Genomic DNA, 72,089 nt, shown 5'->3' with positions numbered 1-72,089 from the left:
TCTTTTTACTGGTTCTAATGACATGGCATGCACGACGGATCTTCGACCTAGTCTAATAAATCAATCTGACTTTGATTTAATGATACAAGAGATCGATTATGAGTCTGAATATGATGAGGATAAAGCCTTCGAGGAAATAAACCGAGAACTATGCCAATTTGAAGAGAAACCCAAGCCTAATCTGAATGACACCGAGGCTGTAAATCTAGGGGATGCGGATAATGTCCGAGAAACCAAAATCAGCATCCACATTGAGCCTGGCATCAGGGAAGAATTAATCAAAGCACTCATTGAGTTTAAAGATATTTTTGCATGGTCATATGACGACATGCCGGGTTTAAGCACCAAGCTAGTGGTTCACAAATTGCCCATTGACCCGGCCTGTCTTCCTGTCAAGCAGAAACTGAGGAAGTTCAAGACAGATATGAGTGTGAAGATTAAAGAAGAAGTAACCAAGCAGCTGCAAGCAAAGGTTATTCGGGTCTCTCGATATCCTGATTGGTTGGCTAATGTAGTGCCAGTACCAAAGAAAGATGGGAAGATCAGGGTATGCGTCGACTACCGTAATCTGAACAGGGCAAGCCCAAAGGATAACTTTCCATTGCCCAATATCCATATCTTGATCGACAATTGCGCCGGGAAAGAAATCGGCTCCTTTGTGGATTGCTACGCTGGGTATCATCAGATTTTGATGGATGAAGAAGATGCAGAGAAAACAGCTTTCATTACGCCATGGGGGACTTATTGTTATCGGGTAATGCCATTCGGTTTGAAGAACGCTGGGGCAACGTACATGAGAGCAATGACTACTGTGTTCCATGATATGATACATAAAGAGATCGAAGTGTACGTAGATGATGTGATCATCAAATCCAAGCGTCAGGAAGACCACGTAGCAGACCTTAGGAAGTTTTTCCAAAGACTTCGAAGGTACGACATTAAGCTCAACCCAGCCAAATGTGCATTTGGTGTTCCATCTGGAAAGCTGTTAGGATTTATCGTCAGTCGGCGAGGCATTGAGTTGGATCCGTCAAAGATCAAATCCATCCAGGAATTGCCGCCACCGAGGAACAAAACAGAAGTAATGAGTCTGTTGGGAAGGTTGAACTATATCAGCAGATTCATCGCTCAGCTCACAACAACTTGTGAACCCATCTTTCGATTGTTGAGGAAAGATGCCGCGATAGAATGGACGGCAGAATGTCAGGAGGCATTTGACCAGATCAAAGGTTATTTATCTAATCCACCTGTATTGGTTCCACCTGAGTCGGGGAGGCCATTAATCCTTTATCTAACGGTCCTGGATCATTCGTTTGGTTGCGTGTTGGGTCAACACGACATCACAGGAAGAAAAGAGCAAGCCATCTATTATCTCAGCAAGAAGTTTACAGTCTATGAGAATAAGTACACTCAACTTGAGAAAACATGTTGTGCTCTAACTTGGGTAGCACAGAAGTTTAAGCATTATCTGTCGTCACATACTACTTACCTTATTTCACGTCTGGATCCATTAAAGTATATTTTCCAGAAGCCTATGCCCACAGGAAGATTGGCAAAATGGCAGATATTACTCACAGAGTTCGACATTGTCTATGTGACGAGGACGGCCATGAAAGCTCAAGCATTGGCCGATCACTTGGCTGAGAATCCTATTGATGAAGAATACGAGCCTTTGAGGACGTATTTTCCAGATGAAGAAGTGATACATATAGAGGAGTTAGAACTGAATGAGAAACCAGGGTGGAAGCTTTTCTTTGACGGGGCTGCTAATGCAAAAGGAGTTGGAGTAGGAGCAGTACTTATTTCAGAAACAGGACATCACTATCCTGTTACAGCTCAGCTACGTTTCTATTGTACCAACAACATGGCTGAATATGAGGCATGTATTTTGGGCCTACGATTGGCTGCAGACATGGATGTTCAGGACGTCTTGGTCTTGGGAGACTCGGACCTCCTAGTACATCAGATCCAGGGTGAATGGGAAACACGGGATTTGAAGCTTATACCATACCGACAATGTTTGCACGATTTGAGCAAGCGATTTCGATCAGTGGAGTTCAGACACATCCCGAGAGTTCACAATGAGGTTGCCGATGCTTTGGCCACTTTAGCATCGATGTTGCACCATCCAGACAAAATCCATGTTGACCCATTGTATATTCAGGTTCGTGATCAGCATGCCTACTGCAACATAATAGAAGAAGAAATGGATGGCGAGCCATGGTTTTATGATATCAAGGAATACCTCAGGATGGGGATATACCCGGAGCAGGCAACCGGAGATCAAAAGAGAGCCATTCGACGACTGGCAAATGGATTTTTCCTCAGTGGAGGAATGTTGTACAAAAGAACCCCAGATCTGGGATTGCTGAGATGTATTGATGCAGGTCAAGCCACGATAGTGATGACAGAGGTACATGCTGGAGTCTGTGGGCCCCATATGAGCGGATATGTGTTGGCAAAGAAGATTCTGCGAGCGGGATATTATTGGCTCACTATGGAGCATGATTGTATCAGTTTCGTACGAAAATGCCATCAGTGTCAGATACACGGAGATCTGATTCATTCTCCACCAATGGAATTGCACACAATGTCCGCACCATGGCCATTTGTAGCATGGGGCATGGATGTCATTGGGCCTATCGAGCCGGCAGCTTCGAACGGTCACAGGTTCATTCTGGTAGCCATCGATTATTTCACTAAGTGGGTTGAAGCCAAAACTTTTAAGTCTGTAACCAAGAAGGCAGTGGTGGATTTCGTCCATTCCCATATCATTTGTAGATTTGGGATCCCAAATATAATAATCACGGACAATGGTGCTAATCTTAACAGCAACTTGATGAGAGAAGTATGTGAACAGTTTAAGATTACACACCGTAATTCCACTCCGTATCGGCCCAAGGCGAATGGAGCAGTTGAGGCAGCCAACAAAAATATAAAGAAGATATTGAGGAAAATGATTGAAGGATCCAGACAATGGCATGAAAAGCTACCATTTGCGTTGTTAGGATACCGCACTACTGTTCGTACTTCAATAGGTGCGACTCCTTATTTGTTGGTATACGGAACCGAAGCAGTAATACCAGCAGAAGTTGAAATTCCTTCCCTTCGAATTATCGCTGAGGCCGGGATTGACGATGATGAATGGGTCAAAACCCGACTAGAGCAGCTGAGTTTAATGGATGAAAAAAGATTGGCAGCAGTATGTCATGGCCAGTTGTATCAAAAGAGAATGGCAAGAGCATACAATAAGAAGGTGCGCCCCAGAAAATTTGAAGTAGGGCAACAAGTATTGAAACGGATCCTCCCACATCAGATTGAGGCAAAAGGCAAGTTCGCCCCGAATTGGCAAGGGCCGTATATTGTGACCAGAGTATTATCCAATGGCGCTTTACGTCTGACGGATGTTGAAGGAAGATGCGTCGACATGGCTATCAATTCTGATGCAGTCAAAAGATATTATGTGTAATTTCTTTTGTTGTTTATTTGTTTGTTTATACTTAGTGCTTATCGGATAATGAAATGACGGAGGCAATTCTTTCTTCTATCCAAACACTTTTAACCTTTGCTTTACCCCTTTGAGCCATACTTATCTTTTTATACCCCTCTCTTGGAATCATTAATGAAAAAATGTATGAAAAAAAAACTTTTTGAAGGTCGCAAGAAAACAAAGGAGTCAGTGAACTACGTTCGACCTGATTCCTCAAAGAGGATACGTAGGCGCCTCACGGCTCGGTCATAAGGTAATAAAATAAAAATAAAAAGAAAAAAAATCAAAAGAAAAATCCCCAAGTAAGAAAACTGGGGCAGAAATTATGTTTCTAAATTTTGAAAAAAAAAGAAAAAAAAGAGTTTGATTCCAAGAGTTGTAATACTTTACCCATCAAAGTTATTTTGAATTTTATATCCTTTTCTTCTAAAACCTATATTGATATCCAAAAAAGACCTCCCGATCAGTATCCGAGAGGTGTTAAGATAGGCAAATGAAAACCAAGAATAAAACATCGGTCCCTGACTGAATGAGGATCATGAATTGAAAGAATTTTTAGCCAAAAGAATTCCCGGCAGAGATAAATCTTATCGGCAACACTCCAATCCCAAGCTGAGAAAATAAGATGAGAGAGTCTTATCGGCGAAAACCTTCACAGGCGCCATAAGGCGACGTAAGCTGAGAAATACAAAATGAGAGAGTCTTATCGGTGAAAACCTTCACAGGCACCATAAGGCGACGGGAGTTGTGAGAAATGAGAGAGCCTTGTTAGTGAAAACCCCGCGAAGGGCACTATAAGGCGACAAGATAGATTGACGGAAAAGATCCGTATTTTGCGAAGAATTGGGCACCTATTTATCCCCAGCAAGTGAAGACATCAGAAAGTTTGATCGACACAAATAGACTGGGTTGATTAATCTGGAATGCACAACATGATCATTGGAATCGGTTGTATCACCCAGATAAGTTCATTTTTTTTGTTCAGAAAGATTTTCTCATTTTTCTATCTTTTCATTTTGTTGTTTAAAAGAATTTTTCTAGAAATTTATGTTTTAAGGAAGGTCTTTCAGAGCTTACTACCAGTTGCCAAAATGGTACAACATAAAAAGTGAAAAGGGCAGGCAAGAGACAAGGCAATAAGGCAAAAGACGTTGGTTGCTAGGCCGAATAATATTGTCCTAAAATGGCAAGGAAAGTACGGGGAAGAGCCGAAAAAAAAATATGTTGAGGAAATTGTAAGCCAAGTTCCAAGACGATCCCCAGAGTACTCCGACCGAATATCGACCAAGCTACGAGGTGGTCGGACAACACAGAAGGGGAAGGGAAGAAAGGAAAATTCATCTTCGGCAAAATAACCTCCAGAAATTTTTGAGATACAAAATGGTGAAGGGATAAATGGAAAAACCATCCCCAGCAGAATGTTATCCCCAGCAAATAACATCATCCCCAACAAGTTTTGAGAACGCCGAACAAGAATAAGGGAAAGGGAACAATCATCCCCATCAGGAGTGACATGACCATTCGCCATATTTCAAAAAAAAAAAAAAAAAAAACTAACTAAATTTTCTTTGATTTGAACAGGAAAATAAAGTGTTGATGATGGCCTAAAGATACGCCATAAGAAAGATCGCCAGAATTGGGGCATAAAATTTTCTGCCACAAGTGGAAATTTTCTCGGAGAATCGAGGAAACAAATTCAAATTATTCTTTACCAATTAGGCGCCCACCAGTATAATGCGGGAATACATTTCAGTTCTAGGTCGCCCACCAGTAAAATGCGGGAATACATTTAAGTTCTAGGTCGCCCACCAGTATAATGCGGGAATACATTTCAGTTCTAGGTCGCCCACTAGTATAATGAGGGAATACATTTTGTCTGTTCATTCCATATTCTAGGTCGCCCACCAGTATAATGCGGGCATACATTTCAGTTTTCCATTTCTAGGTCACCCACCAGTATAATGCGGGTATACATTTATGTTTTCATTTCATGTTCTAGGTCGCCCACCAGTATAATGCGGGAATACATTTCAGTTCTAGGTCGCCCACTAGTATAATGAGGGAATACATTTTGTCTGTTCATTCCATATTCTAGGTCGCCCACCAGTATAATGCGGGCATACATTTCAGTTTTCCATTTCTAGGTCACCCACCAGTATAATGCGGGTATACATTTATGTTTTCATTTCATGTTCTAGGTCGCCCACAAGTATAATACGGGTATGCATTTATCTTTTCATTTCATGTTCTAGGTCGCCCACCAGTATAATGCGGGAATACATTTCAGTTCTAGGTCGCCCACCAGTATAATGCGGGAATACATTTAGGTTCTAGGTCGCCCACCAGTATAATGCGGGAATACTTTTAAGTTCTAGGTCACCCACCAGTAAAATGCGGGAATACATTTCAGTTCTAGGTCGTCCACCAGTATAATGCGGGCATACATTTCATAATTTTGCATTGAAGCAACTTTTTAGTCTTGTATTACAGAGTTTGGAATCAGTAACCCCACCAGAAGGCGGAAGGTTACAACAGGAATCCCCAGCAATAAACAATAAAATCCCCCAGCACCGGGAAGCAGAAGGTTGCAACAAGAGGTCCCAGCATAAACTCAAGTCCATGTGTCAAAAGGAAGAAAAGCATCGGAAGAAAAGCACCGAAAGAAATGCAAGCAGACAAGGAAGCAAGGCAACAAAAATAAATTGTACTCTAGCCTAGCTTCTTGTTTTTTTTAAGCACGGTGTAACAAGGAGATCGGTAAGCAATAATAATAGCATGCAACAACAGTAACATTGCAGTCCAACGGTAGTCCCAGCTACCAAAATTTCCCGAACTACATTGACCTGATTCCTGTTTAGCCCAGGATATGTAGGAAACCTTTGAAGCAAAGGTTCGGTCAAATCTTTTTTTTTTCAAAAAATGCTTCACACGGAGTACTCGGATGGGCAAAAATCGCTCGCTTTATCTTTGCACGAAAACCCTTCGTGTATCCGGGCAAAGAGGGGCAGCTGTAAGCACGTGATTTTTGCCCTATATGAGAATTACTCCCAAAAAATCCAAAAATAAAATGATTTTTCTTTGGTGTGCAATTTTGTGATATTTTGTGATATTTTGAATAATTATTTGTATTTGTTTGTGCGTGTTTATTTGATAAATTAATAAAAAATACAAAAATATGTCGCATTTTGCATGTAGGATTTAATTCTATAGTTGTTAGTAATTAAATTTGTTTTACAAAAATTAAAAATTACAAAAATAGGCATCGTTTGCATTTTTAGCATTTAATGTCCAAATATACAATTTTATGCTTAATTAATACTTAATTGTGCGTTAATTATTATTGGGAGTTAATTTGCACTTTTATAACTTAATTTAGTTCTTAATAATAGTTTAAGTATTTTTATAATTTAGTTTTAGAAAAATAAAAGAAGAAAAGAGAGCGAAAATATAAAGAAAGTCGGAATTGGGCCTCTTCTTCAACTTCAAGCCACAGGCCCAAAAAATGGCCCAATCTTCCCTACGACCCAGTCCAATTCGAACTGGGTCGACCCAGTCCATAACCCAAAAGACCCAAACCCCTTTGTCTTACCTTTTACAACACAAAACAAAAGAAAAAAAAAAGAAAAAACCCTAAAAAATAAGAAAAAGACCCGCCCCCCTATCTTCCTTCTTCTTCTATTCTTCATCTTCCCAAAGGCTCCAAAACTCCATCAATGGCTGCCCTCAACCAACTACTTTCGCTTTCTTCTTCCTCGACCAAACGACACAAGTCCCTCGATCTCCAACGACCCACCATAACACCGTCGCTACCATAGCTTCATCTCTTTTGTCAAGCTCAAAGCTTGATCGACCATGGCTTCCCTTGCATCGTCTTCTTCAACTACCCAGCTGCGTTGGTGATCCAAACAAAAGCTAACGAACAGCTCGTCACCACTGTTGCTCCTTCTGCCTCACCATCCATCGCGACTTTATCTTCGTCGTTCGACGTCAAGCTCGAGTTTGAGCTCGACGTCCATGGCAGCCCTCAACCGCACGTCCAAAAGACCAGTTGTTCAAGCTTTTCCTTCTCCGACCATGGATGACCCTAGCTGCCTCGTCTGCTGCTGCCCGCGCCAGCTTCTTGACGTAACCAAACACGTCGCCGCTACTTCTCCTCCTTCCTCCGAGCTGCTGTCGCGGTGTTGCTTCCCGTTCCACCTTCTTCTTCACTTCCGGCTGCTGCTACTTCTGTGTCAACCTCGCCGTCCAGCTGCTGCCTCATCGAACAACCATGGCCAGTCTCCATCGTTGCTTCTTCTGCATTCAGTTTTCTCGCAAACAAATTAACTGCTTCCGTTCATCACTTCTGCCTTCGTTTGATCGAGTTCTAGTTGAGGTCGTCGAGCGTAGTTTTGAGTTCGTCAAGTTTACAAGGAAGGTGAGTTCGTCGTTGAGTCCGAACAGACTTATGCCCATTCGAGGTTTGTCGAAATAGTCCAATTCGTCGTTGTTCATTTCCGGTTAGTAGTTTTTGCGTTTTATTTTGTTCGTATTTGGTTTTTATATTTTCGAATCTAAAATCGGCAAATGTTTGTTTTGTTTATCGTTTGAATTAATTTTTAGTTCATGTTCATGTGTTGTTTGTTAAATTAATTTTTCAGATTCCAATTGAAAGATTAATTAATTGTTTTTCATGTTTATTTCGTGTTCGTATTGTTGTTTAAGTGAATATTTGTTAGTTTAATATTTGTTAGATTCAAATTGAAATTTAATTAATTGTTTCTTCAATTTGTTTCATGTATTTGATGTATTTTCCGGAAATTGTTAATATTGTTAAGTTCAAGTTTAAATTCATAATTGTTTCTTCTTAGTTTTTGTTTTGTCATTTGCCTAAAAAAATATAGTTGTAATAAGGGAAGTATGTTGGTTTTAGTCATTTGGATCCGTCGTTTTTATTTTTAGATTTAATTCATGTTCATATTATGTTTGTTTGATTTTTGAATCCGAAATGTTTATAGTTTGATTTCTTGTTTACCATTTATGATTATTTCTTGAATTGTTCTCATAATCTTGTTTAAAGTTTAATATAAGAATTGTTTGTTGTAATGTTGTTAGAGTTGATTTTAAGTTCAATATGATTGAATTTAGAAATCTTCATACTTTGTTTGTTGTTGGTGTTGAATCCGAAAATAGGATTGTTTGTTGCTAAAATATTGTTCAATCAAATTTTAGTTGTTCTTGGTTGTTCAATTTGTGTTCATGTGATTTGTTGTTGAAATGTTGTTAAAATCATGTTCATGTGATATTGTTGTTATGATGTTCATCCATGTTCATATTGTTGTTTGAACATTGTTAGAAATTGATCATATTGTCTATATTTTGGTTAAGTTTGATTAATTGATGTGTTATAGCTGATGGGTAGTTTGGTAAATTTGTAATACGTTCAGGGGTAGTTTGGTAATTTCAGTAAGGTCGGAAGGGGTAGTTTAGGAATTGTACATTTTGTAATTGTTTATTTGAAGCATGGGGGACAAAATGAAATGGGGTGGTTTGTGATATTATTATTTAATATAAAGGGGGGACAAGATTTAATTTAAAGGGGAATCTTGCATTATTTTAAAAGAAGCATGGGGGACAAAATGAAATGGGGTGGTGTGATATGTTTTTTTAATATAATGGGAATGAGTGGGAAGATAATGGGTTTGGTAGAGAAAGGGATTGATTTTAATTGATTTATGGGATGGGATATATATATGTGAAGTCTTGAACACAAGAGAGGGGAGAAGAAATACAGACAGAAAAAAAGAGATTGAAAAAAAAGCTGAACATCTATTCCGAAAAAAAAAACATTGAAACTCTCAAGAAAAGAAAAACATACAAAGAAAAAAAAAATTTTGAAAAATTATAAGAGAAAGTAGTACACACCTGAGAAATATTCTGGTATACAGGTGTAGAAATTAAGGGTTGAAGATTAACTAGCCTTTCAAAAATCTGAAAATTTCCTTTGGTTTCTGTCCATTATTTTCGGCATTCCTGGATTTTATTTTGAATTTTTCAAAGCTGTCACTGGGATTTTCGTTGACTGGTTATTGCTGGTTATTGTTGCTGTTGCTGTGTTACGTATTACGTTGCTGACTTTCTTCTTCTTATATTGACAATATCAGGTACACAACTGTAATTTTGGCATTTTGTAAGCTGAAATGAAGAATGGAGTGTTAAATTTTTAATTTAGTTTAATTTAATTTTTGTATTGTATTTAGGTTATTCATGTATTATTATTCTGTAAATCACTGTCATCGGCATAACTAGGCATATTATAGCGACGTATTAAATAACGCCTTTACCAGATTATTAGGAAATATAGTTAAGCCTGATTATTAATTAAAATTGTTTAAAAAAAAAATAGAAGAAATAACGTAAAAATGGCGTTATTGAATCAGTTTGGCAAAAATTAACTAAGTTCCTTATTCATAAGGTTTTTCGTCAACGATAAGTTAATCCGAATCATGTAGTCAATTTCAGTTATAACATGAATTAGTTTGCAAACAAGTATTAGGACATGATGAATTAAAACAAAGTTAGTTAATGTTAAATTGTTTAAATTTTTAGAAATATGATTTAGTACTCAAGTTTTTATTTTTATTTCTTTCAATTTTCAGTATTTGCAAATAATTAGTTTCAATAAGCTTAAGTCTTACTAATAATTTGAATTTTAATCCAACTATGGGATAATTAGTTTTTTTTTTTTTATATTTTTTTTACTTTCCGATAATTCCATGTTGTACTTATGATTATAATTTTATTACTTTCTGTTAATATTTGTTTTTCTCTTCTATTTAAATATGTCATTTTCAAGAATGTAGATATTGATTTTATATTTATAAAAAAAAAGCTTAGTAATAATAAAAAGGTAGTCATTAAAGGATATTATTAAAGGAGTTCGCTAAAAATAAATAGATGTAAATAATACAAATGTATAGGATTCTCTATTCTCATTTATTTATTTAATTATTAAAAAAAAATTACTTAGAATTAGGGATGGATTGTTTAGTGAATTTCACTTCCTTCCCCAAAGATGATGACGCGTTAGACTCTTTAGGCGCGATTTAATTAATTTTACCTTCTTAAACTCGGATGCGCATTTCATGCGACCCAAATCTAAATCCTAAAACATCAAATAAAATATGTTTCGTATTGTGGGTGCATTTCATGTGACACAATCCAAAGATATGTTTTAAGCGATGTTCACATTCCTAAAAAATAATAATTATAATAATAAAGCGGTAAAAGATAAAATTTGCACATGGTTCATAATTGTATTAAAAATCAGATAAATAAGCCGAATATAACAGTTGAGCGACCGTGCTAGAACCACGGAACTCGGGAATGCCTAACACCTTCTCCCGGGTTAACAGAATTCCTTATCCGGATTTCTGGTACGCAGACTGTAATATAGAGTCATTCTTTTCCTCGATTCGGGATTAAAATTGGTGACTTGGGACACCCTAAATCTCCCAAGTGGCGACTCTGAAATAATTAAACCAATCCCGTTTCGACTGTCCTTTAATTGGAAAAAACTCCCTACGCACCTCGCGGTGCCGGACGAAGGAGGTGTGACATAAGAGAGGTTGTTTGTCTTCTCCATATTCACTTAGATATCCTGCTTTAGGACATTGTCTAATAAAAGACCTTAACTGTGCTTGAGTCGTGCTGCTTATATGTTTGTTTTGAGGAGGAAACTCTGATCCCCTAATTGCTCCTTTTGTATGTTGAAAGTCCTAAGAGTTTTGATTGTTGCCTTAGAATTTTCGCCCTTTAAAACCTTAGGGGTACGTCTAGAACCACCTATAGGTAGAGGTCCTAACTCCCTCCAGGACTATTAAGAAGGGGCGGGTAGCAGCACGCAATAGAAATCGTTGACCAAACACTCACTTTGCATGACCAATAAGGGGATGAGAAGGGTAGATATGGGATATGATGACTACGCGCTAATGTCACGTGTAGACCCTCATTGTGGAGTGTTTACCGGACATTGTGTGGGGTGATCCTATAGGATAACCAACCTAGGACCCCTCTTTACCAAATCCTTTCTTTGCTTAAACCTTTGTTTTACAACTTGTCTGAACCTTTATCTTACTACTTGAATTATTCTAATGTGCTTTACTTGCAACCTATTTGATTCAACTGTTTACTTGTAATGGACTATTTGTGAATATAAATTCGACCGGGACCCACAGTTGTGGACCAAGAGGGGTGCCTAACACCTTCCCCTCGAGGTTATTTCGAGCCCTTACCCTAATCTCTGGTAATGCAAACCAACCCAAGAGTTAATCACTTTAGGTGCCCTAACGCACCATAATCCGTTAGGTGGCGACTCTTTAAATACCCAATTTCCAAAGGGAAATGAGTCATTACACCCCATGAATGTCGAAACTCGGACTTCCCCGTCAAAAAGTGGGGAAAAGGGGGCGGGACAAGTAGTAGCAATTAGTGATTTACTCTATTACTGGTTCATCAGGAAAAGTAATAATAGCATTGTGGAAAGAAAAAGTGTAAAGACAATAGTGAATAATAAAGATCAAATGCATTTGATTAAAACTTGATAAATTGTTCAGACAAAACATGGCTCGATGAATCGAGCATTTATTTTGAAATAAGTAAAGATTAAAATGAAACTACAGGAAATTGTTAATGCCTAAAACGGCTATAGAAGTAAATCCTGCCAAGCTAACCAAGGACTCGGCGAGCTCGGGATGGTGTGGCAGTCCAATTTTTGAGAACAACTCCCTTTGCCACAGTCTGAATGGTGAGACCTTCTTCCTCCTCCTCCTCCTCCTCAATTGTGGCACAATAATCCATGTCCTCGTCTTCTAAGAACAAATCCTTCAGCCCAGCTAGTGCTTCTTCTTCTACAGTTCCCCATATTGTGTCGGCCTGGTGGAAAGCTTGTTCCAAAGGTGGTACCGGTTGCTCAAGAGGCTAATATGGTCCGCACCATGGAGGTGACCACTCCCTATACTCTTGCCATGTATACTGGTATCCGAGCCCAAAGGTGGTACCATGATTTTTCAGCCGTATCGGCTTGGTGATACCCTGGAGGTTCTTTCCCAACCCTTTGCTGGGTTCATATTCGGACCATGCTAGTATGCTTTCTATTTTGTTATTCTACTACTTATCTTTCTCGATGACATTGACCCGTTCGATGTCATGATAGGTTTCCCCTCCTAGACTTCTTCTGTGTCCAATTGTCGTGATGGTTTGACTAGGGTACATGGGGTTACTCCCATCTCCATGAATGATTAACTCCTGACGGTTCCATTCAAATTTTACGAACTTGATGTAGTGTAGAGGGCATGACTCCAGTAATATGGATCCATGGTCGGCCCAACAGAAGATTATATGAGGCTGGTATGTCAAGCACTTGGAATTCAATGTCGAACCAAGTTGGCCCCATCTGCAAGCAAAGGTTGATTTCCCCGATCGTGGCCATCTGGGACCCATCAAAAGCCTTCACATTCATACTGCTTGTCCGTATTTCATGGAAACCTTTGTCTAACCTTTTCAGGGTGTCCAATGGACAAATATTTAGACTCGAACCTCCATCAACCAGGACCCTGGCAATGAACTTGTCTTCAAATTGTACAGTAATATGCAATGCTCGATTATGATTCAGACCTTCGGGCGGCAGCGCATCTTCGTGGAAGATAATCTTATGGCTCTCCAGCACTTGACCGACCATGTTGGCAATTTCTCCACCAGTGATATTGTTGGGTACATAAGCCTCTCTCAGTACTTTAATCAAGGTGTTCTTTTGTGCCTCTGAATTTTGTAATAGTGACAGGATAGATATCTGAGCAGGGACTTTGTTCAGATGGTCAACTAAAGAATACTCTTTTGCCTGTACTTTCCTCCATAGGTATCTGGCCCGGTCTCAATGACAGGCTGTCTAGCAGTGGCATCCTTACTTGAACCTCCCAAGTGTTCAGGTGTATAGACTCTTTCAGTTCTTGTCATTCCTTGTGCAGCGTCAGATTCCTCTATCTTAGTCTTCCATTTTCACCGAGCCTCAGCAACATAATCCCAAGGTATTGCTTTTGAGTTGAATGGGGGTGTGGTTGACACCGTCACAATAAAATGTGTGACCACTTCTACTTCAAATGGAGCGGAGGTGGCTGCGGGCGGAGCTACTTCTACCTCGAATGGAGCTGATGCAGTTACCTCAACATTAATAAGTGCTTGAGTCTAAACCACGATAGGAGTAAGTGTGACTGCAACCTTAAGTCATCGCCTTCTCGAATGAGCCCGATTGACCCCTCAGGGTCCCATTCTTCATTTGTTTCTATAACATGTACATTGTCACCTCTATGATCAGGGAGGGGATTGTTGCAGACATTAGGTGCGACTTCCTTTACTTGTATGACCTTGTTGTCAATGAGTGTCTGGATCTTATCCTTCAACGTTCGGCACTCATCGATGGTGTGCCCTTTCATACTGGAATGGTACGCACAAGTTTTGTTTGAATTGACCCATTGGGATGGATTTTCTAATGCCACAGTGGGAATATGAGTGACGTAACCTACAACGTTTAACCTTTTATACAATTGGTCGATAGGCTCAGCAATGACGGTGTATTGTTTGGGCGGCTTGCGGTCGAAGTTAGGTCTTGGTCTTGGATAATTTTTTCGAGTTGGTGGTGATTGAAAGTGGGATGGTTGGGAATTATAGGTGTGATGGATAGTGGCTGGTTGGGAATATCTGGGAGATAAAGGTTGATATGTAGGTGGTGATGCTTGGTATGTGGGTGGAGGTGTTTGATATGAGGGTGGAGGTGTTTGATACGTGGGTGGAGGTGTTTGATAGGTGGGTGGAGGTGTTTGATATGTGAGTAGAGTTTTTGGGCCCTGGGCCACCATTACTGCCCCAACATCTCTCTTCTTCGATATGCCACCTGATTGTAGTGCCTTATTTGTGGCTTGCAGTGCCTCAAAATTCGTTACCATCCCGCTCTTGATTCCTTCCTCTATCCTTTCCCCGAGTTTGATGATATCAGAGAATTTGTGATTTTTGATGATCATCAGTCTCTCATAATATTGTGGATCTTGTGCCCTAACGAAAAATTTATTCATCTGTTCTTCATCCAAAGCAGGCCTAACCTTGGCGGCTTCCGACCTCCAACGAGTAGCATATTCGCGGAAAGTCTCAATAGATTTTTTCTTGAGATTCTGAATGTAGAAGATATCCGGTGCATTCTCTGTGTTGAACCTGAATGGGTCCATGAAATATGATGCCATGCTTACCCAATTGGGCTATTTCTTGGGATTCTGGCTGATATACCAAGACAAAGCATCCCCAATAAGGCTTCTCATAAAGAGCTTCATCCAAATCTTTTCATCTTTTCCAACCCCGACAAGCTTGTCACAGTAGGTCCTTAGGTGAACCCTAGGATCACCTGTACCATCAAACATTTTGAACTTGGGAGGTTTGTACCCCTCTGGCAATTCAACATATGGTTGTATGCACAGATCTTCATAGTACAAACCTTTTATTCCTCTATCGCCCTCAACACCTTGAACTCAGCATGTTAACTTCTTGAGTTCTTCGGCCATGTTCTTAATGAGCAGGTCATTCTCGGAGGGTTCTGGTCTACAAGAGATTGGTTGGGTAGAATGTCGTATAGTTTCCACGTATATGGTGTTGCTCTGATGGGTGGCAGGGACTTGGGTATAGTGATAGTCATTGGTGGGAATGATGTTACACCCCGCAATATTATGTCAATGTTATGCCCCGCAATATTACGTCAATATTATGTCCCAAAGTATTATATTACGATGATGTTATGCTCTGCAGTAATATATTAAGATGGTGTTACATCCTGGAATAAAATATTAAGGTGATGTCACGCTTTGCAATATTAAGTTACGATAGTGTTACACCCATTAGTATTACATTACGGTGATATTACACTTTGTAGTAATAAGTTACGACAATATTGCACCCTGCAGTATTTTACGTTGAATTTGTCGTAAGGTAATTGACATCAGTCCAAGCAAAAGATTATTTGGGGATTATAAGGATTATGCTATTTCACAAGTGATTAGTAAATTCATGAAGGTTAAGCGAGAGCAAGTCAAAGAAAATGAATTTTGTCCAAGTTTGACATTTTGGGATAAAATACGGCCAGAGCTAAAATACCCAGTATTTATGGACTAGTGTCATACAAGGTACTACATGGCTATGATAGTAAGGTGTACAAGGTATAGACAAAAATGAGTATTGAATGGACAACTATCTAAGCTGCCTAATTATTACAAAGTCCAACATGATTCAAAAAGGAATCAAAATGTATCCTTCCAAAATCAAAATGTCGATCAGCATTTCAACTTCAAGATTTTCCATCTTTCTTGGGTTGAAATAAAGAGTCAGAAGCTTCAAAAAAACGGTTGGAACAAGTTTTATACTTAAAATCCATTCTTTGGTTCAATGTTCGCAAAAACTTTAGAAGCAAATTATAGTTTTCACCATTTCAAGAATATTATTCCATCAGATTATTGTTGGAATAGGATTAAGCCATGATGGCTAAGTTAGAGTGCACATTAATTCTCCTCAGAACATGCAAAGTGTTGGAAAATATTGGAATGATGAGATCAAAAAAATTCTCTTTTAGCATGAGGCATATATCATGGATGACATTGTCGTTAAGGATATATCATCCAATGTAGGTGTAATCTCCAGGTATGTTAAGGCTATCCCTTCTTTCTTTTGGCATGATCCATACGATACAAATGAAACGTGAAAACGCACAAATTCCATGAATAACTCTATTCATAGAAGTATTAGAGCTATCTATGTTCTTGAATTTCTGTGTGTCATAATATTTTATCATCTGTTCATGGGTTTCAGAAAAAAATACGAAAGTTGAAAAAAGTTTACTTTATGATATTACTCAAAAGCAAAATGGTCTTATGAAGCTCCGAAAGATTTTGTTAACGTACTTTTCATGCATTTCATTCATGTACATTGACCCATGACCAGATGGCGTTATATACGCATATATATGTATGCATATGTATATGGGATATGGGAAAGGTTATGGCGTTATATACGCATCACCACCTGATCAGCTGGTATATGGTGATGATGTTGCCCACAATGGCTGAAATATGATTCAAACAGTGTTATATACACGTATATATGTGTATATATATATATATATGTATATGGGATATGGGAAAGGTTATGGCGTTATATATGCACCACCACCTCATCAGCTGGTATACGATAATGATTTTGCCCACAGTGGCCGATATGATATAATGGGATGTCCTCAGAGGATGATGATGTTATGAAACATGTACCTATGCACGACATGACATTCATACGCATATGCATGGCGCTAAAAGTAATTTATGAGTTACAAAGTTATTCAGACTTACAGGTTGAGTCATGTACTGTATATGTCTTCCATGTCTTTTATGTATTTATTTATGTGCCTTACATACTCGGTACATTATTCATACTGACGTCCTGTTTGCCTGGGGATGCTACGTTTCATGCCCGCAGGTCCCGATAAACAGGTTGAGAGCCCTCCAAGAGGATATTAGCTCAGCGAAAGATGTTGGTGTGCTCCATTTGCTTCGGAGTTGCTTGTTTGGCTGGTATGATTTTGACGTGTATTGATTGGTATGGCAGGACTCTGTCCCCACCTTTATAATGTTTATGTACTCATAGAGGCTTGTAGACATATGTCGTGTACATAAAGATTGTACGGCCTTGTCGGCCTATGTTTTGAGTTTATAAAGGATCATGTTGGCTTATGAGGCCCGTATGTCATGTGTATATGATGATGTAATAAGAAAGATACGTTACATTAGTATTCAGTTGAGTAAGGTACCTAGTGCCCGTCGCGGCCCATCGGTTTGGGTCGTGACAAATCCCTTCCATCATAGTCTTGGTGACCATGTCCAACCTAGTGTGGATTCTTCCCTTTTTCATTGGGAACACTATCAGGCCTAGAAAGCACACAATGAACACGAACACTCTGCGGTGGATGTGACCTAGTGAAGTGAGGGTGATCTCACCATGGTAAGTGCGGAAAGACTTTCTATGGCCATACCTCTCGTACATATATTCGAAAGGTATGTAGGAATCCTTCAAACACACTAGGTCAACATTCTTTTTTAGCCCCATCATCTTCAAAAATCCCTTGCTCGTACGGTTTTCTAGTACCAAAACCCGGGACTATCCCAAGTCAACCCTGTAAGTCCTCCTATTTCCTCTAGAAGCGGTGTCATCTCTATGTCACAGAAACGGAACACAACTCTTTCACTATCCCAGAACAAGGTGGCAGCCTCGATCAATTTGTTGTTTGGTTCAATATCTAGCAAGGAAGGCAAGTTACCCGGGTACTTTTTCACATACTTCTTGTCACTTGAGGAAAGGTCCTCCCACCAATCTAGCAGTAATGGTGGGATGTTGCTAACCATACCGAATCTGGGGTCCTCGTGCCTCATTTTCTGCAAAACAAAAAGGTTAGACCTTACCCCCACCAGACTCGACTATTTATACATTTATGATCAACATATCGACATTTAGTTCTCCAAATTAATGCACAAAACGTGGTTGCGTTCGCTGGGATTATAGAAAATCCGATGGACATTGGATAAGGCTTATCTTAAAGGATCATTATGTGGACAACATAACTGATCTGACTAGGTTTGACCATGATGCATGCACAATTTAAACAGAGTAAGGTTTTATGGGGTTTTATACTGATACCTTCAAGTGGACAACTTGAGGGGGAAGGCACAAAACCGTCGACTGTACCGCTGATCGACTGGTTTTACCGCAAATAAGCCTTTCCGAATTTAAGGGTAGTAAATAGGAAGAGCGCAACCACTCATTAAAGTGTTGCTATAAGATTTTAGACGCACGAGTGAAATATGATGCGGATCATGATTTATGTAGTAATTAATAACATGTAGTCAAGTATTTTCACGTAGGAAAATAAATACAGTATTTAAATAATTGAAAGACAGTTACATGAAAAAGAAACTAAAGAGACAAGTCAGTTTCAGCGCAATAAAGAAATCAAAAATGCTTTAAAAATAGACAGTTAAATTCAAATAAGGGAGAAGGGTACGAGATAAACATGCTTGGACTAATTTGTAAAAGACAAGTTCATTATGGTAACAACCTAAAGGTATCCCTAGCAGAGTCGCCATGCTGTCGTGCCCCATTTTTCCGTTGTTTTGACGGGGAAGTCCAGGTTTCGACATTCACGGTGTGTAATGACTCATATCCTTTTGGAAATTGGGTATTTGAAGAGTCGCCACCTAACGAATTATGGTGCGTTAGGGCACTAGAGCGATTAACTCTTGGGTTGGTTTGCATTATGAGAGATTAGGGTAAGGGCTCGAAGTAACCTCGAGGAGAAGGTGTTAGGCATCCCTCTTGGTCCACAATTGTGGGTCCCGACCAAATTATATTCACTAATTAGTCCATTACAAGTAAACAATTGAATCAAATAGGTCGCAAGCAAAACAAGTTGGGATAACTCAAGTAGTAAGATTTGGACAAGTTGTAAAACAAAGGTTTAAATAAAAAAGGAATCTGGTAAAGAGGGGTCCTAGGTTGGTTATCCTATAGGATCATCCCACACAATGTCTGGTAACACTCCTAAATGAGGGGCTACACGTGACATTAGCGCATAGTCATCATATCCCATATCTACCCTTCCCATCCCCTTATTGGTCATGCAAAGCTAATGTTTGGTCAACGATTTCTATTGCGTGCTGCTACCCGTCCCTTCTTAATGGTCCTGGAGGGAGTTAGGACCTCTACCTATAGTTGGTTCTAGACGTACCCCTAAGGTTTTAAAAGGCAAAAATTCTAAGGCAACAATCAAATACATTAAGGACTTTCAACACATAAAGGGAGAAATTAGAGGCTCAGAGTTTCCTCCTCAAACAAACACATAAACAATACGACTCAAGCACAGTTAATGTCTTTTATTAGACGATGACCTAAAGCAGGATATCTAGGTGAATATGTAGAAGACAAATAACCTCTTTTAGACTTAGAAGTTATAACCCTAGCAATTGCCTATGGAATTTTAAAGTCTGTTAGGATCAGAAAACATTAAGCAATAGAGACAATTTCAGAGATGCAGTTTTGAAAGCGCCCTAAGGGCTTGCCTATACGCGGAGTACTGATGTCTATATTAATACAGAAACAGAGCGGTTTTTGAAACGGACATCTTTAATACCTATAGGCATGATATCTAATGAGATTGAGGCAGTTTGAAAGAACTTGTTTTAGGAAATGCTTAATACTTAATAAAACCAATTCAGAAATGAAATAGGCATGATCAAGTTGACTTATTTAGACTAAATTAGATTGAAAGACAGAATTTTGAATATGATTCCCTATAGGTATGATATCTAAGTTTAATACTGATTTTAACGATTTGCAGGCATGGAAACACACATAACACTCGTTGCACCAGAATCCGAATTAAGTCCTATAGGCATGGCATCTATAAGTTAATCCGATTTTTTTAGACATTGAAAGCATGATTCTTATTACGAAATTATCTGAATCCTATAGGAATGGTTTCTAGACGTGACAAGATGTAGAACCTTATAGACATGATTTCTATTTAGTAGAGCAAATAGATTTAAAAGCAAGATCCTAGGAGCATGATTTCTACCCGCATTACCCCATAAAGCATGTATCTACCCATCCTTTTCACTAAATACCCCAATATCTGTTTACGAGTTATTACAGACCAATAAATGAATTACACAAGAAACACTACAAGAAAAAGGGTTATTAGGGACCAAGATTTAGGGACGAGTTTAAAATCTGGTCCATAAAAGTGTACTTAGAGGGACGAGATTATTTTTGGTCCATAAATCACGATTTATTTTTCCTAAAAAAACGAAGGGATTTAATTTGGTCTGAAAAAAAGACATATACCGGTCTCTAATAATCACATTCAGTGGGAGACAGAGGCGGGAATAAAAAATAAGTGAAAATATTTGGCGCTAGTTTCCCAAACTTTTTCTCCCTCTCTCTCATACATAAGTAAAAAAACTTTTTACTTAGCCTTCCCAAACGTTTTTTTGCCTCTCTCTTTCTCAAAACCCTTGAAATTCCTAAACTCCTAAAACACTTGTTGCTCGATATCAAGCATTGTCTGGCAAAAAAAAATTTCTCTCAATCACTCGGCATTATTCGGCTACATCAAGAGTGAGTTTCTTCAATTTTTCTTATTTTGCTTCATTTTTTCTTTCTGATGAAAATTAGATTTTTTTTCATCCGTTTCTTTATTTCTCTCTCTTTTTTACCTATGTTTCTTTGATCGAGTTTTTCTTTATGTGGAACATTAATTTTTGTTGTGTGGGAGGTAAAAGTGAGAGTATTGGATTCGATTTTGGGGCTTGGACAACAAGAACAGAGGTTTTGTCATTAGGTTTCTTTTCTTTTTTTTCTTTGAAATATTAATTTTTGTTGTGTGTTAAAACTGAAGTATTTGTGGATTTATTGAGGGGTTTTATCTATTAGGGTTACATCAAAATAAGAGTTTTGGGAACTTGCTTGAAGGGCTAAGAAATTGTCGTAGGTATATTGTGGGATTTTGTTTGTTGTGGGTTTTGTTATGTGGTGAAGAATTGGTTGAACTTTTTACATATTATGTGTTCTAATTTAGTTCCTTCACTCTAGAATTTTAGCACATGTAATCCATTATATGCAAAAGTTAAAAATAAAATCAGTAAGAGCATAATCAATATGTTTGTACATGTAAATTGCATAAACCATCGCTAAAGTAATCCATTATATGCAAAAGTTAAAAATAAAATCTGATTTATTCAAATTAAACATTAAGGTTCTGTTTAAACTCATTTATGTTCTGCTTGTATTAGAATTTTGTATCATTCAATTTTTAAACTATTGTTGTTAGGAATATAATATAGCGAGAAAGAGTTATGTGCTCCTATCATGAGGTTGATAATAGCGACAAAGCTGAAAAGTTTTCTGCATTACTAAATCTCCCTCCATTGTCTTTGTTTATGTTTTTTTGTCAACTCCGTCAAAATATCACAATAGTACATATACATGTGCCATGGTTAGTCATAATGATTATGCCGAAATATTTATTAACTGAATAGGAATAATTTATGTAAGACACATCATGTATTTATTGTGCGAGTATATTATCTGTTTTGACTTTCAATTTATAGTTTATCTCATCTTGTGATATCTTAGGAAGTATTGATCACTAAAAGAGTTTGCAAGTTAATAAAAGGTTGTGTGCATCTATGTAATTTTGTTATTCTAAATAATTTTTTTCATCTAATATTTCTATACTGTTTAAGGTTATGGCACCAAGTAAGAAATGGATGCAGCTTATTGATAATCGGCTCGATGAAGCCTATTTAATTGGGGTGCAGAAGTTTTTAGATTATGCTTTTAGAAGAATAGGAGAATCATATGAAATACGATGTCCCTGTGTCAAATGTTGTAACACAACATTAGGAACACGCGAGACAGTCGAGTCACATTTGAAAGTATATGGAATAATAAAAAATTATACTTTTTGGTATCACCATGGAGAAGTTTTAGGTGAGCCACAGTCGGAACTTGAAGATGAAGATGATAATGAAGCAGAAGAATACGAGAGTGAGGATGAAATAGAAGAAATTTTGAGAGATCTATATCCTAATCATGATAGAAGCACTGCAGATATTGGTTGTCATGATTTACTTCAAGAAGAACCGAATGTTGAAGCCAAAAGATTTTACAGTCTATCGAGGGATTTTGAGAAGCCACTATACCAAAACTCAAAAATTTCAAAACTTTCCACTTTGATTAAATTGCTTCACATAAAAAGTATGGATCGCTGGAGCAATGAGTCATTTACAATGCTATTAAAAATGTTAAAGGATGAATTGTTGCCCGATGAAGTGGATTTGCCAAATTCATATTATGAGCGAAAAAGGTAATTCAGAATCTTGGGCTTTCCTACTATAAGATTGATGCTTGTATAAATGATTGCATGTTATACTTGAAGGAGGATAATTTACTTGATTCTTGTAAAATTTGTGGTGCATCCATATGGAAAATAAATAAACATAGCGGGGAAGCCAAGAATAAATAAGGCAAAAAGATAGCAGCTAAGAGTTTGCGCTATTTTCCATTAAAGCCTAGACTTCAAAGGTTGTTTATGTCTACAAAGACATCTTCTCTAATGACATGACATCATGATAAAAGAGTTGATGATAGAATAATGAGGCGCCCAGCTGATTCAATGGCTTGGAAATCATTTGATGAACTTCATCCCTCATTTGCGGCCTCGCCTCGTAATGTTCGACTTGGACTTGCTAGTGATGGATTTCAGCCATTTCGCAATTCAAAAACCTCATATAGCATTTGGCCTATGGTACTTATTCCTTATAATTTACCACCTTGGTTGTGTATGAAACAAGAAAATTTTATTATGTCAATGCTTATTCCTGGTCCAGATTGTCCACGAGATGCAATTGACATATATCTTCAACTTTTGATAGAGGAACTAAATGAGTCACGAGAAATTGGTATTGAGACCTTTGATGCATCTACTAGACAGAATTTTAAGTTGCATGCTTCTTTGTTATGGACCATTAATGACTTTCCAGCATATGAAAATTTATCTGGATGGAGTACAAAAGGAAAATTGGCATGCCTATGTTGCAATAAAGATACTTTCTCAACTAGATTGACCAATAGTAAGAAACAATGATTTATGGGTCACCGACGATATCTTCCTCTTAATCACAGATGGAAGAATGATAAGGAGTCATTTGATGGCACAAAAGAGCAACAACTCCCACCAAAAATACGTTCTGGTATTGAAATACTTAATCAAGTGTGGGATCTTGAAGGAGATCAAAATATCACATGAGAATCGAAAGGATAACTGGAATAAGAGAAGTATTTTTTTGGAACTTCCCTACTGGAAATCTTTGTTGTTGCGACATAATTTGGACGTTATGCATATTGAGAAAAATATATGTGATAATATTTTGGGGACGATCATGAATTCTAAAGATCATGAATTCTAAAGGAAAGACCAAGGACACCATTAATGCTCGGCTAGATTTGCAAGAAATGAACATTAGGCCGGAACTGCACCCCATCAAAAAGGGAGAAAAGTACGAAGTTCCAACTGCAAGTTATACATTATCTCCCCAAGAAAAGCAAATTATGCCTCGTTTTAAAAAATTTAAAGGTTCCAGATGGATTTTCATCTAATATTTCTCAATGTGTGAACTTGAAAGAACATAAGATTTCTGGCTTAAAGAGTCATGATTGCCATGTTCTTTTGCAACATTTACTCCCTCTTGCACTACGTGGTATGTTGTTCAAAGAAGTATGTGAACCACTTATTGAGTTGTCTTTATTTTTCAATATTCTTGGAGCTAAGGTGTTAAGGATGGATGACTTGGAACGAATTGAAGCTCAAATTCCTATAACTCTTTGCAAGTTAGAAAAAGTATTCCCTACACCATATGTGACACATTTTAATGGCTACGTTGTTAATGGATATAGATTTCATGTAGAAGATTGTGATAAACAGTTAAGGACTCAAAATTGTGGTGTGGTTTTTGTTGGAGAGACTGAAAAATACAGTGAAAATATTGATTACTATGGAGTTTTAACTAATATTCTTGAATTGCAATTCATGGGTAGAAGAGTGGTTTAATTTCGATGTAATTGGTTTGATGTGTATGATAACACGAAAGGAGTTAAGAAAGATGAATATGGTTGTGTAAGTGTTAATTGGGGACGATTTTTGAAAACAAATGAGCCTTTTGTATTAGCGGACCAAGCATCTCAAGTGTTTTATGCTAATGATAATTCCAATAAAGGCTGGCGTGTAGTGAGAAAGATGCAACCTCGTGATTCCTATGAGATTGTGCAACAAACGGATGATGATATTGTAGATTTAGAAAATCACAAAAATAAACGAAAAAGAACGAATGTGGTATGCTATTTCTATATGCATTAGCATATCATTGTTATATATTATTTTTATTTATTTATTAAGAACCATTGTTATATATTCTGATTACATGATTTTTTCATTGATAGTACATTGTCTTTATAATGTCTTGATTTTTCTTGTGATTTTTTTGTAGGTTTAATATGAAACCATTAAAGACTGGAAAGGAGGTGGGATCCACTATGAAGTCTACTAACAAATATACTTCGTTGCACCTGGTGCTATTGGGAAGGACCAAGGTGAGGGCTTAGATCTACGTGCTCTTTGGGGTTATCTGATTCTACCAAGCATGCTGCTCAAGAAATACAAACTGACATTCCATTTTATACATCTACTGATGAAGTTATGAAATACATTCAAACAGGTGAAACAAGTATGGTTTCTCAAAATTTTTGTGCTGTTAATATGTAAAACTGAATTCTAATGTCAAAGTTTTTACTAATATAATTTTTTTGTACTAGGTGCTATAGCAAAGGGACGAGGGCGAGGGCTTAGATCTATGTGTTCTTCGGGGATATTAGAAAATAAGTTGGGATCCTCCTTCCATCAAAGGATTCTTTATGCTAGTCAAAGTGTGCCAAGAATTTCTAACAATACAAGATCAAATTCTACATTGTCTGCTGCTCAAGAAACGCGAAGCACGATTAAAATCCCCTCGGTTCTTGAGAAAGATCATATGCAAACTGATGTTTCATTTTCTCCATCTACTGATAAAGTTATACAATCTCCCCAATCAGTCGAACCAAGTATGATTTCTCGAATTTACTGCAGAAACAGTTCTACTTAAATGAAAAATAGACATAGTACGAAGATGAAATCAATTGTCTGAGCCTCTCATTTTCTTTATCAACTCCACTGAGCTAGGAACACAACACTCTACCTTCATCCTATCTCAGTTGGAGTTGATAAAGGAAATGAGAGGCTCAGACAACTGATTTCCTCTTCGTACTAAGTCTAACATGTACAAGATATTATGAATTGAGAACCTAAATAGACAAAAGAGAGGCATAATTACATAATTACAGTATAAATACATTCTTAGTTTCTCTCTTGAAATATCTTAGTCAATATATAACAATGACCTAATCTGATTACAATGACCACTTTTAAGGATATCAGATTCAATTGTTGTATCAATCTGCTAAAGTTTTTTTCTTCTTCACATCTATGGAGTTACTAATTTATATAACTAAATTTTAATGCAGAACTTTGTACTAATATGATTTCTTGCAGGTGCTATAGGGATGGGACGAGGACGAGGGCGAGAGCTTAAATCGTTGACCTCTTCAAAGGTTTCTGAAAATAAGGTGGGATCCTTTCATCATAATGCTCTTTACGCTAGTCAAGGCATGCCAAGAACTTCTAACAGCACAAAATCAAATTATACAATGTTTGCTGCTCAAGAAATGCGAACAACAAATGTAACTCCCTCTGTTCATGATAAAAAGCATGTGCAAACTGATATTGCATTTTCTCCATCTACTGATCAAGTGATGAAATCTTCCCAAACATTTGAACCAAGTGTGTTCTCAAATCTATTCGATCATAAGTTGATTATTTGTGTAATATTTACAAATACTTCTACATTATTTAAATGTAGGTTCATGTACTAGTAAGGTAAAAAAAGTTCGAGGAAGTAACAAGTGCAAAGAAGTTGCATCACTTGAAGTGGGGCAGAAGCTAAAAGTAACATTTTACAATAATCGAACAGTTGGAAAGAATAGCAATCTATTTGTGAGGCACTTGGGAAAATTAGTTCGTGACCGTAATATGTGTCCATTAGGAGTATCATCGTGGGATGACATTAAGGAAGAAAAATTAAATCATATGTGGGCAGCTGTTGAGGTAATTGGATCGAGTGTTCTGTTTTTATTCTTGGGTTCCTCTTTTCTTACTAATCTGGAGATGTGGCTATGGCCTCTATTACTTATATATTTTCTCTCATTTGATTATATATGCTAGAAGCTTTATTTCTTATATAGAATGAACTTATCTGTTAGAGAAGAGATTATAAGACTAAGTGGACAATTAACGCACTTACTCCTGCTTCTAATCTGTTATTGGCAACTAGATGTTGGCAAGGAATTATCTCTGTAATGCTAGAACACTGATGTTCCCTAGTAATTATTCTTTTTCTTATTGACTGAATTACATGAATTTTTGTCTTTTCAGCAGATACTATGAGGGAATTCCAATTTACTGACATTGAATCATTGAATGACTACTAATTTATTTTCACATACTCTAAAGGTTTAAAACTTATTTATTTTATTGTAGGATAAATTTGAGAGTGATGACATGGATATCCATCGGGATCATATTTTGAGTTGGATGAAAGAATTATGGAATAAATGGAGAGGACAATTTCATGCAAAGTATGTGAAGGGTAAGCCAATACAAGAGGCTCTTAGAAATGTGCCAAAGGGAGTAGATAAAAAACAATGGGAATGGTTGATAAAGGAGCATTTTTCTTCAGAAAGTTTTCAGGTTTGACATATAATACTTAGTTATATATTTTCATTTCATACTATGATCAATTGTTTGAGATTTATTTATAACATTTCAATCTAATATTGTTACGCAAATATAGGCGAGAAGCCACAGGAACGCAACAAATAGAGTTAAGCTAAAGATGCTTCATCATATTGGTAGCAAGCCAATTAGAGAAATTATTTATCAAAAGGTGCTATCATAATATATCTCAATTCTTTTCTTTGAATATTGACATACACTATTTGACATGGTTTACTTTGATGTGAAGGGTGGAAAAGATGGCAACCCACCAGATTTGGCAACTATTTTCTTTGAGACTCGCAAGAAGAATAACACACTTGTTGATTTTGAAACAATTGAGAAACATGTGCGTTTGATTAATTGAACATCTACTTTACTTTTAGTTAGCACATGTTCTGATAATCTCTTTATATGCTTTTCAGGCTCAAATCCAAGAATTGGTGATGTCCTAACCGTCTCTTCCAAGCATAGAGATTGTAGAAAAGTGCTTTGGACCTCAAACTCGTAGCCATGTATTTGGTTTTGGAGGTGGAGTAAAAGCAAAAGACTTGAAAGGTGGCACTTCTTCAAAGGCTGAACTAATATCTGAGTTGCGTTCAACTCGAGAAGAAAACAAATCTTTGAAGGATCGTGTGTCTACATTAGAAAATGAGATGAAAGAAATGAAGCAAGTAGTATTTACTCAACACTCCAATGTCAAGCCTCCGACATCGACCGTTTCAGAAGAATGACCATCTGATTAACATGCCAAGTTAATAACAACTTATTTGGAATATTAGTTCATTTTTTTAATTGATTGTGCATTTGCTGCTTTTCTACATTTTCCAGTTCTATTGCCGCATTCGACACCTTTCTAGTTGCGGTAATTTTCCTTGAATATCAAAGTCGACATGATCTGTGATGGATTCTTGGGACCATTAATTTTCTGAACTTTAAAAGAGAAGCTTTTTTAACTTTCACTACAACTAGTCTGCATATAAGAAAATTCATCTAAATATCTAAATAGTGTTAAGAACTAGTCTACTGATTTTCAGGACAATTTTGGGGTCTGTTTCTAAATATTTGTGATGTGTATTGTGGGACATATACAATAACACATGTGCTAATGAGAAGTGTAGCATACATAATTTGGATCATGGTTTAACTTGGATTTCAGTAGTGTTTCACTTAGTACTCGATTTGAAGATAACTGAGCTGCATACACTAATTTTTCTTCACTAAATAAAAAAGGAAGTACTAATCTCAGTAGTGTTTCACTTAGGAATTTTGCTCATTACAGGCTGTCTGCAAATCCTAGTCACCTTTTCTTCAAGTAATATGAGATACCCCTAGAAAATATAAGATTTCTTTATGAAGTTGTTTATATGTGTGGTATTTTGAAAAAAAATTCATGAATAGAGCTGACATGCTTAAAGTTCTTATTTCGGAACCAAATTTATGAAAGAAGCATTTACACTTACTTTCGAATGTGCTTGTATCATGGACACTTGTGCTGCTGCTTCCATATCTGCCTTTTTAAAACTCTACACTTGTGTTGCTGCTTCAATAAACCTCTCTACACCAATTAATAAATTCTACTCTATTTGCCGCAAACTAAAAAGCTTTGTTTCTGCTTCGACTTCCGTATGGGAAGGAATTACTCTAGTACATGAAGAGAGCAGGGGAAAGAAGTGGCTGAAACTAAGTGATTTAAGCATTGTTTACTAACCTATTCCCTTCTTTTTGTCTAATGATATAAACATATTGTTTTCCTATCACAAGATTCTTTTGTGTTGTATCTATTGTTTCTGGGTGTCCCTAACTAGACTCTTGTTGCATTGCGTCTACATAGATTATTTATTCTAGAGCCGAGGGTCCTTCGAAAACAGCCTCTCTACTCTCCGGGGTAGGGGTAAGGTCTGCCTACACTCTACCCTCCTTAGACCCCACTTGTGGGAACTCACTGGGTTGTTTTTGTTGTTGTTGTTGTTTAATTTGGATATTCAACCATGCTATAGTACATGAACTATCTGTTGCATAGAATTATGTTCTTTTCTGAAGATTTGCTTGAGTGAGACAACAATCATGTTTGAGCTGTCCGTATTAGACATATCACCTTCGATTGGCTTTGATCTTCCGTAACACTTGGGATCTTACTTATTTACCTTGAGATGACTTTGAATTAGTCTTGAAACTATTGATGCATGCCTATCATTGCCAGAGTATTCTTTAAGCAAGCAGTCTTGTATATACTAAATTATAGTGCTTTTTAAGGGGGCAAATTGTCAAATATCCAATTGATTAGAGTACATAGTTCATTAACGAAGCATCACGCTTTTTCTCATGTTTATGCTTTAATGCTGTGTGTTTCTGTCCCCCATTTCGCCCCAACCCACGCCTCAATTCCCCATCACAAAATTAAAGGAGCACTGCAGAATAGCAATCAGAGAAATAAAGGCTTAGGAAAACTAGTTTATGTTCGTATTATCCAAAACATATTATTTCTAACCCACTTATGTTTGTTGTCATTCAGCCTCTTTTACGGTGATGGTTTATGTTTCTAATTTGGGCAGTTATTCAGGTAAGAGGTTAAATATCTATTCCAATAAATTAATTGATTTTATAGTATCTTTATATTTTTTTTCTTAACAATAATTGTTTGCATCCTTTTTCCAGGTTTTGGAGAGTATAACTTACCAGTCAAGACGCAACTTTTGAAAACTATTATTTTAGAAGATGACTATCGTTTTGGAGACTATCGTATAGAAGATGACTATCATTTTGCTAGGATATTATTGCAAAAAATGTTATTATATTTCTAATTTAGGGATATTAATTAGGTATTTTTGCTATGGGATATTGTAAAAGTTATTGTGACTTACATCATGGCTATATATCTTGTCATGACTTACTCAATTTTTGTAATAGAAAAATTTATCTTTATATTATCTTTTGTGCCAATGGTTTTTAGAGAATTTGGTTAATATTGAGATTTATTGATACAAAACTTTAGGGACCAACAGTAAAATTTTGATGGACCAGAGTGATAGTCCCTAAAATATAATTTTGACCAGTTTAATGTCCAGTTAGTTAATCATTAGGGACCAAAAAAGTAGTCTCTAAATCAATTAAGGACCAGATAATGATTGATTTAAGGTGTTATTTTTGTTTTATCATGGACCGGAAATCTGGTCCTCAAAAATCTTTTAGAGACCAGAAATGAGCTGGTCGTTGAAACCCTTTAGGGACCAGTGTTAATAACCCGTCGCTATTGACCTTTAGCGGCGAAGCCTACAACGACGGGTCGCAACCAGGTGAACTTGGTCGCTATTAATCTTTAGGGACCAGATTTTGATTTTTAAGGACCGTTTTCTCGTCTAATAGCCGTTTTTCCTGTAGTGTAAATAAAAAATCAAGAAGCTATTTTATAAGGAGCCTTCAATTAGGCCCAGATTCCCCAAAGCCTCCAATGACCTCATATGCCTCAATTCCATAGACAATGACATAGTCTAGGAGCATCAAAGTTCTCTAAGGATCTCAAGGATCCCGGGCAGTGCTTACACCTAGACATGGTAACCAAAATTGAACAAGTGCAGTGTGGAAGGGCCAACCTCAGTATGCCAGAGTTCAGAGGGTTCTCAAGAGGATCCCAAGGCAGTACACATATTGGAGGGGCAGAACTTATTGACTAAGAGTAGAGTGAAAGTGATTTACACAAGTTGGAAGGTTTTAGTAAAAAACTGTATTAAAACAAAGTCTTTTTGAAAGTAATTTAGTAAAGCAACAGAGACTATTTGAAAAAGAGATTGGAGTAGTTAACAAAGTCCAAACACCTTAGGATAAGTTCATATACAGCCAAGAGTCACAACATCAAGGCATGTTTGGTAGTCACAAACATGGGTAAAGTGGGTTTGGGAATACATAGGACACATAATTAAGCAAAGACTTGGGAATTAGTATAGTCATGCCCAGAAGCAGCTAACTAGACATAGTCACAAAATCAAACATAAAGAACAGACTCACATGCAGGGGGTAGGGATTTGGGGAATTCATGGTGGTAAACATATAACAAGTAAGAGATGATTAGTGTAGACATGCTCAGAAACAAACAGAAGGGGAAATATATTGATCTCAAGGGAGGGGAAGACATGATGACATGCTAATAATGTAACCCTTAACTACAAGTTTTACAACAAAACCACAAATAGAAGCAAACTAGAAACAAGATGAACTGAAACAATAAGAGAATCATATTGTTGTTAGAACTTTGAATTGAAACTAGGACATACCAGTAAAGAGGATAGTGAGCAAAATGAAAGAACAAGAGAACACAAATGGTTAGCCTTGGCTTGCAGCTGGCTAACTTAAAGCAGTAGCAGGTAGCACAAGAGAGAGAACAGAAATTTTTAAGTATGTGAGATAGTTTTGAACCAAGAGTTCTTGTCTGTGTGTGTTAATGAGAGAGCATATATATATATATATATAGTTTGAGATGAGGTAGAATAATTAAGTAAGAATCAAAGTCAAGCAGTAATTATGGAACTATGTATCAATTAGTATAAAATTAGTATAAGTACTCCCTTAAGTAAGGGAGTTAATTTCAAACGGTAAAGCCAAATAAGGAAAAAGATCACATAAGACTGGAATATAACACACAAGGAAATAATTTTAGCATAGTGTAAGTATAGAACATGTAATTAAGGCTAAGTACATAATATCCCAAATAAGGAAATAACATAAGAGTCGGTTGACAGCATAGTCGACCATAAAATAAGGCAAGGAAAATAACTTAGTGGCTGAAAATCAGTAGAGAATATTACAAGAGAGTTGAAAGATATCAATCACAGGGAATCAAGGATTCCGATGGACAATAGTATTGATTTAGGGGGGGGGGGGTTACCATAAATTTCTATGAACAAACGGAATAAACATACAATAGGCAAGAAGAGGCAAAAATCAGAAACCCTAATAGCACAGTAGGGTAAAATCATACAAGATTAGGGATTCACATGGAACATATTACTGATTAGAGGAGTTTAACAGAATAGACATAGTAGAGGCGGAAGAAGCAAAAAATAGAAACCCTAATGAGCATAATATGGTAAAATCACTAAAAACTCAGGGATTCATGAGAAACAAGCAAGCATACGAACAAATCATCAAATCTAGATTCAGAACCCATGTATAAGACCAGGAACTAGGGTTTTCAATATAGACGAGTTGAAAAAGGAGTAGAAACACAGAATCAATCGAGATATGCAAAGGATAAAGGTTTAAACATAAAAAAAATCGGTTTAAACAAGTGTAGAAGAAGCTCCGAGAAAACTCTAACTTTAAAGAAAGTAAAAACAACTTGAAGTTGGTGATTTTTCAAAAGAGGTTTAAGAACAGTATAAAACATAGAAGGAACAGACTCGAATCGTTTAAAAATGGCCTAGATCTAAGAGATACACACGAAAATTAGGGTTTCAAAAGAAACCCAAGTATAGATGGAAAAACCTGTTTAAAATTTCAAAGATCGTAACAGATATAGCGTGACTTTGCCCAAAATCACACCGGAGAAGCCATGAACAACCAAAACAGCAACCCTGGATACAAGTCGGCATGGCCTAGGGCCCTTGAAGGCCTCAGAGAGGATGAGCAAGGCAATGGAGGAGCCATTGGGGGCTTGGGGTTGAAGAGTGGTCGCCGGCGAAAACTGGAGAAGGGAGGCAGTTGAAAAGGATTTAGGGTTAGGTTGAGAGAAGAGAGGATTCAGAGGCGGCGGACTGTGAGGAATGACTAGGGTTAGGGGGGTATTAGGATTAAAAAAGGAAAGAAACAATGTGGACCGTTGATTTGATGATCTAACGGGTTCTGGGTCGGGTAGGTATATGTAGGGTTTGGGTCAGGTATTTTAATAAGAAATTGGGTTGGGGTTGGGTCCAATTTGAGTTGCAATTGAAATGCCAAATCCGGTTATAATTTAAATAGCCACTTTTCACTATTTAATTTATAATAAGTAATAAACAATTTCTGAAAAATAATTTTCTATACAAAAATGATTTAAAATATGTAATTATCATTTTAAAAATATAGGGACCAATTTTATGCATATAAAATGTAATTATACATTAAATGGGCTAACATTGCAATTATATGTAATTTAGCTTAAAACAAATACCAAATGCAATTATAAAAATGCATAAAAATATATTAACCATATTTTGGTATAAGTATAGAAATTAAATAAATAAATTATCATAACAATAAGTTGGGGAATAGCTATTGGAATTTTATGAATAAAAGGGGAGGAAATAAATCAATTTAAATCCTTAAAATTATGGAAACAATTATAAAAACCTTTTGCATGCATATATATATATATATATATATATATATATATATATATATATATATATATATATATAAAAGCTATTTCAAAGGTATTTATGCATATAAAATATATAGGAAAAAATTGGGTATCAACAACATGCTATGACTGGAAACTTTACAGATGTTATTGGGGATACCAGGACATGATCAAAACTCCTAAAGGGTCTGCAAATCTTCAGGTTTAAACATTGGAGTTCCTAGAGTACTTAACTGGATCAACAAATTACCAATATCACTTCATTTTGAGAATTGAGGACATAATCACATCTCCCTTTATGTAAACTATTATATTCAAGTAACAACAATAGGAAATCCTCTTAGGGTTCATAAACTAAGTTTAGTTCATCAGTACGGAAAGAAAGGACCAAGTGTAATTTCAGGACAGAATATAGGAACATGCGGTTATGCAGACAAATATAGGGACATGCAACATTTTAAATCAACTACTCATAGGTGAGATTATAATCTTACAGAAGGCGGGGTAACTTCACAAAGTTAGCAATATCATGAAAGAAATCTAAGACAGAGAAAGTGCTGTACCAAATAGGTTTAACTCAACCATGTAACTTAGGGTTTCATCTAAACATGAGGCAGTTATGTTTAACTTAACAATAATTGCGATTCAAAACATAACTATGACCTAAAAAGGGATAAGTTAATCTTAATAGAGCATATATAGAGGGGTTGTTGATATTCATAAGAGTTCAGATTAGTAAGACTATGTCATATGTGTGCAACTAACACTAAGACATGAACATAATACTATCATAGTAATAACTCAAAAAGCTGCTCTCAAAATCAACAAACACAGGTATAGAGGAAAAGATCACTTAAAACACTTTGACTTTTCATGCTTCAGTTGAGTAGTGAAGGGTTAGGCTATGAACTTTCAAGTTTTGTCCTAAGTAGGATTATCAAATAGTAATCTCGACCACAAGAATGCAAGAAAACAGTATATAGGGATGAAGATCACAATAGAACTATTGACAGAAACTCTGAAGTTTAGACAAGCATGGAAGTCATTAAGACAAATTGAGTAAATTTAATCATATTGGCTATCTGAAAGTCATTAAGGCTTGTAAAGGAAACTTACTCATGTAGACTGTTTAGACTCAAAGATGTAAGTCATTAAGGTCATATAACAGTTTTGTCAATACCAATTAAAGATATTCAGAAAACATGATGAATGACCACACTTTAACATGAACTAGGAATAATATTCTTATACTAATGACAAACATCATGAACGACTATAGTCAATAGAAGGCAACAAGCACATTCATAACATTCGAATACGATGATTAAAAGAGAAGAGTTGGTAGAGTACTGAGCTTCTCTAGGGTAGCAGACAAAATGGGACTCGTTTAGCTGTTAGGATCCAAGAACTCAAAGACTTCAACCAAATGAGTACCTCAGAGCAAAATCATAATTCAAGTAAGATCTTAGCCTTAGTCGAAGAAATTCTACAACTACTATATTGAATTTTTTGCCATTTTTTTCAGGTATTCTTAGTTTGTTTTCTTTAGTGGTTGGTGATGCTAGACGAGAACATTAAAAATCATATTTATAGTACCATTTAAGGCTCTAGGGTTTCATAGATTCAAAATCATGAGTGGAAGTTGATGAATGGTAGATGATGTGAGCACGATTGAGTGAAATTGGAAGAAACATAGGGGAAAAACATGAGAAGATTTTACCCGAGTGAGGAAGGCTAACATTTGAAGGAAAAACCCATCGGTTTAAAGATACAATGTCCAGAGGTCATTACATTTGACCCCTGAACTTTGAATATCATGATGACTCTCTGAAATGTGCCGAGAATGCTCCGATTTAACAAAACGCGAAGGAAATTTGGAGATTTGAAGTTGCATCTTTGAATTTAGGGTTTCAGATTATGGGTTTCAAATTTAATCAACAAAATTGGAAACTGAAATCACTGGCCTCACGACCAAGGGACAAAGCAGACGAATCTATAAGTTGGATTTGAAAGAACGAAGAAGAAATCAGGCCATCGGTGTTTTGAGCTTAGGGTTTCAGATGAAGGTGTTCCAAATTTGTGATTGAAAGAGGGAATTAGGAGTGGGATTCACGGATAAAGTGACAGAAGATATGATTCAAAGTGATTTCGAGTGACCTTGCACAAATTTGTCCAAGGTTTTGGAGACTGATGGCTGATGGGGATGAGAGGAAAGGGAAATGATGGCGGCGGTCAAAGGGGAAAATGATTTAGGGTTTAGGGTAATGGGAAGGCTGTCTCTAGTTTTAAAGATGGGAGATGGAATTTGGGTCGTTGGATCTGATGATCAACAACACTGATAATTTGGTCATTTAGGATTTTTGGGGAGGATTTTTGGTGTCCGTTAGATTATAAGATTTGGACACTGGAGATGAGATCTCTGAGACGAGTTTTAAAAATCAAAAGGAAATTGGAGATAAATATGAGCCATTGATAAGATGGACCAACAATTCAGATGCATGTGTGTTTGTTTTGTGATTGATAATGGAGGATGACATGGTGCGAGCTCATTGGCTCAATGAAGGTGGCCTGGATTGTCACGTTGGGATGGAAATGGGGTATTTGGACTGGGTCAGATCCGTTTGGGCTTGGCATTTGGGTTGAGAATAATTTAAATAGTATTCACTTTGTGTTTAGTTAGAGATTTGCAATTGTTATCCTTTTTGCCTTTTACCCTTTTGAAATGAATTTAAATAAACCTAATTATTTTCAATAAATGTAGTAAAAATTATAATTTTCAAATATACTACTAATTATTAATTATTTGTAAAAATACTTTATTTCTAAATTGTAACACTAATTTCGAATTATTTACATAGTAGTCTAATTTACTAGAAATTAAGGAGTAATTTTGTCAAATTAATTATAAGGCCTATGCGATGTGCATATAAAAGTTATTTTAATAATCTTAAAATAGTAATTATATTTGTAATTATATAATACTAATACTACGTGATTAATTTCAAAACTAATACTTAATTAATTTGTAAAAATAGGTATATATTACTAGAAAATACTTTTAAAATATTTATTATAAATTATTAAGTATAAGTAAATTAATTTTAAAAGGGAGGGTTAAAATTGTTCATCAACAATTATTGGTCCCAACTGAGTATAAATGACTTGTAGGTGACTCATTGAAATGATCATACAACGAGGGAAAGAGGGAGCTAATCTAGTTGCTTAAGGACAATCAAAGACTTAAGTTTGGGGGAGTTGATAAGTGTGAATTTTAACCACTTATTAGTACCTTCTTGCTTTAGTTTTTAGTCTGAAAGTAATGATTTTTATCTTCGAATCTAATGAAAATGGGTGAATTGCAGTTGTACTGGAGAATATGAGCTCAATGAAGAAATATAACTTAAAGAAGAGATGTTCTAGCTAAGATCAGTAAAGAGGAAAAATGCTAAGAACAGTGCAGTCCGCAGAATTTTATATGCGGCCGCAAAAGCAAATGCAGCCCGAAGAAGATAAAATGCGGCCACAAAAGAGGAACTGAAGCTTCAGGAATTTTTGGCAGAAGTGCAGTCCGCAAATCAAAAAGTGCGGTCGCGCTTGCCCCGCAAAACAGATTCACACTGACAAGCCTGAAAGATCTCTGTCACACCTCCTTTTTACGCGCCCCGCCCCGAAGGGTATAAATGCGTGAGGGAGTTTTTCCAATTTAAGTGACAATATTCGAAATGAGATTATTTATTAAATTCAGAGTCGCCACTTGGGAAAGGTTTGGCTTTTGGTGTCCCAAGTCACCGGTTTATCTTGAATCCCAAATCGAGGAAAATTTTCGACTTTTCCAAATGAAGTCTGCGAACCAAAAATTCTAAGTAAGGAATTCTGTTGACCCGAGGGAAGGTGTTAGGCACCCTCGGATCCCGTGGTTCTAGCACGGCCGCTTAAATTGTTAGAATGGCTAAATATATGATTTAAATACATGTTGTAACTTAGTGCTTTTATCAAGTTTAAACCGCTTTTATTATTATCATTTATTTTTATAGAGTTGCAACGTTGTGAAAATGCATCTCAAACCACGTCGCAATCAATGCACCCGTGATCGTTGACACATTTTGACTCCGTTGAGATTTGGATTCGGGTCACATCAATGTGCACCCGAGTTTAAGAATGTAATTTAAATAAGCCGCGCCTAAAGAGCCTAACGCGTTATTATCTTTGGGGAAGGAGTGAACTTTTCTAGACAGTCCATCCCAAAACTTATGTGTTTATTATGATCAATTGTTGAGGGCCCCGCGATGTGTATCTTTATTTGACGAGGCTCGTCTCATTACCTTTAAAAAGGATATCCTAAAGTGACTACATTTCTATTACATTTGTCTCTAAAAAATAAAAGAGAAAGATACCAAACTTACTTGTTTAAGCAACTACATACTAAATCTTTACTATGTTTGACGAATCCGAATTTTGTTTGATTACCTGATTGGTTGTTTATGAGGTGAGAATTACCTCATGCCTTGTCTTCAAGGAGTGAATACGCTTGTTAATTTGCTAAGGGAGATTGCAAGCAAACTAATAACATATACTAAATTTACATTAAACGACCTTCAAGTTTGAATTTTAAAACTAGCTTATTTGGGCTTGATAAATGAAATCGGCTGTTTATTAGGAAAACTACTACTAATTGAACTCAAAAATGCCTATTAGTTTTCCTCAAAAGTCATCGCATTATTTCGAAATAGTGAATCTATATCGAAACCCATATTGAACCTATATAAGAACAAGTAATCTAACAAGAGGGTTGGCATACATGGCCACCATGTTAACGTAACACCACATGAGAATTAGCTTGGGGTACATTTATCTTGAAATCAAATGGGACCAAATATAACAGATTTGACAGTTCAGAGGTCTAGACAAAAATACATACAGATGCTTGCCATGATTCTATGTTATACTGTCATAACTAAATCGAAACCTAATGGTTATACACATTGAAAATACGTCTGATCTAACAAACAATACTATCTAATATGTCAATCAGGATGTGTTTAATTCATACAGAGCAATTGTAGTTGGAACTAACTTAAACAAATACAGGCCAACTACCATTCACCCTATTTTGAACACAAGTACTGTGAAGTAAACAAACGTTCATTTCTTTATTTCTGCTTCAAACTTCAAACTTTCAATAAACATGGTTTCGAAAGTGTGTACCTGGAAGTGCTTACAGAAGAAAAAGAGAAGTCAGTAGAGTAACAATGGCAATAGAAACAGCAGCAGTAATAACTGGTAACAGCAGAACAAGCTTGAATGCAAGAATGACAACTACAGCCGATAGGAAAGGTAGCCAAATGACAGCAGCACACAATGGAGTAGAACAGAACTCTAGGCAGAACAAAACCAATAATAAACCAATGAAAACACTCAACCAATAGACTCAATTGGAACTTCAAAGAATCAGAATTGATTGAAAAGGCTGAAAACAAATGAAGCCCAAACAACAATAGGAAGAAACAGTTTATGATTTTTCTGTCTATTTTTCTCTCTTGTGTGTGTCTGTATATATCTAACAATCAAATCTCCAAAAATCTGAGTTCAGTCTAAAAATCTGTCTGCCTTTTTCTTTTTCAAAATTCAGTCCTCAAAATCAATCTCAGTTCCCTTACTAATGGAAGTTCTTTTTCCTTTTATAGCCTAACATCAGGATATCTACAGCCTGTTAAAACACATCAGAAACCTTCTCTTTCTTGCTGTTTTTCCATTCAACATTTTAAAATATGAAACATTCCCATGAGATTCCTGACAGCCCTTTTAATTGGCTTATTAAACTAAAAGCAGACATGGGCAGCAAGAATATAATCTGACAGCATATGCTGTCAAACTATTTTAATCTTAACAAAGGCCTTTATGCATATGTTGTGCACAAGTGCACATGCCCCCCAATTCGGACTGCAGTTATAGACCAAGACCCTTAAATTTCCGATTCAAGTACAACAGCTATAAGTAGTTAAACTCAATTCCTAATTTGATTTAAGTAGGATTTCAACAGAAAACCCAATCAAATTATTATCATTCAAAGCTTTGAACTTATTGACGATATGTATCGACTCGACTATACTAATTACAACATATACAATCGAAAGCCATGATCATAACTCTAACAGTATCAACCTACAATTCAAATTGTACTGACTAAGCAAAAGTTGTACTGGTGAAATCAATTAATCAGTCAATTTCAAAGTTCAATTGATTGCACAGCTCATACACATATACACATTATCAGTGAATAGAAGACAGACTCGATCAAACACAGAGGTGGACAACAACAATTGATAAAATTTAAAAGACACAAATTAAACAAAACATTTGGCCATACGAACAGACCTTTAACAACACATGTACTGAATCGAGGAAAGAAATACACACCTACCTTAAAGTCCTTGAAAAAAATCAGAAAACCAGCTCGTGTTTGAAATGAACCTTCTTGGGGTTGAACGGACTTTAATCGAACTGAGAACACTTCGATTAAGGTCCATTAGACCCTAATCACTTTAGCTCAAATGGACACAGACCAGGCTTGGGGTTTCTGGGGTTCATAGATGGTAGATTTGGGATTTGGGTTTCCATGGTTAGATTCGGACCAAACCAAGCATGGTTTGGTCACGAGGGAGGTTCGGGGACTGTCTGATGTGAAACTGGGGTACATCGGTGTAAGTCGAGGTTCTGCTCGAATCTTCAAATGAAGATTCGAGACGATGGGGGAAGGTTCGAGATCAATGGTTTGCAGATCTATGTTCAGGGTGTCAAGGTGGTCCTAGGGTGTTAAGGTGGGGGCCACTGGCGGTCCGGGTGGAATGGGTCGGGTTTGTTCGTGGGTATGGGGAATGCGATCTTGGCCGTTGATCATTCTGAGATCAACGGCCCAGATCAGACCAGATCAAAACGATGTCGTTTGGACGCTCTTGGGGTCAGCTGGTCTGGACCGGGGCAAGCACATGCTTTGGGCTCAATTTGGGCCTCGGATTTTGAATGGGAACAAGCCCAAACCTGATTTCAGGCCAATTTTGCACTCTTTTTCTTTTATTTTTCATTTTTAAAACAAAACCTAATTAAACAAAATTAAACTCCATTAATTAAACACTTAATACAATTATTCACGCATATTAAAATGTTAAAAGTAGGTAAAATTAAACAAGGCAACAATCAGGACAAAATGCATATTTTATGATTTTCCATTTAATAACCGGATTACGGTTCAAACTACGCATGACACACATTTTTTGTATTTTGTTTTAATAAAAATAATATGGGCAAAAATCATAAATAATTAACAACATACCACGTAAAAATCCAAAAATTGTACAGCAAGACCAATTGCTATTATTTTTGTTTCTTTTGGAGTGATTGTCGCGTAAAACAAAAATCACGTGCTCACATCTGCCCCTCTTTGTTCGGAAACACGAAGAGTTTTCGTGCAAAGATAAAGTGAGCGAATATGAGCGATTTTTGCCTATTGGACTACTCCGTGCGAAACATGTTTTGAAAGATCTGACCGAATCTTTGCTTCAATGGTTTCCTACATATCCTGGGCTAAACAGGAATCAGGTTAATGTAGTTCGGGAAGCTTTGGTAGCTGGGACTACCATGGGACTGCAATTCTTGCCGTTACTGCTGTTGCCGCTGCTGTTGCTGCTTACCGACTCCCTTATTACAAACAAAGGAAAGTTGAAACTGTACTAACTACGTATGCATGTCAACCGCTAGTTACAAGATTCCTATCTATGATCCTTTGGCGACTTGATCTCGGGTCTTAGCTGATTCTGCTTGTAGACTCCGATCTGAATCTTGATGCTTGCAAGTTGTAGGCGCCTATTTATTTCTGCGACACTGAGTAAGACGGGGTTGGTAGAACTCGGGACATCTTCTTTTTGTTTTTTTCTTCTTTTATTCTGAGTTGAGACTCATCTTGTGGGTCGTCTCCATCCATGTGTCTCGAGGTCAGACCTGCGGGGAAAAACAAACGAACGAAATTTTCTGCCCCAGTTCTACTAGGAAAATTTCGTGAGTTAGTTGCCGGGAAGTTTACAAAGTTGATGATGGGATTGGACCACAAAATGCAACTTCAGGATTGGATCCCTAATATTGCCATAAGGTAAAAATGCTCAGTTCAGGGTTGGAGCCCTAATACTGACTAGCTGGGGAGAAGTTCAGTTTAGAGTTGAAACCCTAATACTGACTAACTAGGGAAAAGTTCAGTTTAGGGTTGGGGCCCTAATACTGACTGAATGGAAAAGTTCAGTGTAGGGTTTAAAACCCTAATACTGACTGACTGGAAAAAGTTCAGTTTAGGGTTTAAAACCCTAATGCTGACTAACTAGAAAAGTTCAGTTCAGGGTTTAAAACCCAAATATTGGCTAAAGGAAAAGTTCAGTTTAGGGTTTAAAACCCTAATACTGACTGGATGGAAAAAGTTCAGTTTAGGGTTTAAAACCCTAATGCTGACTGAAGGAAAAGAGTTCAGTTTAGGGTTTAAAACCCTAATGCTGACTGAAGGAAAAGAGTTCAGTTTAGGGTTTAAAACCCTAATGCTGACTAAAGGAAAAAGTTCAGTTTAGGGTTTAAAACCCTAATGCTGACTAAAGGAAAAGAGTTCAGTTTAGGGTTTAAAACCCTAATGCTGACTGAATGGAAAAGAGTTCAGTTTAGGGTTTAAAACCCTAATGCTGACTTGAAGGAAAAGAGTTCAGTTTAGGGCTTAAAACCCTAATGCTGACTGAATGGAAAAGAGTTCAGCTTAAGGTTTAAAACCCCAATGCTGACTGAATGGAAAAGTTCAGTTTAGGGTTTAAAACCCTAATGCTGACTGAAGGAAAAAAGTTCAGTTTAGGGTTTAAAACCCGAGTGCTGACTAAAGGAAAAAGTTCAGTTTAGGGTTTAAAATCCTAATGCTGACTAAAGGAAAAGAGTTCAGTTTAGGGTTTAAAACCCAAATGCTGACTGAATGGAAAAGAGTTCAGTTTAGGGTTTAAAACCCTAATGCTGACTAAGCGGAAAAGTTCAGTTTAGGGTTTAAAACCCTAATGCTGACTTAAGGAAAAGAGTTCAGTTTAGGGTTTAAAACCCTAATGTTGACTAAAGGAAAGAGTTCAGTTTAGGGTTTAAAACTCTAATGCTGACTAAAGGAAAGAGTTCAGTTTAGGGTTTAAAACCCTAATGCTGACTAAATGGAAAAGAGTTCAGTTTAGGGTTTAAAACCCTAATGCTGACTTAAGGAAAAGAGTTCAGTTTAGGGTTTAAAACCCTAATGCTGACTAAAGGAAAGAGTTCAGTTTAGGGTTTAAAACCCTAATGCTGACTAAAGGAAAGAGTTCAGTTTAGGGTTTAAAACCCTAATGCAGACTAAATGGAAAAAGTTCAGTTTAGGGTTTAAAACCCTAATGCTGACTGAATGGAAAGAGTTCAGTTTAGGGTTTAAAACCCTAATGCTGACTAAACGGAAAAAGTTCAGTTTAGGGTTTAAAACCCTAATGCTGACTGAATAGAAAGAGTTCAGTTTAGGGTTTAAAACCCTAATGCTGACTAAACGGAAAAAGTTCAGTTTAGGGTTTAAAACCCTAATGCTGACTTAAGGAAAAGAGTTCAGATTAGGGTTTAAAACCCTAATGCTGACTAAAGGAAAGAGTTCAGTTTAGGGTTTAAAACCCTAATGCTGACTAAATGGAAAAGAGTTCAGTTTAGGGTTTAAAACCCTAATGCTGACTTAAGGAAAAGAGTTCAGTTTAGGGTTTAAAACCCTAATGCTGACTAAAGGAAAGAGTTCAGTTTAGGGTTTAAAACCCTAAATGCTGACTAAAGGAAAGAGTTCAGTTTAGGGTTTAAAACCCTAATGCTGACTAAACGGAAAAAGTTCAGTTTAGGGTTTAAAACCCTAATGCTGACTGAATGGAAAGAGTTCAGTTTAGGGTTTAAAACCCTAATGCTGACTAAACGGAAAATGTTCAGTTTAGGGTTTAAAACCCTAATGCTGACTGGCTGGAAAGAGTTCAGTTTAGGATTAAAACCCTAATGCTGACTGAATGGAAAAAGTTCAGTTTATGGTTTAAAACCCTAATGCTGACTGAATGGAAAAGAGTTCAGTTTAGGGTTTAAAACCCTAATGCTGACTAAAGGGAAAGTTCAGTTTAGGGTTTAAAACCCTAATGCTGACTGAATGGAAAAGAGTTCAGTTTAGGGTTTAAAACCCTAATGCTGACTCTGACTACAGGAAAAAGTTCAGTTTAGGGTTTAAAACCCTAATGCTGACTACAGGAAAAGTTCAGTTTAGGGTTTAAAACCCTAATGCTGACTGAATGGAAAAGAGTTCAGTTTAGGGTTTAAAACCCTAATGCTGACTAAATGGAAAAGTTCAGTTTAGGGTTTAAAACCCTAATGCTGACTAAAGGGAAAGTTCAGTTTAGGGTTTAAAACCCTAATGCTAACTACATGAAAAAGTTCAGTTTAGGGTTTTAAACCCTAATGCTGACTGAAGGAAAAGATCAGTTTAGGGTTTAAAACCCTAATGCTGACTGGCTGAGGACAAAGTTCGAGGATACTAACTGACCTCTTTTTTTGAATTTTCTTATTTTAGTAGAAGATAAAAGGGAATCTCGTGGAAACTTACCTTTCGAGTGGATTCCTTATTGCCAAACTATTTCTTGTACTCATGTACCTTCTTCGTTGGGTGACACCTGCTTCTTGCACGGTTGTCTTGGATTATACCTGTTTCAACTTCTCAAACAAAGAACAATTGTTAGTTCGAAAATGGCGGTTGGTTCGGTGACCTTGATTGTTCCCATTGCTTTGTTGCGTCCTTATTTCTGTTGAGAAATCCTGCCATTGATTGGATTCAAATGGCGAAACCCTTTTGGACTGCTCAGGCTTGTATTTCCAAATTCCGTGATGATTTGCCTTGTAAGGCTCCCCTTTTGTGTCCCGTTTTGCTTGGGGATTCTCAACGGGGATTTTATTGGGGATACTCTATGGGAATTTGTACAAAGGGAAGCTCTGTGGGGGAATATTTACAAAGTGGATTCTTTGTGTGGATTTTTGTACAAAAGGAAGCTCTGTGGGGGAATATTTACAAAGTGGATTCTTTGTGTGGATTTTTGTACAACGGGAACATGCTGGGGATTTGTTTCAAAGCGGGCTTTCCAGGATTTTGTTGGGGTAAGCTCGCTGGGGAATTTTTACAAAGGGACTCGCTGGGGATTTGCTGGGGAAATCCTCTTTTTATTATTATTATTAACGAATGGAAGACCTTGTGGGGATCTGTACAAGAGAGAAAAATCTGTGTGGATTTCGTTGGGGCAGACTCTTTGGGGAATATTTACGCAGTGGATTCTTTGTGTGGATTTGTACAAAGGGAAACCCTGTGGGGATTTGTATGAGGCGGACTTGCTGGGGAAATTTCTCTCTTTCCTCTTTACTTCGAACGCAATCAAACATCATGATTCATCAGGTTTGGACAAACGTACCAACGAAACGAGGTGTTTTCCTTCATGAAACGGAATTCCGTGAAACCAAACCTGCCACCTGTCCTTTCCGGTATATCTGGAACTTGGGGTTAAACATGAAAGGGATTCGAAGAAAAACAAAGAAAGGAGAAAGCAAATTTCAGAAAAGGAGTGTCCCTTTCGGGACGAGAAAGACTTATCTGAGGAAGACAATGCTGGCTTTAAATGGACATGACATGCTCTTTAGACTGGACGCCTGACCTTCAATGAACTTGCATTTCCCCGAACCAAAACGGATCTGTGATCCCAAACCGGTGGAACTTTGCCGAGACCTCCTTGGGTGGAGTCATTCTTTCGGCCAACAACGCCCTTTGCGGGTTTTCGCTGGCTGACCTCTCTCATTTCTCTTCCTGTCATCGCTTGATAGCACTCTTTGCGAGTTTTTACTAAACAAGCTCTCTCATTTTGGTTTCTCTACTCCCGTCGCCTCGCGGTGCCCGAAGGTTTTCACCAACGAGACTCTCTCATTTTATCTCTCTCAATTTAGAGTGTGCCGGCCTCCATTCGTGACGCTTCTTGGCTTCCCGCTATCTTTGGTAATTGATCTGAAGGCTTGTGCTTGGTAAAGAGAGGTAGATGATACTAACTTCTAAACCGCTTGACGTGCCCCGGTTTCAATTTCAGGGTAAATGGGATTTTATTGGTGGTGTGACTGAACCTCTGGAGAGGCTGCCTACGTATCCTTTCGGAATCAAGTCAAACGTAGTTCAGGCCTCGATCAATGTTTTGTTTTGTTTTGTTTGTTTTTGTTTATTTTTTATTTTTATTTTTTTTTGTAACCGGCTCAAAGGCCTGTAGAGAGAGTTGATAGTGGGAACAAAACCTTCAGCATTTCAAATGTGTCAGGACCGCTGGGACATCACTCAGACATAGTATCTTTTAACCGCGTCTGCATTTACTGCTGTTTCGGGATCATTTCCTTCAATGTCACCTAGGTACAATGCTCCTCTCGGCAATATTTTCCTGATGATGTATGGGCCTTTCCAATTTGGAGCAAATTTCCCTTTTGCTTCCTGGTGATGTGGCAGAATACGCCTCAGTACCAGCTGACCTACTTTGAAATTCCTGGGTCGGACTTTCTTGTTGTAAGCGCGGGCCATTCTTCGTTGGTACAACTGTCCGTGACAAACCGCGGCCATTTGTTTTTCATCAATCAAAGTCAACTGCTCCAATCGAGTCTTAACCCATTCGCTGTCCTCGATTTCTGCTTCAACAATGGTTCGAAGCGAAGGGATTTCTACTTCTGCTGGTATCATAGCCTCGGTCCCATAAACCAAAATATAAGGAGTTGCTCCTACTGACGTGCGTACCGTAGTGCGATATCCCAACAATGCAAATGGTAACCGCTCATGCCACTGTCGGGAACTCTGGATCGTTTTCCTCAAAATCTTCTTGATGTTTTTGTTTGCCGCTTCTACAGCGCCATTGGCCTTTGGCCGATAAGGAGTAGAATTCCTATGCGTTATTTTGAATTGCTCGCATACATCTCCCATCAAGTGACTGTTCAAGTTTGCTGCGTTATCTGTAATGATAGTCGCAGGAATACCGAAACGACAGATAAGATTTGAGTGTACAAAATCCACTACAGCTTTTTTAGTGACCGACTTGAGAGTGACAGCCTCTACCCATTTTGTGAAGTAGTCGATGGCAACCAGTATAAATCTGTGTCCATTTGAAGCCTTTGGCTCGATTGGTCCAATGACGTCCATGCCCCAGGCGACAAATGGCCAAGGTGCAGACATGGGATGCAATTCCGTGGGAGGTGCATGAATCAAATCACCGTGCACCTGACACTGATGACACTTCCGAACGAAGCTAAAGCAGTCCTTTTCCATGGTCATCCAGTAATAACCTGCTCGAAGGATTTTCTTCGCTAAGACATACCCGTTCATGTGAGGTCCGCACACACCTGCGTGTACTTCGTGCATGATCTTTCTCGCCTCCTCGACGTCGACACATCTTAGTAGGTTGAGGTCCGGGGTCCTCTTGTACAACAATTCACCACTCAGAAAGAAACCACTTGTATGTCGCCTAATGGTTCTCTTTTGATCTCCAGTAGCATGCTCGGGGTATTCTTGCGTCTTCAGGAACCTCTTGATGTCATGGTACCAAGGTTGCGTATTTGATCCCACCTCGATTACATTGCAGTAACCGTGTCTTTCCCTGATTTGGATTTCCAAAGGATCGACGTGGGCGTTGCCCGGGTAGGGTAGCATTGAAGCCAGAGTAGCAAGTGCATCCGCCAGTTCATTGTGACACCTCGGGATATACCTGAACTATATTGATTTAAAACGCTTTCCGAGGTCCTCCACGTGCTGTCGGTAAGGGATAAGTTTGACATCCCGAGTTTCCCATTCACCTTGGGCTTGCCGGATAATCAGGTCAGAATCTCCCATAATCAGTAAGTCTTCGACATCCTGATCGATCGCCATATGCATGCCCATAATGCAGGCTTCATACTCAGCCGTATTGTTTGTGCAAAAGAAACGCAGTCTAGCTGTGGCGGGATAATGCTGACCAGAAGGCGAAATCAAAATTGCCCCGATCCCTACACCTTTGGCATTCACGGCTCCATCAAAGAACATCTTCCAAACATGAGCGTCCTCCGAGACCACTTCTACGGTGTTTACTTCTTCATCTGGAAAGTAGGTACTCAATGGCTGGTATTCCTCATCGACCGGATTTTCGGCCAAGTGATCTGCTAGCGCCTAGGCTTTCATTGCCGTGCGAGTAACATAGACTATGTCGAATTCAGTAAGCAAGATTTGCCACTTAGCCAGTCTTCCAGTAGGCATTGGTTTCTGAAATATATACTTCAAAGGATCCAACCTGCTTATGAGGAAGGTAGTGTGAGCTTGAAGATAATGTCTCAGTTTTTGAGCAACCCATGTCAAAGCGCAACACGTTCTTTCCAACAGAGTATACTTGGCCTCGTAGCTGGTGAATTTCTTGCTCAAGTAGTAGATCGCTTGTTCTTTCTTTCCGGTTATGTCATGTTGCCCGAGGACGCAACCGAAAGAGTTTTCCAAGACTGTCAGATACAAGAACAGCGGTCTCCCTGGCTCTGGAGGGACCAAAACTGGGGGATTCGAAAGATATTCTTTGACTTTATCAAAGGCTTCTTGACACTCAGCCGTCCATTTGATCGCCGCATCTTTCCTTAACAACTTAAATATGGGCTCACACGTGCTTGTCAGCTGGGCAATAAATCGACTGATATAGTTGAATATGCCCAACAGACTCATCACGTCTTTCTTCGTTCTTGGGGGAGGTAGATCCCTGATAGATTTTATCTTTGTTGGATCTAATTCGATACCTCTCCTGCTCACTATAAAGCCCAAAAGCTTGCCTGATGGAACTCCAAAAGCATATTTGGCTGGGTTCAGCTTCAAGTCATACTTCCTCAGTCTCTCGAAGAACTTCCTCAAGTCTTGGATGTGATTATCCTGCGTCCTGGACTTGACTATCACGTCGTCCACGTACACCTCTATTTCCTGATGCATCATGTCATGAAAAATGGCAGTCATGGCCCTCATGTAAGTAGCCCCAGCATTCTTCAGACCAAATGGCATGACCCGATAACAGTAGGTGCCCCAAGGCGTGGTGAAGGCAGTTTTCTCAGCGTCTTCTTCATCCATCAATACCTGATGATATCCAGCGTAACAATCTACGAAAGACTGTATCTCGTGTTTGGCGCAATTATCAACGAGGATGTGGATGTTGGGCAGTGGGAAATTATCTTTGGGACTTGCTCTATTCAAATCTCGGTAATCTACACATACCCGAGTTTTCCCGTCCTTTTTCGGTACTGGAACCACATTTGCCAACCATGTTGTATACTGGACTACCCGAATCACTCCCATTTTCAGTTGTTTGGTGATCTCCTCTTTAATCTTGTCACTGACCTCAGTTTTGAACTTTCGTTGCTTTTGTTGAACTGGAGGACAATCAGGATGAATTGGCAATTTATGAACCACTAGATCAACACCTAATCCCGGCATGTCATCGTATGACCAAGCAAACACGTCTTTAAATTCAAAAAGAAGTTGAATTATCGCATCTCGCATTTTCTTGTCCGTGTGAATGCTTATTTTGGTCTCCCGGATTTCTTCAGGAGTTCCTAAATTAACCGGTTCGGTGTCATTCAGATTTGGCTTAGGTTTATTCTCAAAATGTTCCAACTCTCGGTTTATTTCCCTAAAAGCTTCTTCTTCATCATATTCTGGTTCTGGGTTCATTAATTTACAGTTAAATAGCTCGTTGTGATCTGGGCATGAAGTCCGCAAGCATGTCATATTTAAAGCCGCATTATTATAACTGAAAGGAAAGATAAAAGGAAAAATAACAAAAATCAGAACAAAAGAAAAAATGGGAAAACAATGATGATTTTTTTTTATTTTCTTTGGGAAGTTGGAAGACAACAATGTTTACAACTTAGGAATTCAAAACAACAATTGAAAGGAAGAAAACGTTCAAGTTATGTCCTGGAGATAACTTGTGACACAGGAAAGGTGGCAGGACAGGTCTACCCGGACTTCCGTCTAGTCGGGAATGGCGTGGCCTCCCAGTTTCGAAGTTTGGCGTTCGGCCCCACGTACAGCATCTCAGCAGTGCTTGTGCCTTCACCTGGTTGAACCATGTGAGTCTCGTAGAGCATTTCTCTCATTGCCCCACATATCTCCTCGATTTCCTCAGCCGTGAAGACCTCATCGTCTTCTTCTTCGGTGTACCTTGGCCTGATGAAAGTTTCATATAAATCCGGCAATGGTCGAGGTAACTTCCAACCCTCATTTTTCCTTTTCTTTGCACACTCTTCATCTCCTGGAGTGGGTTTGAAACCTAGTCCAAAAGGTTTCTTGGTGGTCGGCAAGGTGATGGGTTCTGTTATTCCCTGCAGGGTTCATCCAAGCCCTTTCCCTGGCCTAAATCCGTGCCGGATCATCTCTTTGGCCACCATAACCGAGGCGTTAGACAAGAAAGGCTGGGGTCAAGGTATTCCCTCTTCATGCTGCTCTGCTAGTACAATCTCAAAAGCTTGATAGACCGTGTGTTCGCTCCCTTCTCTTGGTTCAAGATATGGGATGGATGGGTCCCGATAAATAGCATGCTCGTCTTCTCCATGGACCATGATCTCTCGGTCTTCGTACTCAAATTTCACCATCTGGTGAAGAGTGGAAGGCACAGCTCCTGCCGCATGGATCCAAGGTCTGCCGAGGAGAATATTGTAGGATGTATCCATGTCGAGCACCTGGAAGGTTACTTCAAACTCGACTGGTCCTATGACCAACAACAGGTCTATTTCACCCATGGTATCTCTCTTGATGCCGTCGAAAGCCCTTACGCAGACATTATTGGGTCGGATTCTTCCGGTCCCAATTTCCATTCTTTGTAGCGTGGAGAGCGGGCAAATGTCGACACCTGAACCTCCGTCCAACATCACCCTCTTGACATAGTAGTCTTCGCATTTAACTGTTAGATGCAGGGCTTTGTTGTGAGCTGCTCCCTCTGGAGGTAAGTCATTCTTGCTGAATGAGATCTGGTTAATGGCGAAGAACCTCTCCGTCATCCGTTCCAGTTGTTCAACTGAGGTTTCAACTGGTACGTACGCTTCATTCAAAGTCTTGAGCAAGATCTTTTGGTGCTCGGCCGACCTCATCAATAACGATAGCATGGACATTTGCTCGGGGCATTGGCGTAGTTGGTCTACCACTTCGTAGTCTGGCATTTTCATTTGTTGGAAGAAAACTTCTGCTTCTTCAACGCTTACAGGCTTCTTTGGTGGGAAGCGTCTCCATGTGGCGTTGTTCAGACCACATAGGCCCCTTTTGGTACGTACATAGGTTTTGCCTTTTTGACCTCGAAGTTCTGCGGCTTCTCTGCTCGACCTCGTGGGATGTAAAGAACTCCATCCTTTACCGGTACCGCTTTCTTCTCCACCTTCTTTTCAGGCTCGCGCTTTGTAGTATTGGCCTTTTCCCCTTTTTCTGGTTTCTGGGCTGTTTTAGGCTTTTTCTCTGCGTCGACAATGGCGATTATAGCTTTCAAAATAGGGTCAAATTCTTTGTCTTCGCAAATCATCCCGATCAGCGGCCCGTTATTATGAGTAGGTAATGGATTGTTAGTCACATTTGGGACCTCCTCGTCCCTTAGCACTATTTTTCCTTGCTCTATCAAATTCTCGACCACTCTTTTCAACCCCTCGGCCCCTGAATGATAGGCGCATCTGACTCCAACTTTGTAAGAAGGTGACGTCGGGTTTTGCCTTGTTTGAGGAACTGGTTGCAGGAAGCCCAACTGGACTAGCTTTGGGAACAAAGTAGAGTATGGTTCACTGATGGGCATGAAAGTCCGCCTTCTAGGTGGCTCCTGAGGGCGGAAGTTATTCTGCGGAGGTTGTGGGTTATAGTGGTTGCGGTAAGGAGGCTGATTTCTGGGAGGTGGAGCTTGGCCTCGGTTGGCTTGTTGCGGCGGATGGACATAAGGCTGGGCATTCATGACCATATAGGGTTGATGAGCATATGCCAGATTTGAGTGGGGGTAGTAGTGTTGTGGGGTTCTTTCCGGAAAACGGGGTCGGGGATTACGATATTCCCTTGTTCCTGAGGCTGCCATGGCCGTTTCTTCCTTTTTCTTCCCTCTTGCCATTCCTCCGGACCCGCTTTGGACGGCTTGGGAGGTCGCCCTTATGGCTGCTTGACTCAAAATCCTACCTGTTTTCAGACCATTCTCCACCATCTCTCCAATCTTAATTGCTTCTGCAAACGGCTTTCCCATGGCTGACATCATGTTTTGGAAATAGTCAGACTCTTGAGCCTGGAGAAAGGTAGTGACCATTTCCACTTCATCCATGGGAGGCTTCACCCTCGACGCCTGCTCGCGCCACTTAATAGCATACTCTCTGAAGCTTTCTGAAGGTTTCTTTTTCAAGTTCGACAGAGAATTTCGGTCTGGTGCGATGTCGATGTTATACTGGAATTGTCTCACAAAATCTCTAGCGAGATCATCCCAGACATGCCATCGGGACATGTCCTGGTCCATGTACCATTCCGAGGCTATTCCTACCAGACTTTCCCCGAAATATGCCATTAGCAATTCCTCTTTTCCGCCGGCTCCCCTTAATTGGTTGCAATATTTCTTTAGGTGAGCAATGGGGTCACCGTGCCCGTCGTACTTCTCAAACTTTGGGGTCTTGAAACCCACTGGTAGGTGTACGTGAGGGAACATGCATAGGTCGGCGTAAGAGATGCTTTTCTGTCCGCTCAAACCTTGCATATTCTTCAAACTCTGTTCAAGGCTTCTCATTCTTTTGGCCATCTCATTTTGTTCCGCAATTCTGGGGTTCTGATCCTGCCCAGGTGCAAGCTTGCACTGAGGCTGTGGAGGATTAGTGCTGGTAGCGAACCTAGTTGGTTCCATCGAGAAAGATGGGGCTTGGAATGTAAACGAGGACGAGTCAAAAGTCGGCTTGTATGTAGCAGGTTGTGCCGTGATCGGGCAAGGTGGTGTAGTAAAGATATTGGTGTTTACATCCGTCGTTGACACCCGAGGATGAGACTCAGAGGGCGATCCAGTAGAGAAGGCTGAAATGGTTGGGTATCCGAATGGGGTAGCAGGATAACTTATGGGGACATTAGAAGTCCCACTTGTCCTGGAGAATAACTCAGGGAATCCAGGGACGATGCTTGGTGGCTATTTTCCATTATTCCAGTCATCAAGCATTTCGAGCATGCGAAGCCGCAAGATTCTATTTTCCTCTGCAGTTGCGGATTCGGGCGTGGGGACGGCCGAGATAGAACTTTCCTCGGAAACAGGGATTGTTGGCAACGGAATCTCTAAAGACATTTCTACACTTCTTTTTGACCTTGTGAAGTAAGTGTGAGCACTGCCTCCTGTCTTAACAATAGGTAATTGAACACTCCCTTTCGATCTCGTGAAATACGGGTGCGAGGCCAGACTTTCACCAAACCAACCACCTTTTCCAAAACCTGGAAGGAACTCAATGACAAACGAACGGTTAATTCGAATCAAATAACAGATAAGCAATCTCACGTTGGGGCATGATGCACCTATACAGTTAAATGGATTCCTACATGTTTGCGACGAAAGCATGCGTCATTCCGGCATTCTTTTAGGCTTTTTATTATTTTCCCTTTTTTTTTTCAATTTTTCTCTTTGGTTAAACCGCGACCGGATTCGATGAGGATTGCCTACGTATCACGATGCCACGTGAATCAGATCATTACGTAGTTCAAAAACACCAATGAGCGTAAAAGAAACACACATTTTATTGTTGAAACGGTCTATTACAAACTACATTTTGCAAAAGAAAGAGCAAACTTTGAAAATAAACCTAGACTCAACATAGACTAAAACAAACTGATGGGAAAAACAGGCAGAAGATGCTAAGATACAGACTCGACTTATGAGTACATTATGGTTTTGAAAATTGGTGCCCGCGGGGCATCATTCGGCCTCGCCGCGGTCCTAGGTGTGAGATCCCTCTCAAGCTGCTCTAGCTCATGCATGGTCTGCTTGACATAACCCATTACTGCCGAGAGGACGGTAACACTGGTCATGTTCTCACATCGTAGACATCGCCTGGTGATGGCATGGGCAATGGCCTTGATCCTATCTCTGGTTTGCTTCTTCTCGATGAGTAGGCATTTTATCTGATCGCTACACACCTTGAATACCTGAGAATCCTGTATATGCTTATTCTTCAGTCGCCGTACTTCTAACTTCATTTGGGATAACAAGTCTTACCAGTATCTGCTCTCAATTTGGAAATCCTTGGCCTGATTATCTGCTTTGATCTCAAGTATAGCCATCTCTCTCTTCATTTTGGCAACAGTTTTCTCGTGGTCGCATTTCAATTGGTTCAAGTATCGGCGATGCTTCTCTACTCTTACTCCCCAATGTACCTTGAGCTTTGCCATAATCTTTCCAGATTCTTCTAAACCATCTCGCCATTCCGTGACTTCTCTTTTTAAACCCTTAATCAACTGCTGGTCTGATCGACTTCTGGGCTGTTCATCAAGAGACAATCTCAATTTTTGGATTTGGGCCTTAAGTTCTTCATTCTCTTGGACCAATTTATTCTTTTCGCTTCGATCCGTCGCGATTTGTATGCTGTTATTGAATTTTAGACTGTCAATTTGTAGCTTCAAATCACCGATCTCTGCCCGATACCCCTTTTCTTTTGCTAACCAGTTCCATTGCCCTTGGGATGATTCCACAAAATCTTTGAGATGCGGTGTCTTAGCTGGTCTTTCGCAAGACAGGTCGCCTCTGAACCAAGCGTGATACCTTGGGGAAACTTCCCCTTTTGCTATATCCATCACACAAGTGCTTGCTATCAGATGTTGTCACTCACTCCAGATTTGGCGAACTTCTTCTTCGGGGAAACGACCGTCTGGACTGATTTCAATCACTTGGGTACTCAGATCTTCATCTTTCGGCACCATTTGATATCTCCCAAGTTGCCTCAAAACCCGATATGGTGCGTAGGGTTGGATGCTTTTAAGTCCCATCAATAGAAAGTGGGGCCTGGTTGCCGGCATGTATATGATTTCCTCAATAGGTGACCATCCGAGCGTCCACTGGATTTGGCTAGCAGTGAGAATTCGGAAAAATGAGGTCCATGATGTGACGCCCTCAGGTAGATTGAAACCTTTGATTCTAGTGTAGAATTCTCCAATACAAGTTTTTTGGGCGAACCGTAACCCAAGAGCGGGGAGCGGTGGCATAAATGATCGGTCATCCATATTTGCAACAGTAGGTTACATCCTTCGAAAAAGTTGCCCCTGGATCGACAAGCAGTGAGAGCCCGGAAAATGTCAGCCATAATCATAGGCGCCAGAGTACTTTTATCTTGGGTAAGCAAAGTACTGACGACCCCAGTTATTTTTAGATCGATGTTTCCGTCCTTCCTTGGGAACACTATAAGACCCAAGAAGGCCGTCATAAAAGCTAACAGCCTGTGTTCGTCCCACTTTTGTCGGTTGCCTTTACTACACAGTTTGAAATCCGGCTTATTGAACCCGCCCTCGTGACCGTATCTAGCATACATGAGGTGGAGACTACAGAAACCTTTGGCAAGATCTGGATGGTGAAATGTTCGGGGTATTTTCAGAAAATCCAGAAACCGGTGTACCGTGACGGCCCTAGGTGCAATCAAGTATTTGAACCTTAACGGAGCTTCATCACCCCCAATGTATCCCGCTATTTCTTCCAAAGTCGGGGTGAGCTCGAAGTCTGAGAAATGAAATACATTGTGCGCCGAATCCCAGTAAGTGACCAATGATCTGATAATATCGCCCCGAGGCTGAATGTCTAGTAAATCCGGGAGATTTTTCAGATATTTCCTCACTTTGCCTTGCCCCTCCTTGCCTAAGTCGTTCCACCATAATCGCAACTCAAAAGGGATCTTGGTCATCATTGAAAAAGGTTCGTTTTGTATCGTGCTAATCCTGCACATTTATTTAGGGTGATTAAAAAAAAAACCTTTATTAGACTCAAAAATTAAAATTATCTAGATCTTTTTTTTTTGTTTTGTTGCAAAACGGGAGGTTGGACCCGATGAGAGTTGCCTACGTATCTCACACCGTGTGAGAATCAAACCGGCGTAGTTCGGTCGGATCAAAATAGGGGAAACAAAAATAAAATCCTTTAAAGAAAAGAAGAATAACTATTTTTTTCTGGAATTTTGTTATATATTTTTTATTATAGTATTTATTTTTGAAAAGAGACCAAGGAAATGCTTATACATTTTAAACTTCTTTTTTTTTTTCATTTTTTGAAGTTTCGAAAATCTTTTAAAGAGGTACTACAAATGAAACAATAATTTTTTTTTTGATTTTTGTTTTATTTATATGTATTTTGGATTTTGAAAGTGATTAAAAGGAATAGCCAAACTGAAAGACAAGCTTTGTTTTTCATTTTTTTTATATATATATATTTTTTTTAAAAGAAAATTCCGGTGATATTTTGACATTACTTGGACATTGGTTTTTTTTCAAAAGAATAAGTAATTATCTCCCTACCCCGCTATTCTCTTTTTTTTGAAATTTTTTCGGAAACCGGTCGACATGCAGATCTGAAGCAAATAGATGCGCAAAACAAATGGGATGGAGCAGGATGGTCTTTTCATTCCAGGTTACCTGTCCTAGACGGACCCAACCCCTGTGTTGAGTCCCCTATATCAAATGCAACATGATGCAGATAAGCGTTCCTACTAGGGATCCGACATGAGGTTTCGTTATACTAGGTTTATAACCTGGGTAGATGTTCTAGGCTGTGTACCCGAGCGGACAACTCGAGTCGAGGAGGGGCAACTTACCGGGAACCAAAAGGCCGTCCGGCTTCGTAACTTATCCGTCCTCTTCCTTATTTCAGGTATTGACACTAACAGAATAGGGAGCCTCGACCAGCGAGCTTCTCCCCGGAGGTGAAGAGAGAAGGGTTCTGCACAGTTTATATACATTTCAGATAATATCAAAGCGGTAAAAGACAACTTTTAGCACGTTATGTCAAAACACGTAATAAACATCAGATAATAAAGCCAAATATAACAATTATTTTAAGCTCGAATTCTTGAACCCTGAACCAGTGGTTCTGGGAGCTTTTCCCCAGCAGAGTCGCCAGAGCTGTCACACCTCCTTTTTGCGCGCCCCGCCCCAAAGGGTATAAATGCGCGAGGGAGTTTTTCCAATTTAAGTGACAATATTCGAAATGAGATTATTTAATTAATTCAGAGTCGCCACTTGGGAAAGGTTTGGCTTTTGGTGTCCCAAGTCACCGGTTTATCTTGAATCCCAAATCGAGGAAAATTTTCGACTTATCCAAATGAAGTCTGCGAACCAGAAATTCTAAGTAAGGAATTCTGTTGACCCGAGGGAAGGTGTTAGGCACCCTCGGATCCCGTGGTTCTAGCACGGTCGCTTAAATTGTTAGAATGGCTAAATATCTGATTTAAATACATGTTGTAACTTAGTGCTTTTATCAAGTTTAAACCACTTTTATTATTATTATTTATTTTTATAGAGTTGCAACGTTGTGAAAATGCATCTCAAACCACGTCGCAATCAATGCACCCGTGATCGTTGACACATTTTGACTCTGTTGAGATTTGGATTCGGGTCACATCAATGTGCACCCGAGTTTAAGAATGTAATTTAATTAAGCCGCGCCTAAAGAGCCTAACGCGTTATTATCTTTGGGGAAGGAGTGAACTTTTCTAGACAGTCCATCCCAAAACTTATGTGTTTATTATGATCAATTGTTGAGGGCCCCGCGATGTGTATCTTTATTTGACGAGGCTCGTCTCATTACCTTTAAAAAGGATATCCTAAAGTGACTACATTTCTATTACATTTGTCTCTAAAAAATAAAAGAGAAAGATACCAAACTTACTTGTTTAAGCAACTACATACTAAATCTTTACTATGTTTGACGAATCCGAATTTTGTTTGATTACCTGATTGGTTGTTTATGAGGTGAGAATTACCTCATGCCTTGTCTTCAAGGAGTGAATACGCTTGTTAATTTGCTAAGGGAGATTGCAAGCAAACTAATAACATATACTAAATTTACATTAAACGACCTTCAAGTTTGAATTTTAAAACTAGCTTATTTGGGCTTGATAAATGAAATCGGCTGTTTATTAGGAAAACTACTACTAATTGAACTAAAAAATGCCTATTAGTTTTCCTCAAAAGTCATCGCATTATTTCGAAACAGTGAATCTATATCGAAACCCATATCGAACCTATATAGGAACAAGTAATCTAACAAGAGGGTTGGCATACATGGCCACCCTGTTAACGTAACACCACATGAGAATTGGCTTGGGGTACATTTATCTTGAAATCAAATGGGACCAAATATAACAGATTTGACAGTTCAGAGGTCTAGACAAAAATACATACAGATGTTTGCCATGATTCTATGTTATACTGTCATAACTAAATCGAAACCTAATGGATATACATATTGAAAATACGTCTGATCTAATAAACAATACTATCTAATATGTCAATCAGGATGTGTTTAATTCATACAGAGCAATTGCAGTTGGAACTAACTTAAACAAATACAGGCCAACTACCATTCACCCTATTTTGAACACAAGTACTGTGAAGTAAACAAACGTTCATTTCTTTATTTCTGCTTCAAACTTCAAACTTTCAACAAACATGGTTTCGAAAGTGTGTACCTGGAAGTGCTTACAGAAGAAGAAGAGAAGTCAGTAGAGTAACAATGGCAATAGAAACAGCAGCAGTAACAACTGGTAACAGCAGAACAAGCTTGAATGCAAGAATGGCAACTACAGCCGATAGAAAAGGTAGCCAAATGACAACAACACACAATGGAGTAGAATCAGAACTCCAGGCAAAACAAAACCAATAATAAACCAATGAAAAAACTCAACCAGTAGACTCAATTGGAACTTCAAAGAATCAGAATTGATTGAAAAGGCTGAAAACAAATGAAGCCCAAACAACAATAGGAAGAAACAGTTTATGATTTTTCTATCTATTTTTCTCTCTTGTGTGTGTCTGTATATATCTAACAATCAAATCTCCAAAAATCTGAGTTCAGTCTAAAAATCTGTCTGCCTTTTTCTTTTTCAAAATTCAGTCCTCAAAATCAATCTCAGTTCCCTTACTAATGGAAGTTCTTTTTCCTTTTATAGCCTAACATCAGGCTATCTACAGCCTGTTAAAACACATCAGAAACCTTCTCTTTCTTGTTGTTTTTCCATTCAACATTTTAAAATATGAAACATTCCCATGAGATTCATGACAGCCCTTTTAATTGGCTTATTAAACTAAAAGCAGACATGGGCAGCAGGAATATAACCTGACAGCACATGCTGTCAAGTTATTCTTCATCTTAACAAAGGCCTTTATGCACATGTTGTGCACAAGTGCACATGCCCCCCAATTCGGACTTCAGTTATAGACCAAGACCCTTAAATTTCTGATTCAAGTACAACAGCTATAAGTAGTTAAACTCAATTCCTAATTTGATTTAAGTAGGATTTCAACAGAAAACCCAATCAAATTATTATCATTCAAAGCTTTGAACTTATTGACGATGTGTATCGACTCGACTATACTAATTACAACATATACAATCGAAAGCCATGATCAGAACTCTAACAGTATCAACCTACAATTCAAATTGTACTGACTAAGCAAAAGTTGTACTGGTGAAATCAATTAATCAGTCAATTTCAAAGTTCAATTGATTGCACAGCTCATACACATATACACATTATCAGTTAATAGAAGACAGACTCGATCAAACACAGAGGTGGACAACAACAGTTGATAAAATTTAAAATACACAAATTAAACAAAACATTTGGCCATACGAACAGACCTTTAACAACACATGTACTGAATCGAGGAAAGAAAAACACACCTACCTTAAAGTCCTTGAAAAAAATCAGAAAACCAGCTCGTGTTTGAAATGAACCTTCTTGGGGTTGAACGAACTTTAATCGAAGTGTTCTCAACTGAGAACACTTCGATTAAGGTCCATTAGACCCTAATCACTTTAGCTCAAACGGACACAGACCAGGCTTGGGGTTTCTGGGGTTCATAGATGGTAGATTTGGGATTTGGGTTTCCATGGTTAGATTCGGACCAAACCAAGCATGGTTTGGTCACGAGGGAGGTTCGGGGACTGTCTGGTGTGAAGCTGGGGTACATCGGTGTAAGTCGAGGTTCTGCTCAAATCTTCAAATGAAGATTCGAGACGATGGGGGAAGGTTCGAGATCAATGGTTTGCAGATCTATGTTCAGGGTGTCAAGGTGGTCCTAGGGTGTTAAGGTGGGGGACACCGGCGGTCCGGGTGGAATGGGTCGGGTTTGTTCGTGGGTATGGGGAATGCGATCTTGGCCGTTGATCATTCTGAGATCAACGGCCCAAATCAGACCAGATCAAAACGATGTCGTTTGGACGCTCTTGGGGTCAGCTGGTCTGGACCGGGGCAAGCACATGCTTTGGGCTTAATTTGGGCCTCGGATTTTGAATGAGAACAAGCCCAAACCTGATTTCAGGCCAATTTTGCACTCCTTTTCTTTTATTTTTCATTTTTAAAACAAAACATAATTAAACAAAATTAAACTCCATTAATTAAACACTTAATACAATTATTCACGCATATTAAAATGTTAAAAGTAGGTAAAATTAAACAAGGCAACAATCAGGAAAAAATGCATATTTTATGATTTTCCATTTAATAACCGGATTACGGTTCAAACTACGCATGACACACATTTTTTTGTATTTTGTTTTAATAAAAATAAAATGGGCAAAAATCATAAATAATTAACAACATACCACGTAAAAATCCAAAAATTGTACAACAAGACCAATTACTATTATTTTTGTTTCTTTTGGAGTGATTGTCGCGTAAAACAAAAATCACGTGCTCACAATCTCAGAAGATGCAATCGGACAAAGTTTGAAGCCTCCTCAAAGTGCGGCCCGCAGCAATTCAGTGCGGCCGCAGAAGCTAATGTGTGGCCGCAGAACTCCTCCAACTGAAAGCACTCGCTATAGTAACCCAGTAAAGTGTGGACCACAGATGTTAAAGTGCGACAACAGAACCCTCCGAAGGATATTTTTGTCAGGAATTTTGGAGCACTATAAATAGGTGTGAAACACTTATTTAGGGCATCCCTTTGTATTGTAGCAGTATCTGGTAGTTATTATTATCTATTTGGGAAAACTTTACGCAATAATTAGAGAGGATGGATTACTTTTCCATTTTAATTTTGCGTTATGTCTTTAATTTCTTCGTTTTCTCATATTTCCATATCCATTGCTATGAATAGCTAGATTTTATCTAGTGTTATGATCCAACCCTAGTGTATAAAACTTATGGATGTTTGATATTAATGCTTGATATTGATTGAATTAATGTTATTTAGCCTTTTTTATGGTTTAAATTTAGAATTAATGGTTGTAAATATTTATTCATGCCCATTTGGCTCTGTTCTTACTTGAGAAAGAGTAATTTAGTCTAGGAAAGCTTAGTTAACAAGGAATTGAACTAGTTGAAGTATTTATTAGTTTAATTAAAGGATTTGAACTAGAGATAGGGATAATCTAACTTGAACTCATATTCAATTGCTTTGATTGCTACCCATTTGGACTTGAGAGAGCCAATTTGGGCATAGTCACTCTTTAACAGGAGGTATTGAGTGTGTACTTGTGTATTGAGAGCCATAACAAACTCCAATCTACCAAGAAAGCATAAGTTTACTCTACCCTTTAAGTTTACCCCTAGGTTAAGGTTACAACACTAGGCCTTTCAATATTTGATAAAACCTCAAAAATATTTCAATCATTACTTGTTCATTAGTTAGTCAAATTTCATAGTGGTCACTTTTGTTTGGAAGCTAAATTTAGCTATTTCTAGTTTCTCTCTTAAGTGTTTACCTCAATACCTATCCTAAAATCCTTGTGGGTTTAACCCCGACTCGCGTTGGGTTTATTATTGTAACGACTGTTTCATATTCTTTTAATTGGAGTGTGAATTGGACATGATCATCCACCTAGCTTATCGGGAGTTCGTTCAGAATTCCTATGTCCATGCTTCAAAAGTACTATGAGAATCATCCACATGTGTTAGATTTCAGTTTAGTGTAGTTGGATAAGAATCTGGCTTATGAGGAAGGGTCAGTGGCCATTTTGGATAGGCGGGTTCAAAAGTTGAGGTCTAAAGATATTACATCAGTGAAGGTTCAATTGAGAGGTCAACCAATCAAGGAGGTAACTTGAGATACTAAGCATGATATGCGGAGCAGATATCTTCATCTTTTTGATATCCTATATATGCTTCTAAACCATACAAGGACAAATGTTTGTTTAAGAGGGGGATAATATAATGATCCAGCCGGTTGTTATGTGTATTTGAGCCCCGTTCCCTTATTTGATGTTTTTCATATACTTGTTTTTTGTTATGTGACTTGCGAGGATGGTTGGGTTGGTTTCGAAAAGGTTTTGGAATTAATTAGAATACTTAGTTCTATTGTTGAAAGCTTAAGTTGTAAGAGTTTAATAAGATTTGACTTATATGTAAACAACCTTGGATCGATATTTTAAAGGTTCCAATAGATTTGTATGGTGATTTTGGACTAAGCGTATGTCTGGATCTGGATTTGGAGGTTCCTAGGATGTTTTAGCTATAATTCTCGAGAGTTGGAAATTTAAAGATTTGAAGGGTTCATAAGTTTGATCGAGAGTTGACTTTAAGGCTATCGGGTTCAGATTGTTGTTTCGGAACTTGGAATAGGTTCACAATATCATTTGGGTACTTGTGTGAAAAGTTTGGTTTCATTCTGAGTTGGTTTGATAGGAATTAGATGGTTGGTTGGAAGTTTTGAAGCTTATGAACTTAAGAAAAGTTCAATTGATGGTTTGATCATCGATTCATATATGTGGTGATCTTGCATGCATTTGGAGGCTTTGTATAGGTCTGAGTAGTATTTACGGACTTTTTGGTATGATTGGACGGGGTCGTAGGTGGCTTGGGTGAGTTTCAGACCACCCAAAGCTTGGTTGAGATTGCTGATTACTGCCGGTGTCTGGTGTTTTTCGCGATCATGGAGCAACACTCGCGATTGTAGAGGCTTATTTGGGCAGATGCATTTTGTTTCTTCATGTTGGCGACAACATGTTGCATATGCGAAGTTTTGTGGCCAGTGGCCTTCATGTTTACGCTTCTAGTCTCACATTCACGTCGAGGTGAGGCAAGCTGGAGTTGGCAGAAGATTTGGCATTCGTGATCGCGGGTAGGGGACCGTGTTCGAGTATGCTTACAATGCAAGTGCATCGCATTCGTGGGTGGTTGACCGCATTCGCGAAGTGTATCACTGGGCAGACAATATGAAGTTCTAATTTTAGAATTTTAGCCCATTCTCTCATATTCTGAACCCCCAGACTTGGAGAGGGGTCATTTTTGAAGAGATTTTTTCACACAAAGCAAGATGATACGTGATTTATACTTGATTTTGATGTTATACCTTGCTTTCTCATGGATTATTTCACATATATTATGGGATTTCGTTTTTGTATAATCCACTAGGCATTGTGCCTAGTTTTGATTTTCATATATAAAGAATAAAGTACAACAAAGGAGGGGGACATAAACCTGACCTCCGAAAATATGATACATGAACACCTAGTCATCCAAACATGACGACTAGGTGAAACCTAAATGCTATAATGAGGTAGATCTATAATAATGTTCCATTTGACTATAAACAATGATAGTCAGTTGGACGTACAAAATCAGAGTGAAGTAAACTTAGGTCAGCTATACAAAAATGCACAAGTGAACCTATTTCTACTATGTAAAGGAAGTGGAGAGCCAGTTTCCATATACAACAAGTTATACATGTAGAAGAGATGTAGAAATTCTCTATAAGGCATGGCAAAAAACATGTGTAAATGGAAGGAAACATCTTCAATCTTGCTTTGACATTGGTGACAAGGAAAGCCAGGTTGAAGATGTCTATCAAAAGGGTCCTTGTTTGTGGACAGTAGAGAGTCCTTGTATGTGAACAGAATGGCAATTGCTGTATGTTATTGCTGACAAAAGAGGGTAATCATTGGTCTGTTTCCTGCATCCAGTTAAACTTGAAGAACCTAGTGAAGCTTATGCAAGAAATGATCTAGTGCTGGTGATAACTGATTGCAGAATTGAGCAGCTAAGCTAGGTCTGGGCCCCTAAGAGTGTGCTGCTAGAAATCTGTGCAGATGCTGATTTGTTTGGATTGCATCATTGAGGTTGAAAGCTAGAGTAGCAGCTGCTGATAGCTTGTGTTGTTGCCTGCTTTCAAAGTTGCCCCATATGGTTCCTTCATGATGTTTCTACAGCTGTGTGTGTAGCTGAGGATGAGCATTTGTTGGCTCCTGCATGCTCTAGCATGAAGGGTATGACAGACCCTCAAATATTGACTCAATTGCAGAAGGTTGAGCATTTGAAATGCTAATACCACTCCTTGCAATTGAGTCAATATATTGAATCTATCCCAGGTACCTACAAAAAGAAACAAACAGATTAGTGCAAAAACTTCTGCTTCCAGGTTCTTGTGTATACTGGGAGCATTGTTGGGGGTTATGTTGTGAGGGTCATGACTTTTCATTGGAGGTATGAACGGAGGAGTTTAGTGGTATTGGCTTGTAGAGTTGAAGGTTGCTGTGTGACAGCCTAGTGAAGGGAGAAAATCAGTGTGGGTTTTTTGTAGTTGTTGGTGTGTAGCTATTAGGAGAAAACCCTTTACCCCAAGTTCTTGTGTATTCTGGGTGCATTGAGGGGTGTTGGGTTGTGGTTTCTGATGAATTACTGGGAGTGTTGTGGTGTTAGCACAATAGGTTTTTTTGTTTCTGTAGAGAATAGGGCAGTGATGATGGTTATTGGGTGACTTAGCTGTGGGGAGGTGACTGCACGTAGTTGAATTGCAGCATGAGGAGCTGAGGTCTTGCCAAATTGTTTTGCTGCAGACAAATGCCTTTGAAATTAGACCCGCTGCTTCATTTTTTTTCCTGATGGATGATTTGTGTCACGACCCTAAACCCGGACCCAGTCGTGATGGCGCCTCTCGTGAAGACAAGGACAACCGACACATTCCCAACTCATTTTAAGCAATTTAAAGTAGTACAAATTAAGTCACTAAACATGATAAAATCCAAAAATAAGCAGTGAACATCACAGTTTTGCGGAATTAAAACCAACACGGCCCGACATCGGGGTGTCACTAGTCATGAGCATCTATCAATCTACCACAAGTCTGAAGAGTCTACATAGTTGTTACAGAAACACTAAATAGAGAAAAGAAATGAGATAAGGGGGAGAAGCACGGGGCTACAAATGCTGAGCAGCTACCTCGTGAACTCTGGAATCTGCTGAAAACTCTCAAACCTCGCCAGCAGGACCTGAAGCGCCTGAATCTGTACACGGGGTGCAGGGAGTAAAGTGAGTACTCTAACTCAGCGAGTAATAATTGTCGCACCTCCTTTTTCCGCGCCCGCGAGGGTGCAAGGGAGTTTTCTCCAATTAAAGGACAGTCGAAACGGGATTTGTTTGTTTGTTTCAGAGTCGCCACCTGGGAATTTTAAGGCGTCCCAAGTCACCAATTTTAATCCCTGAATCGAGGAGAATATGACTCTGTTTATTATTCTGCGAACCAGAAATCCTGAGTAAGGAATTCTGTTAATCCGGAAGAAGGTGTTAGGCATTTCCGAATTCCGTGGTTCTAGCACGGTCGCTTAACTGTTTTTATTATTGGCTTAATTATCTTGATTTTACTAAATACGTTTTTATTGCATGATTTTACTACCGCTTTTTACTTATTGTTTACAATTATATGGACGAATTACGCGTACGTATATTCGTATTATATACTTTTTATAATTACCGGGGATCGTGCCACGCGTACGTGTACACAATAAAATTGTCCATGTTATAGTTTTTATAAAATATATATATTCGAAAATTAAAAATAAAATCAGGAACATCATCACCCTTTTTATTTAGATAATGAACTGCACACCTCGGGTTATATGAAATTATTTTGATATCCGCAAAGAAATCATTTTTATTAAAATATTCGCTCGAAATTGCGCGTACGCATAATCCGAATTTGCTTTTTTTATATAATCAGGGTGCGCGAACGCATCCCTGATTGCGCAAAATCTTTGTTAATAGTATTATGGCCTTTTCCCCCAAATTGTTTATTATATCATGAGAAATCTCCATTTAAGATACCCTTGAATTCTTGAAAAAAGAACTTGCAATTTATTAAATGTTACCCGTCGATTATAATTTCCGGATATAAATTATATTCAGCCAGACTATTCAAATTCAAAGAAAAGCGTAAAAATATGATTAACACTATTTTCGGCAAATACAACATATATATCTATATGCCCAATAATGAATTGTATATGAGACTAAAAATGATTTATAAAGGGAAGAATATTTTTCAAGAACTTTTATTATTTCTATTTAGTGCAAGTCCTATTTCTAATTGTCGTTGATATAAAGTGTTGCAATTTGTATATCTCATCTTATTCTCATATACTTGCTTTTAATCTAATAGGCCTAATTATTTATTTAGGATGGTAAATAGGCATCAAATTGATAAGAGAGGGAATTATTATACAAATTGATTAACAACATTGCCTTACATGCCACATATTTGTATGTCTTGAAACATTCGTAGCACTTTAACATCATAATGAGCCATAACAACTCAACTTACCATCCACTAATGGTTCTATAGATACCTGTTATAATGCCACATAAGAACGTACAACTTATATCATTCCTTCCACAACTAAATCAGATATCAGAATAAACTAGCAATATGGTTTTGACATTTTCACGCTATTCTTTATTCAACTAACAACGTCACAAGGCCTAGTTAATGGCCAATCTTTATGTCATGTTTCCTACCTTGACAGTTCAAACATGACTAAACTAATGAGATGAAGGGCTAACATTATTACAAAGCTTTATACGAATTTCAAAGTAAGACAATTAACTCATAGCTATCAAATTGAATTCACTACTAATTAACTAACATGAAACAAAAATGAAATTTAAACTGATGAACTTGGACAAATGGAAAACAGAATTGCAATTCAAGCTTCATTGATTAGTCATGTTGAATCTCTTTCCAACATAAAATTTAAAAGACATGTACCTGAAAATGAAGGTAGAAGGAGTAAATTTCAGCAGTAGCAGCAATAACAAAATCAGTAGAATGTACCGATAACACAGCAAGTCTGAACAAGACCCGTTAACCCAGATGAACAGTGACAGAAACTTGAGGGAAAGATTTCAGATTCAAACTGAATAATATTCACACAAAAATAATTGCACAAACAACGGACTGATTCTAGGAGGATAACATTTTTTCAGATTTCAATTTCTTCCTGTTTCGGATTCCTGTTTCTGACTATATTTTCTTTTTTCTGTTTCTGTTTCTGTTTTCTTCTTCCTATTTTTAAAACTCTCCTCTTAAAATCTGATTTTTCTTCTCCTTTCTTTCTTTCTGTCTTTCTCTCTAAAAAAAAACTGATCTTTTTCTCTTTTAAAATCTGCCTGAAAGCTCTCTTTTTTCCTTGTTTTTCTTTCTTCAAAAAGCTCCCCTCAATCAGTCCCAATTCCCCTCTATTTATACAGGGCTGTCTTGTACCCTTCTAGTGCTGTCTGGACCCTTTTTCTCCTTTTAAAATCAGAAAGTTTTCCATTAAAACTACTTTTGAATACTTTAAATCCTATTGAGTGCTATTATCCTGTTTTTCAGCAGCCCATTACCCTTTGTTTCCCACTATCCTATTAAATTAAAAACCATTAACAAACCACTTTCAGCCCACTATTATGTCACATTACCCTTACTGTTTTATCCCAGAAAATGTCCCAGATTTCCTACTGTAATTACTGTTATTACTGCCTTAAATTCAGAATCTAACAATACAGATTTTAAAATCTGTTTAAGCAGCTATAACCAATCCTAAAGTTTTGGACTGAATCCTAACTAAGAATGTAACCTTCTAACACAATTACATCTAATCAACATTTGTAAAATCACACTGAATTCAGAACTAACATCATAACAACATATCAATGAAATCATTATAACAATTCAGACTGGACTTAAACATTGAATCAAGATCAAACATACACAGGAGCATTGTCAATATACTGACAATGCCCTGTTCAGAAAACAATATATACACATCATACATTTGAATTTACTGATTTGCAAACAAACATGATTTAATTGACAAGTATTAATCAGTAGACTATTTACAACATTTGTCCATAATCAGTCTAAAACAATAGAAGCAGACTGTTTCCATTAGCATTATCATAAATGAGAATTCACAATATAACTAATCGACGAACTTAATCGAGTCGATTACTCACATTGTAAATAATCACAATCAACAGAAACAGTTCGTTTATTTGATTAAGTAGACTAGTAAGAGACAGAAATGATAGTATTAATCAAACATAAAATCATGAAAAATTAACAGGCTATTAAGACAAACAACAATACACGTAGAATACACAAAAGAAATAGAAAAATACCTCTGAATCTTCAAACTTCATACGGACTCGAACTCAACTTGGATTCGGACTTTGTTTGAAATCAAACAGACCTTAGTCGAAGTATTTTCCACTGAAAAATACTTCGACTAAGGTCTATTAAACCTCAATCTTTATTTAATTGGGCAGAATCCAAAAGTCTGGTATTTCTAGGGTTCTTGAAGATTCGATTTGGGACTTAACCATTTCTGGTCAGATTCGAGGGGGATCAAATACGACACAAGGGTGAGGGTAACCTAGGGGTCATTTGGTGTCATTTTAGAACAGGTCTGAGTTTGTTCTTGTTTGGTCCGAATCTTCAAAAGAAGATTCGAGAAGCTCGGAAGTGATTCGAGCCAAACAAACAACAGATCCATACCTAGGGTGGTTAGGGGAAGCTATGGTGTCGATTTGGGGCTATTAGGTTTAGATATGAGTTTGGCTCGAATCTTCAAATGAAGATTCGAGCCAAGAGGCTAGCATATTCGGATAGAGGGTGTTCAGGGGGTTCTGGGGTGTTAAGATGGTGACCAGCGGCGTTGATGCCGCCGGGTTTCAGGCGAAAGGGAATAGGGGCGGCTAGGGTTAGGGGTTTGGTTTGGGAACGATGATGAACAGGAGAGGAGGGGGGGTGTTTAGTTAGGGGGCCGGGGGTAAGGATTTGAGATTTATATAGGGGAAAGGTGAATTAATCTTGACCGTTGGATCAAGGAGAATAGATGGCCAGGATTAGTTCATTTAGCCAAACGGTGTCGTTTAGTTTACTGCTGGGGTCGGGCTGAATCGGGGCATTGGGTCGGGTAAGGATTATGGGTTAGGGTGATGAGATCTCGTCCGTTGGTTGGATTTGATCCAACGATCCTTGATAAATGTGACCAAACGTCGTCGTTTGGTCTTGGCTTTGGACTGGACCAGACTTGGGCTATTTGGATTGGGCTGTGGGGGGTGATTTGATTTGGGCCTGGATTTAAATCCAGGTCCGATTTTTTTTATTTTTTATTTCTTTTTCAATTATTTCATTTTTCTAATTTAAATTTCTAATTTTAATTATAAAACAATTTTAACTTCACAAAAAATATATTAATTACTTTATAACAATTATTTAACACATAGACAAAATATTAATCACACAGTGGAATATTTAAAATAGAACTATTGCATATTTTTTGTGATTTTATTTAAATTATCTTTTAAATGCATAATTAAATCCTATATGCATGCAATATGTATTTTATTTTATTCTTCATTTTATTATGACAATGTAAACATTTACGGATATAAGACAAATATTTAACAAACACCACGCAAATTCAAAAATTGCACAGTAAAAGAAATTTATTTTATTTTTTGATTTATTTTGGAGTAGTTTTCGTAAGGCAAAAATCACGTGCTCACAGCTGCCCCTCTTTGTGCGGAAACTCGAAGAGTTTTCGTGCAAAGATAAAGTGAGCGAACACGAGCGATTTTTGCCCGTTCAAATACTCCGTGAGAAGCATTTTTTGAAAGATTTGACCGAACCTCTGCTTCAAAGGTTTCCTACATATCCTTGGCTATAAAGGAATCAGGTCAATGTAGTTCGGGAAAGTTTGGGTAGCTGGGACTACCGTGGGACTGTGATGTTACTGCTGCTTCGTGCCGTTTTTACTACTTGCTGACCTCCTTATTACACCGTGCTTAAAAAGAACAAGAAGCTAGGCTAGAGTACAATTTGTTTTTGTTGCCTTGCTTCCTTGTCTGCTTGCATTTCTTCCGGTGCTTTTCTTCTTTTGACACATGTACTTGAGTTTGTACTGTGACCTCTTGTTGCAACCTTCTGTTTCCCGGTGCCGGGGAATTTTATTGTTTCCTGCTGGGGATTCCTATTGTAACCCTCTGTTTTATTGTCCTCTGACTTGATCTTGAAATGTATGCCTCTGTTATCTGGGCGGGCTCCCAACTTCAATACTTGAAAATTAAAGACTTGAAATGTATGCCTCTGTTATCTGGGCGGGCTCCCAACTTCAATGCTTGAAATGTAAAGACTGAAATGTATGCCTCTGTTATCTGGGCGGGCTCCCAACTTCAATGCTTGAAATGTAAAGACTGAAATGTATGCCTCTGTTATCTGGGCGGGCTCCCAACTTCAATGCTTGAAATGTAAAGACTGAAATGTATGCCTCTGTTATCTGGGCGGGCTCCCAACTTCAATGCTTGAAATGTAAAGACTGAAATGTATGCCTCTGTTATCTGGGCGGGCTCCCAACTTCAATGCTTGAAATGTAAAGACTGAAATGTATGCCTCTGTTATCTGGGCGGGCTCCCAACTTCAATGCTTGAAATGTAAAGACTGAAATGTATGCCTCTGTTATCTGGGCGGGCTCCCAACTTCAATGCTTGAAATGTAAAGACTGAAATGTATGCCTCTGTTATCTGGGCGGGCTCCCAACTTCAATGCTTTTTGAAAATAATCGCCATTCCTCTCTTCAGGCGGGCTCCTGACTTCAACCAATACATCACCATTCCTTTCTTTAGGTTGGCAAGATTTCAACAACTTTTAAAAATGCCTTTCCTCTCTTCAGGCGGGCTCCTGACAACAACAACTTCTTCTTTTTTTTCTAATTCAAACTTTTTTTTTCAAATTATCCTAGGAGAAAATTCATCAAACTAGGATTTGATATATTATCTTAGGAGAAAGATTCATCAGACTAAGATTTGATATCTTATCTTGGGAGAAAAATTTCATCAGACCAAGATTGTGACTCTAGGAGATAAATCGTCAAACTAGGTCCATTTTGTTGTGATCTTAGGAGAAAGATTCATCCGACTAAGATTTTATCTTGGGAGAACAATTTCATCAGACCAAGATTTTGACTCTAGGAGATAAATCGTCAGACTAGGTCCATTTTGTTGTGATCTTAGGAGAAAGATTCATCCGACTAAGATTTTATCTTGGGAGAACAATTTCATCAGACCAAGATTTTGACTCTAGGAGATAAATCGTCAGACTAGGTCCATTTTGTTGTGATCTTAGGAGAAAGATTCATCCGACTAAGATTTTATCTTGGGAGAACAATTTCATCAGACCAAGATTTTGACTCTAGGAGATAAATCGTCAGACTAGGTCCATTTGTTGTGATCTTAGGAGAAAGATTCATCCGACTAAGATTTTATCTTGGGAGAACAATTTCATCAGACCAAGATTTTGACTCTAGGAGATAAATCGTCAGACTAGGTCCATTTTGTTGTGATCTTAGGAGAAAGATTCATCCGACTAAGATTTTATCTTGGGAGAACAATTTCATCAGACCAAGATTTTGACTCTAGGAGATAAATCGTCAGACTAGGTCCATTTTGTTGTGATCTTAGGAGAAAGATTCATCCGACTAAGATTTTATCTTGGGAGAACAATTTCATCAGACCAAGATTTTGACTCTAGGAGATAAATCGTCAGACTAGGTCCATTTTGTTGTGATCTTAGGAGAAAGATTCATCCGACTAAGATTTTATCTTGGGAGAACAATTTCATCAGACCAAGATTTTGACTCTAGGAGATAAATCGTCAGACTAGGTCCATTTTGTTGTGATCTTAGGAGAAAGATTCATCCGACTAAGATTTCATCTTGGGAGAAAAATTTCATCAGACCAAGATTGTATCGGGAGGGAAATTCATCAGACTAGGACTTTTTATCCTTGGAAAAAAATGTAAAGATCAATGATTTGAGAAACTTACCTTCGTAATTCCTTCTTTTCTTTTCTCCTTCCTTCGCGCTGCTTTGTTCTTGCTTGCTGGGGATAATACCACTGCGGTAGTTTTCTTTCTTCCCCTCCTTCAAATTCATTTTTTTCAGAATTTATTTTCTCTCAACACTGCTGGGGATAAAAGTGTTATCTTCTTGGGATAACGTCGTTGAGGATAACGTTGCTGGGGAATTTTATCCCTTCAAATCGATGCTTCATTCTTCTGGAAGCTCCTGGGGATGATAATGGCTTTTGTTTTTCTGAGCACAAATGTCATCCCTTTATTCTGTCTGCTGGGTATCAATTTCCTCCATTGGAAACTTATTATAATGGGGCTACACTGGTTCAAAGAA

General features: G+C 38.2%; 1 protein-coding gene across 6 annotated transcripts; it reads left to right on the top strand.

Annotated features, from left to right (window-relative positions):
* The first annotated feature begins 20,514 nt into the window (after positions 1-20,514).
* Positions 20,515-27,818, top strand: LOC104247059 (uncharacterized). Of its 6 annotated transcripts, none has more exons than XM_009802999.2 (10): positions 20,516-20,719; positions 24,649-24,751; positions 24,856-24,876; positions 24,974-25,258; positions 25,746-26,033; positions 26,113-26,357; positions 26,790-26,999; positions 27,103-27,195; positions 27,274-27,372; positions 27,449-27,818. In XM_009802999.2, the coding sequence occupies exons 3-10, from the start codon at positions 24,858-24,860 to the stop codon at positions 27,476-27,478; spliced, it is 1,269 nt and encodes a 422-aa protein (XP_009801301.2). In that variant the 5' UTR covers positions 20,516-20,719; positions 24,649-24,751; positions 24,856-24,857; the 3' UTR covers positions 27,479-27,818. The 6 variants fall into 6 exon arrangements, with proteins under 6 accessions (XP_009801304.2, XP_009801301.2, XP_009801298.2 ...); XM_009802996.2 differs by having other exon boundaries at positions 24,856-24,885; XM_009803002.2 differs by having other exon boundaries at positions 20,515-20,719; positions 24,649-24,876; positions 24,983-25,258.
* The last annotated feature ends 44,271 nt before the right edge of the window (positions 27,819-72,089 follow it).

Source organism: Nicotiana sylvestris, chromosome 5 (assembly GCF_000393655.2).
Source record: "Nicotiana sylvestris chromosome 5, ASM39365v2, whole genome shotgun sequence".
Lineage (NCBI taxonomy): Eukaryota > Viridiplantae > Streptophyta > Magnoliopsida > Solanales > Solanaceae > Nicotiana > Nicotiana sylvestris.
Note: the sequence above shows the minus strand (reverse complement) of the source record. Positions and strands in the feature narration are given on the sequence as shown.

Bases quoted from the DNA above. Each gene is read 5' to 3' on its own strand.
- LOC104247059 (XM_009802996.2), top strand. From the start codon at position 24,858: ATGAAATACATTCAAACAGGTGAAACAA. The intron at 24,886-24,973 runs GTATGGTTTCTC...TTTTTGTACTAG, and splicing joins CATTCAAACAGGTGAAACAA to GTGCTATAGCAAAGGGACGA. The intron at 25,259-25,745 runs GTATGATTTCTC...GATTTCTTGCAG, and splicing joins TCCCCAATCAGTCGAACCAA to GTGCTATAGGGATGGGACGA.